This window comes from Emydura macquarii, unplaced genomic scaffold (genome assembly GCF_026122565.2).
Source record: "Emydura macquarii macquarii isolate MOO-44397 ecotype Brisbane River unplaced genomic scaffold, CSIRO-AGI_Emac_v2 contig_3258, whole genome shotgun sequence".
Classification (NCBI taxonomy): Eukaryota; Metazoa; Chordata; order Testudines; family Chelidae; genus Emydura; species Emydura macquarii.
Window position 1 is genome coordinate 470 of NW_027133395.1, and position 72089 is coordinate 72558.

General features: G+C 46.3%; 2 protein-coding genes and 1 pseudogene across 2 annotated transcripts; 1 reads left to right on the plus strand and 2 right to left on the minus strand.

Annotated features, from left to right (window-relative positions):
- Positions 1 to 6779: 6779 nt before the first annotated feature.
- On the minus strand, positions 6780 to 7760 carry LOC137142858 (olfactory receptor 10A7-like). Its single transcript, XM_067532328.1, is given in 4 exon segments — positions 6780 to 7075; positions 7078 to 7095; positions 7098 to 7430; positions 7475 to 7760. Coding segments are annotated over 4 exon segments (933 nt in total).
- Positions 7761 to 14917: 7157 nt separating this feature from the next.
- LOC137142855 (olfactory receptor 6N1-like) lies at positions 14918 to 15895 on the minus strand (annotated as a pseudogene).
- Positions 15896 to 27170: 11275 nt separating this feature from the next.
- LOC137142857 (putative olfactory receptor 10D4) lies at positions 27171 to 28097 on the plus strand. Its single transcript, XM_067532327.1, has one exon. The coding sequence runs from the start codon at positions 27171 to 27173 to the stop codon at positions 28095 to 28097; it is 927 nt and encodes a 308-aa protein (XP_067388428.1).
- Positions 28098 to 72089: the final 43992 nt, after the last annotated feature.

Here is a 72089-nt window from a genome sequence, read left to right on the forward strand (position 1 = left end):
TCATTTACAGTTTCTCTCCATGCTCCATGTTCTTGTTTTTTGGCCTCTGAAGTCTGGAGCTCCTCCTGAAAAATTTCCTCCGTGCTCTTCCTCGGTTGCTTCCTTATAGGGGAGAGGTGCTCCATCAGTTCCCATGAAGAGCACATCTGCAAAACCACAAAAACAATGAATAGAAGCATGATTGTTGGTGTACTCACAGCATCAAATCATTATAGTAAAATACACCTCTTTCTCACTGTCCCCTGTCAAGCACACAGCTTGGTGAAGGCCCCAAACATGGTGAGTTCATCCCAGGGAGTGGGAAGGGAATTGCGCTTCAGATGGGAAAAAGGGTCTTTGTGGTTTTCTAAGGGGATCACTGCAGGTGAGTAGGGACAAAATTGTAAATTCTGACACCATTTTCCACAGGTTGGAGTCATAGAAATCGATATCTCACCCCTGAGCCTAAGCAAAGATGCAAGGATGCATCTCCTGCATGTGAGTGGCCTCAGACTGGGTCCATATGCTGCTTGCCTGTCTGCTGCTTTGGACCCTGCACAAGTCATTGCTGAATGGCATGGGAAAGTTTCCTTCAATGGAGGAAGGAACAAAACAGCTCTGCCAAGGAACCTTCGGCAGAGGATTGGAGAGTACCTCCAGGAAAGTTTCCTAGAGATCTCTCTGGAGGATTCCCATGAAATCTCAGTGTACATTAACACACTTTTCCACCAGACTGCCTAGCTGCACAGGGGAATGTGAAGCACATGCCAACACAGCTAGTCTTGTACATGTCTATCCCTTCACCCACTTGTAGAATATAACAAAGCAAAGGACAGCTCTACCTCATATAACCAAACAGCATCAACTCAAAGAGATCACTTACCAGAGGTCCCCTGTCCTGCATCATGCGCGCCAGAGACGGAGTGTTGGGACTGTCTCGAACCCTCTGGTGTCAAGAAGAGATCCTAGCTCCCCATGGCACTGGATGACCCTGTTGCCTGTCCCATCTGGTCCTTCAACTCGACCTCCTCATCTCCAAATTTGTCCTCAGAGTTGAGTCCTCTCTCTCCAGCCCCACTGAAGTATCCATGGGGATCTTGGTGGTGGAGGTTGGTCACCGCCGAGGATGGCAGACAACACTTTGTAGAAGCGGCCAGTCTTCAGCGCAATACCAGAGTGACAGTTTGACTAACTAGCTTTCTGGTACACCTGCCTCATCTCCTTGATCTTCGCATGGCATGGATGTGTGTACTGTTCATAGCCCTTCTCCAAAAGGCTTTTATAAATCTGACTGTAGGTATCAAAGTTTGTACGGCTGGAGCAGAGCTGGCACTGCACAGCCTCCTCGCCTCACAGACATGGCAGTTCCAACAGCTTTGATGTGCACCAAGCGGGAGAGCATTTGCTACCTCGAGCCTCCATGGCCAGCTGCTATGTGAGCTCTCCATGCCAAGCAAACAGGAAGTGGAATTTAAAAATGTCCCGGGACTTTAAAGGGGAAGGGGTGCATGCCTGTGTACCTGGGTTCTGGGCAGTGGAGTTCGAACTACTGACCAGAGCGGTCAGGATGGGCCTTGTGAGACTCCTCCTGGAGACCATTTATGGTGACATAACCAAGTGCAGGGTCTACACTGACACTTTGTCGGTATGACTTTTCCGCAAAAAGCTCTACGCCTCTCCTCGAGGTGGTTTTCTGTTGTCGGCAAAGCAGGAGAGTTGTGTCTATGGGAGAAGCGTTGCAGTGTATACACTTCCACCTCCTCCAGTTTGTTGATGAAAGTTGACTTTTGTTGACCAAACTCTAGCGTAGACCAGCCCTCGGGTAGCTAAGAAAGATATCCAGAGAAGTGAAGAGGTGAGGAGCCGTCTAAGCTAGCCAATAGGAAATGGAAACTAGACGGATGTTGGCCACTAAAGCCCACACTCACAAGTGGCTTAGGAACACAAATCTCATTGAAAGGCAATGGATCTGTGTCACTCTTCAAAGTGGGGCTAGGCTCCTGTCATTTAGGGCCAGATTTTTAAAGGTACTTTGGTGCCTAATGGGATTTTCAAAAATATCTAGGCACCCAGCACCCCACAAATGGATTTAGGCACGTAGGTGCTTCTGAAAATCCCACTGATTTCTAAATACTTTACAAAACTGACTCTTAGGCACTTTTGAAAATTTTATCCCTGGTCTTAACCTGCCTTGTACTGCTCAGCATGGTGGCTAATGTGACCCAGGGACCTCTGCCAACTAGCAGACGGCACAGGGGTGCGTAGAGTTTTACAGGGATCTCTTGGGTTGGGTTCACCAGAGGGAGGCACATGAGGCCTCTACCGAGAGCCAGTAGACAAATGCTCACCATAATCACTGTGAAATGTGTGCACAGATAATATCTGAGACGCGATGTGTCTGTACCGGGGATTATGTTCTCAAAACCTTGGAGTTAAGACAGGGCACAAGAAGGTGACTCACCTTGGAAATGTTCCTTTCAGATAAGATACGTCTCTCCCTGTCTGGCCATCTGAGTAATGTACACCTCACAGAGGAGGCCTATTTGTGTATTGAGCTGTGTCAAAATAACACTGGAAAATCCACAAGACAGAAAATCTGCAGGAAGAAACAAAACAGCAGGAGGGAGACAAGCCAATGGTGTGGTGTGTTTGTCTCATGAAAGGAGGGCCCTAGCCAGCCTCGTTGTGATGCGCTGCAAGGATTTTGGATGAGCAATATTCTACAGACATGAGTGTCTTGTAAAGTCAGTCTGTGCTCCAGGAGGTGTGTTATGATTTTATTTAATATGTAACCATTTGTTTCCAAGAGCTCTGCTTGCTATCACTTTTATTTTGTTAAATAAACTTATATTTTTTTCACTCTACACACCTTTAAGAGCTGTACGGCAAGGGGAGCGGTGCTCAGAGGTGGAACTGGGAAGGTGGGTGCACTGTTTCTTTAGAAGCAGCAACTCTGTAGACACCATGAGTGTCCAGTGGGTCAGGGCTGGACACACCAGGGGGATGCTCAGCGGGCTCGAGGGCTGGCATGTGCCTCTTGCAACCTCTAGAGAGAGAGTGGGGCCTGTGGAGGCCTAGAAGAAAGTGCTTGTGCCTCTCAGGCCAGTGGAGTTGCAGAGCTGAACCTTGGCTGGTCCCGACCAGGCTGCCCCATGCTGAGGGCAGGTGGTAGCGAGGCACCTCACAACCCTGGGTGCTCGCGGGAGTGTCACTGCCAAACCGAACAATAAATAGATCCGTTTCTCACCCAAATGAGGATTTTTTCCTGTTTTTTCTCACTGAAAAAAATGCCATTGGGGATGAATGAAACCCTTTCAGTGTGAATTCTGAACAACATTTAAGACATTTCCAATCTTTTGTTCAGGTTTTGAGGAGTTTTGGCCAAAACTATTCACCAAATTTGACCCACATCTGTGAATAGTTTGACAGACGTACTATTCACTGAAAAAAGGTCTCCGAATTCCACCCCTGGGCCATAAATGACTCTGTCTGCCTTGGTAATTAAATGAGACAAGGTGGGTGAGGTCATATCTTTTATTAGACCAACTTCTGTTGGTGAAAGCTGGTCTCCCTCGCTAACAGAAGTTGGTCCAATCACTCACTTTGTCTCTCCCCATCCTAGGACCGGCATGGCTATGATGACACTGCACATAACAATGAGTAATTCATCTACGTGGACCCTGCGGGAGAAGGACTGCATGGGAAAGTTGCTCTCCACTCTCCTAGATGGACCTGGATATTGCCTAAATGAGTGTAGTATTGGGGGGGGGGGATATTTGTGGGGACTGCACCTGGGAGCCACAGGAGACAGATGTGGACCTGGGGATGAGAGGGGTAAGGCAGGTTCCCTTTAGATGAATGCCTTCTGCCCCAGGCGCTGGTGTCAGGGAAGCAAGGAAAAGGTTTATGGGTTGAATAACGACCCATGAGAGGGCTCCAGATACAGAGGGGATGTCACCGAAGTGTCTGCATTGTGTAACGGCTGCAGGTGGCAACACAGCGTCAGTAGTGGGAAAGGTGCGGCTACAAAGCCGACCAGCCGGTTAGACAGTAGAAAGCCCCGTCACACTGACAGACCTGCCTCTGCACTGCAGGAGCCGATGGGTGTCCATCAGGCTTCTTCACTAGAGAGAGACCTGCTGGGAGCATTCCTCAGCCCCAGAGTCCTCTCTTCTCCCGTGGTTCCCAGGGTCAGTCCAACAGTCCCCACAAACAACCCACCCACCAGTACTGAACTCATTTAAATTATAGCCAGCGCCGTCAAGCAGAGTGGGAGCAAACACTCTGCACAGTCCCTCTCTCACAACGTCTGTGTAGACAGCTAATTCCCTGGGCAGACAGAGTCACTCATGGCCCAGGGGTAGAGCTGAACTTTTTTCAGGGCAGCAAAACTATTCATGAATTTGCATCATATTTGCCTACGGTCCTGCCCGTGACCATAAGCAGAGCTGATTCAGTCTGGGCACCCAGGCACCTAATTCACCTCTCCCCCCACCGGGAGGCTCTCACCAGGTGTTTCCCTGAGTGTCGGCTGTGGGACTCGATTTGGTAGGCCTGCTCAGAGCATGATGATGCCCCCACAAAATGGCTGGGGGAGGGGGTTTAGTTATGGCCTTGAGCCCAATGATTAGGGCACTCACCCAGAGACACAGGTTCAACATCCCACCAGCAAAAGCCAGAGCAGGCCTTTGAACTGGGGTTTCCCACATCTCGGGGGAGGGGACGCCCTAACCACTGTCTTCTAGGAAATTGAGATGTGGGCCCTCCACCGCATCTCCTGTTGATGTTGGTCCATTGTATAGAATAATTAAATGTGGCTGGGCCAGCAAGGGTGAGTCTGCAGGCCAGCAGCTAAGACACTCATCTCATTGGGGGAACCTAAAGTCAACTCCCTACTCCACATTCAGAACAGAGGGGAATTGAACCTGGGTCTCTAACACCCTGAGTGTGTTCCCCTGGGCACTCGCAGAAGAAAACCGAGAGCAGAGACAGCCGTCTGGTTGTGTGAGCGGGACGGGGTTTAGGCCATGGGCATCTAACTGGCATTTCCTATGGGCTCACATAGACAACTTCACACTCAGCAGCCTGGCTTCTTTGGGTCCCTTCGTGGTCACGTAATCGTCCCCATATGTTGCTTAGGCAGCCTGGATGCTGAATGCAACACTGGATGCTCACTGGTTGGCGAGGCACAGCAAGTTAGGCCTTGTAGCACCTAAGTCCCTCTGTTGGTCTGGCCCTAAGGTGATAATTGACATTCTAACTTGGTTTTAGTGTGTGACCTGCACAGAAATCTCATCTTCCCCCATTCAGTGAGGCAAATTCAGCTCAGTTTTATTCTGACTGCAGCGATTCTGGTGCTGATTCCTCTTTCAATTTCAAATGCCCATTATACAGTAAAGCCAACCCTCCCCCACCCCACCCTCTGCTGTCCCTAGTGCCCATTATACAGTACAACCGCCCCTTCCCCACCTCTCACGCGTCACCGGAGGTAGCCATTGTATAGGACAGAATCCCCTTAGTCATCAGTTGCCTTATTTTTCATTCAGAGGCATTTATATTGCATAAATGCCTGTTTCTCAGTCCTCACCTTCTGTCTGTGGGTCAGTATTTTATGGCCTGTAGAAGGTGTAGTAGGTTAAGCAATGGAATGGGGCGGGGAGCTGCATCCTTTCTGCGGTGGATGGATGGTGTAATGATAGGATTCTGGACCATGATGTAGAGACATCGAAGTTGAATTCCCAGTTCAACCATGGACTTTCTGTGCTTATTTGGGCATGTTCATTTAATCTGCTTTGTGCATCCTCATAATGAGGTGTCCTGTCATTTTATTTTTGTGATTCATTTCTTATTAATTTTCATCAAGGAACAAAGAGTAAAAATTGTTACAGCACATACATGGTATCCAGTACCACAAATTTCACAGGATAGCCAATCAAATGATGCAATCACACAACTTTACAACTTGTCAAAGCTGCAAGACTAGACAATACAAAATCAGAGGATATTACACCTTAGGGTAGGGGTAACAATACTACAGAAAAGACACAAGCTGTGAGAAAAGAAAAGATGGTGAATGTGGGTGAGAAGTGCAAGGATGAAAGCAGAGGTCAGGTGGAATGAAAGTCTAGCATTATTTTGGCATTCTGTATACAAATTTATCAAGAAATGGGGTCCCCAATTTCTTCAAATTCATATAATTGATCTCGATGTTGATAAGCTATTTTTCTTGAGGTGTCCCTTTATTAATTACTCTGGGGCACTCAGTTAGTATATTGATGGGGACCATGTAATGTAGCTAGATAGAATGACGTAAATTGACCATTTCGTACCCTTGAACATACAACAGGCTATGAAAATTCTGAGTATTGTGAAAAATCTTGGTGTCCCAAGTGGGCGGATTCCAGTCATTGAATCACCCACATAAATATATACTTTCAAATGTTTTGTCATTCATCTGGAATTGTCAAGGGACCTAAGGAAGTTTGGCAACATAATCCCATTGAAATGTGGACACCTAATCCACTTAGGATCCTTGGAAAATCTGATCTTAAATTTTTCTTTTATCGTTTAGTCTCACTTGGATTTAGTGCATGGAATTTCCTAACTTGAAACAGGCATAATACAGTTCAGTTTTATCTTGAATATAAAGATCCTAGCATTGATTGAGCTTACCATTTCAGATATTTGCAGATCCTCCAACACTACTGCGATGCATTCTCAAACATCTGTCCAGAACAAGGGACCCCACAGGGTCTGTCTTTATCAAACAATGAATCAGCTCTGCAGCTCAACATTTTCTCTTAATACAATAAGAAAAAAAGCCCCTGTGATTTCTGAATTCTTGTAAAATCGAGACATTTACTGACAATTTTTCTTATAGTCTTCTTCATCTCTCTATTTCTCAGGCTGTACATGAAGGGATTGACCATAGGAGTCAGAACTGTGTAGAAGACAGAGAGTAATTTGTTTAGGTGTCTTAGTATGCTGGGTTTTGGTAGCATGTAGAGAATCATTATAGCCCCATAAAAAATTGTCACCACGATGAGGTGAGAGGAGCAGGTGGAAAAGGCTCTTTGCCTTCTGGCGGTAGAGGGATTCTCAGGATGGTGATGATGAACACATGTAGGAAATCATGGTTAATACAAATGGGGCCAAGGTGAATATAGCAGCCACAGTGGCAACACCAAGCTCTATCTGCTCGGGGTCACTGCAGTAGTGATTTATTATTTCTGTGGACTCACAGTAGAAATGGTCGATTTCATTGGGGCTGCAGAAAGTTAATTGTAGCATAGGAAATATTAGTATCATCATAGCCAGAAATCCAGTCAGCCAAGACCCAGCCGCTAGCTGCAGGCAGGACCTGCCATTCATGAGGGCTGAGTAGTGCAGCCGTTTGTAGATTGCCAAGTACTCCCTGTAGGACATCACTGCTAACAGAGAGCACTCTGCACCTGCAAAGGAAACAACACAATAAAACTGTCATACAACCACTGACAGAAATGGCTGTCTCCTGTCAGGAGACTGGCCAGCATCCTCGGCAGGATGGTGGAGGTGTAGCAAGTCTCCAAACAGGACAGGTTCCCCAGGAAGAAGTACGTGGGCGTGTGAAGGTGCCAATTAGCCACAGCTAGCACAACGATGAGGATGTTCCCGATCATGGTCACAATGTAGAGCACTAGAAACAGCAGGAAGAGAAGGATCTGAAGCTCATGGAGATTTCCGAATCCCAGGAGGATGAATTCTGTGATAACGGTTTGATTTCCCCCTTCTGTGTTTGCCATGGTGTGTATCTAGGAAGAATAAAAACCAAAGCTGAGAAAAATACCTCTTGAAGATGATTGGAGAAAACAGACTTAAGCTGTAATGCAGCAAAGAATTTCATAAAGCTGGGAAGAAGGAAGCCCAGGGTTCAATAATGGAGTTGAAGAAATGGAGCTGGCTTGCATAGTGACTCTCTAGATATATTATAGTCATGGTTTATGCAGCAGATTTAACAAAACGTCGGCCTATCTCTAATCAGAGAAAGAAAAGTATTGATGGTTCTGAGAGACCACAGTAATGGATCGCCATTTTGACAGACAGAATTTGGTTCATAAAGTCTCATATCTCTTCTCATGACAAAGTCTGTCCAAAGACGGGCTACCATTACAGAGGAAAACCTGATGTTTTTGTATAAAACATAACAATCTGTCACTCAATCAACAAATCCGGTCTTGGAGGTCAGACTAGAGCATCAAATGGTCCTTTGTTGCCTTCCAATGTATAAATCTACGAACATACGTCTACGAGTCTTTCACCCTATTGCACACTTCCAAAATGTCCAAAATGCCCAACAGATGTAGCCAGATTTGCCAACCATAGCAAATATTAATAAGTTTTGAAAATGCTTTTCATTCAATGATTAGAGGACTGAGGCACATGACTTATGAAGAAAGGCTAAGGGAACTGGGCTTGTTTAGTCTGCAGAAGAGATTTGATAGTGGCCTTCTACTACCTGAAGGGGATTCCAGGAAGGATGGAGCTAGATTTGTCTCAGTGGTGGCAGATGACAGAACTAGGAGCAATGGTCTCAAGTTGCAGTGGGGGAGGTCTAGGTTGGATATTAGGAAAATCTTTTTCACTACGAGGATGGTGAAGCACTGGAATGGGGTTGGTCCTGCTTTGAGCAGGGGGCTGCACTAGATGACCTCCTGAGGTCCCTTCTGACCCTCATCTTCTATGATTCTATATAAGTTGTGGAAGCTACAAATGTTTTTAAAATTGTGCTGGGAATTCACTCCCTGTCACACGAATTCTTCGACTGTTGAGGCTGAGACTTTAATAGCACTTTAAGGGAGTCAGGCGCCCAGCTCCTCTGGATGAGTAGGGCTCCTACATCCATTCAGGCACTTTGTAAATCCCAAACAATATTGGTAGGACAGTTAATAACTTTTATTTTACTGCCCACTGTGTCACCAGACTTATTTACCTCCAACAGCTACAGCTGGATTTGTCCCCTGCTGTGAATCTTCTCTGTGAGTTTGTGACCAATGTGAAGCTCCAGTGATTCAGGATGTCTTCTTCACAAACAAGTGTAGTTGCTTGCTCCATGGAAACGTAACTAGCAGAGGGAAACAAGGTTAAAACACTAAACTCCTCTGTGCATACTGTTTTACCAAACCATAGCGGTTCTGTGACAGTTAAAGCAATTTCCACTTAACCCAGGCATCCCAGTTGTACAATTAGACAGATTCATAGATTCCAAGGCCAAAAGGGCCCCTGGTATCACCTAGTCTGAACCACTGTGTAACACAGGAAACAAAGCTTTCCTGAATTAATTCCTCTTTGAACCAGAGTAGATCCTTCAGAAAAAATATCCAATTTTGATTTAAAAATGGCTAATGTTAGCGAATCCACCAGAACCGTTTGTAAATTGTTCCAACAATTAATTACCCTCACTGATTAAAAAACTGTGCCGTATTTCCAGTACAAATTTGTCTAGCTTCAACTTCCAGCCACTGGATCATGTTGGACCTTTCTCCATTAGGTTGAAGAGCCCTAGATACTTAGAGACTGTGATCAATTCCCCCCTTAACCCAATAGATTGAGCTTCTCAAGTCTATTGCTGATGTTTTCTAATCCTCTAATCATCTTTGAGACTCTTTGCTGAAAGAGATTTCTCAGTCTCCTCTGTCAACTGTGAACAACAGGACTGGAGACTGGATTCCAGCAGTGGTTGCACCAGCCCCAATTGCAGAGGTAAAATAACCTCTCTGCTCCTACTCCACATTACACTGTTTATATATCCAAGCACCACATTAACCACTGTAGCCACAGGCTGTCTCTTTACTCACTCCAAAGTCCATTCATTCAGAGTTCCTGCCCAAAGGTTCCTGGGGTGTTTGAGAAGAGATCTAGACCCTGACTTCCTTGGTTTACGTGTTTCCTCAGAGGATGTCAGAGGGATTTTCCACACACCGGATTCCTGGTATTTTTCCCACTGATCACCAGGGCACCGAGTTCTGCTCTAGGCATTGTTTGTTCCTGTAAGGTATAACCCTTGTACCTTTCAACAATCACCAAGTTGTTAGAAATAACCAGAAAGGCTGTCCCGGGGGCAGACTGGGGAGACGGAACCTGTTATTGCCTGCTCATTCCACCTCGACACCACGAGTGAGCAGCAAGGGGGTTACTTTACAATTCTTTTATCCATAACAGTATGTAAATGTATACATTTCCAGCAACTCCCCATAAACCATTATTTGGTTACACTGACACCTATAAAATGAATATTAACAACTACATAATGAATATAATTATACTCGCCCCTGTTTGTTGTTTACAGGATTACCATACAGAGGTCAGGCATCTCACCTTAAAACCTATACATTTTACACTAACATTCTTTGAAGTAAAGGTATGCTGGGGGGAAAGGAAGATAATGTTTTCTTCCCACCAAGGCCTTGCACAGAAATAGCAATAGGTATTTTATTAACCTCATTCCCAGCACAGATGGCCAGGAAGGGAGGAAAAGATGAAAAAGATAACAGACTCTAACTAAAATTCTTACCAATTAGAAGAAACATGGTTTACCCGTGCCATGATCCCATTCCCTGTAACTTAGGCCTGACCATTTGTCCAGCTTTTAACTCTTTCCTCTCCTACACTAGTGACAAAGATACAGATACATGACCATCACAGAAAAGAATACAGATATTTCCTACATTTTTCACAAAAGGGGAAGGTTAATTTGCTAACCCACCACTGCTAAAACAGTTTGATACCCCTGTTTGGAAGGTGATATATAAATGCAAAGTAGTAGCAGTTTGGGATTGAGAGCTCACCTCTATCTGCAGGACAGTTCAAGCTTGAGCTGATGAACTCCTATTGCTCAGTTTTGGGAGACAGGACTCAGGTTCCAGAGAGGTTCTTACCTTTCATCATTCTGCAGAAACTGGATCTTCTCATTAAGAGATGTTCCAGAGGGGTAGCCATGTTAGTCTGTATACAGCAAAAACAACGAGAGTTCTGTGGCACTTTAAAAACTAACAAATTTAATATTTGCAAGCATAAGCTTTCGAAAGACTTCTGAAGAAGAGAGCTGAAGTCTCTCAAAAGCTTATGCCTGCAAATACTAAATTTGTTAGTCTTTAAAGTGCCACAGAACTCTCGTTGTTTTTTCAGTAAAGAGACCTCTATCTACTTGAAGGGACGAGCAGCTGCCGTATCTTAGTTTGGAATATGGTCCTCCCCCTTGATTTACAAAATGTAAATGCTTCCCCATCTTTACATCCTCTGGTGTCTTCACACTTTTTAATAGGTTCCACTTCAGCCTTTCTACCACTTGGTTAATTTTGTGTCTCCACAGCTTTGGCGCTAAGAATGCCAGTTGGACTTGCATAGCTCCTTGTATAATTGCATCTTTTTTTCTTTAAGTCTAATGATTCTGCAGGGAAAACATTTAGCTCATGCTTAAATACCAGCTTACATTTTTGAGAGATCCCTGTCCAAAGTGCTGCCATGTACTTGCACTTCCCCTCAATTAATAGTCCCTATATGCTGCCATCTAATGGGCATTGAAGAAAATACCTGCCCCATCTCATACTTACAATTGGCTGCCACCTAGTGGGCATCTTGTAATATTACTGCCTGTGATGTTCCCTCCCTGCAATCCAACTGGTGTGTAGCTGTGTCACCCCAATTCTTCAGTCTTAGGCCCCGACTTACCCCACTTTGCTGTGTGAACCACCCACTCCTGGGTCGGCCCACACCCAGCCTCCTGCATGTAATCGGTCCCTCACCTAATGAAGGAGCGCTTCTGGCCAGCCACTCATGGGATAGACCCCCAGCAAACACCCCCGATCCCAGAAGCAACCGCAGGAACTACTGTCTTGCAGGTTCAGTGCTGCACCCTGTAAGATCATTTACACTTGTCCATCAATTTATCAAAGAACTCGATATGCACCAGCTCTGTCATTCTAAGTGAGGTCTCTGCACACACTCAATCCACATGCACTGCTTTAGATAAAACAAACAAAGACGTTTATTGACTGCAGCAGGATTCTAAGTGAATCTAAGTCAGATTATTAATAAGTCAAGGAGTTAATCAGAATTAACTAAAAAAAAAAACGAGAGTTCTGTAGCACTTTAAAGACTAACAAATTTAATTTCAGCAGGCATGAGCTTTCGTGGGCTCCAGCCCACTTCACTGCCTGCTGAAATTAAATTTGTTAGTCTTTAAAGTGCTACAGAACTCTCATTGATTTTGCTGTATACAGACTAACACAGCTACCCCTCTGGAACTAGTTAACTAAAAGATAACTCGCATCTTAACCTAAGAATAATATGTCAGGCTGTATTCAGCTTACCACACAGGCAGATATTGATGCCTCTTGCAACCAGGGCCCCCTCCTTGTGGATAGATTCTCAGTCTTTGGTGTTGCTCAGAAGATGGATTCCAAAGGAGACAGAACCAAGAAACAAATATGCCTCACCTTTTAACAAGTTTCCCCCAAACCCCCTGGGGTCAAGTCATCGGCCCTGTCCGGCAAGGGGCATGATTTCTTCAACTTGGCCAAAGTGCTCACAGGTGCTTAGGCCAGTATGCAGGCCTCTGCGGGATGTGGAAACACAGCTTTGTGTTTGTCTGCATCTGTTCAAGCCACATGAGACACACCTTTGGGGATATGACACAGCAGAGTTTCATATCTGTGCACATGTGTGACACTGCAGGGAACACGCTACCACAACAATGATGTTCAGGATGCCATGAGCATTCCAGGAACACCTCACCTGGCCCACTTTGCATCAGACAATACACAAATCACACCATAAGGGTGTACATGGGGTACAGTGTGTCACCCTGCCCTTTTCCATTATTTCATTGGCTACAGGAATCTGTCAGTCACTGACCAGTACACCTGACCTCCTCCCATTTACTCCACATGCTGGTGGCCCTACTGTCGATTTCTGTTATCCTCTTTGTACCCTTGACTCGCCTCAAGTGGATTCTTCTTTTCACTCCAGCTGCCTCCTTCCAATTCTTGACTCTCTTGTGCCATCAGGTGGCCACTATTGAGTGTAACTTCCCATTTCTCAGTCCTTAATGTCGGCTACGATCCACAGTTATCCATAGCATAGGGACCTTCTCTCTTCCTTACCACTTGTACACTGTTATACAGCTTCACCCCCTTCCACTGCCCTCTCTTGCTCCTTTGGCAGCATAACTCCTCCTTTTTGGCCCTTCCATTTCAGCGGCTCTCCATCGGCCTTCATGCAGCAGGGCCACACTTGTCCCATTCCTCTGCCCTCCAGTGACGCAAGACAGCACAATCCCATCTTTCCTCATTTCTCACCCACTGCTGGGTGTGCGCTGGGCCAAATTAGAGCCACTGGGAACAACCGCACACACCAGCCCAATGGTGACAGCAGACACTGCAGCAGCAGCGGCTCTGGAAGGTGAACAGGGGTCTCCTGTCAGTCCAGTGTAGGTCTGTGGCTGTGGGCGCTCTTTCCAATTGAAATGCACAGACTGGACCTAGAGTGACAGAAGCCCAGTGGCTCTCCAAGCTGAGATTCCAAGGGATTTGGGTGCCTGACTCCACTGGGCTCCGTGGGAAATCCCGTCCACAGAGTTGGAGCCCTTCAGTTCTCACTGGCGCCCAGCTCTCCCACCTCTCGCCAAGCCCTGACGTGCTCCAGTCACTGAGCCAGCGCTGCCGTATTTGACCCCACGGGAGTTCTGCCCCTTGGTAGGAGGTAGCTGCTTCCTCCGGCCATGGGTTGCCTCACTCCCTGAGGAGGGGCCCTGCGTGGAGCAGAGCTCTCTAAGGCACCTGGGGCTGATGGTGCAGTGCCGCTCTGTGCAGTTGGCAGCAGCAGAGCAGCTTCCGCCCTGCAGTGCCACACGCTGAGTCCTTTCGTGGTGATCATTGATGGGCCCCCCAAGAACAGCATTGGTGGGTTCTACATGTGTGCATCTCCTTGCACCTCTGAGTCTGCCCATGCCCCCTGCACCTGAAGGCCCAGTGGGCCTGGTGCTGCTGCTTCGCTGGAGCCAGTCCCAGCTGGGCTTATCCCAGATCAGAGCTATAAAGCTGTTCTGGCGAAGGTCATTGCTGGGGCCCGGCTGTTTACATCTGACCTGTGGGAATGCAGTGGAACTAGCTGGTTTGCAGGGGGGATATGGTGGGGATGGCAAGAGGTACAATTTCAGGGGTGACAGATGTCCCAGGTTTACGTCCCCGCACAGGCTGCACTAGGACTTCCTATTTTTATTGTCAAAACCTTTGTTATCAAAAATGAGACTAAAAAATTGCTGAAAACTTTGTCTCCCCTCTGACCAGTGCCTACTTAAAAATTCCATGATGGGAAAATGGTTATGGCTGCCTCCCTCACTGCTCCTTCCCCTCTAGATAGACAACACTGACCCCAGCTCCGGCTGGATTCTCCTTTGTGTCCTTGGGGGCAGAAGAAATGATCTGGAACAACAAACCTTACAAATCTGTCCCCATTGTGTTTTATTTGTAGCAGGTTGTCGGAATTTGATTATCAGATTTTATTGTCTAACACAGAGAAACAATGAACAACAGTGGACGTGCACAGGGATTTGCGTTGATATTTAGTGGCGTTTGTGCCTTACACACAACATCTCAACTCTGCACATTTTCAGATGCAATACACACGCCTCACCCAGGGTGAATGTTTGGAGACCTCAGAGAAAAATACCATCATCCTCTATGTATCACTGCTGAGAATGACAGGCTGTTAGCGCTGTCCACAACCTCACTTTCCTGTATGCTTTGTTACAAGGACTATGAACCCTCTGCCTCGGTAACTCCATGCAGAGCATCACGACTGATTTTTCACATCACTGCTGAGATATTCAACGGGCGTTTGCAACTTAATTTCAATGGAGGCATTTTGCCTAAATCACCCAGGCAGCTTTGAAAACCTCAGCCTAAGTTATGATAAGAAGTCTCTGCAATTTTTTGGGAACGCCACATATTGGCTGACTGCTTTGCTCAAGGCTTCCCTGACCTCTCTGTTTCCCAGGCTGTAGATGAGGGGGTTCACCAGGGGGGTTAGGACCGTGTAGCAAACAGAGAGCACTTTCTTTAGGCCTCTCAGTGTGTCGAGAGGCAGTAGCATGTAGTCACTCATTAGGGTCCCATAGAAAACTGTCACCACAGTGAGATGAGAGGAGCAGGTGGAAAAGGCCTTCTGCCTCCCAGTGGCGGAAGGGATTCTCAGGATGGTGGCGATGATACACGCGTAGGACGTCAGGGTTAGCAGGAATGGAGGCAGGGTGAATACACAGGCTAGGATGAAATCAAACACTACTATCAGGCGTGTGTCTCCACAGGAGAGTTTTATCAGTGTGATGGGGTCACAAAAGAAATGGTCAATTTCATTCGGACCACAGAATATGAACTGGGACATGTACAATATAAAGATGGTAATAGCCAAACAGCTGTTTAACCATGTCCCAGCAGCCAACTGGAGACAAAACCGGGTGTTCATAAGAGCTGAATAGCGCAGGGGTTTACATATCGCTAAATACCTATCGTAAGACATCACCACTAGGAGATAGCATTCCGTAGCTGCCAGAACGGCAAAGAAGTACAGTTGTGTCATGCAGCCATTAACTTGAGATGGTTCTGTCCCCAGTCAGGAGACTGGCCAGCACCTTGGGCAGGATGGTGGAGGTGTAGCAGATCTCCAGGCAGGACAAGTTCCCCAGGAAGAAGTACATAGGGGTGTGCAGGTGCCGGTCAGCCACAACTAGCACCGTGATGAGGGTGTTCCCGGCCACAGTTGCGATGTAGCTCACTAGAAATATCAGGAAGAGAGAAATGTGCAGGTCAGGGAGATCCCCAAATCCCAGGAGGATGAATTCCATTATAGCTGTTTGGTTTCCCCAGTCCGTGTTAGCCATGGGTTGAATCTAGGAACAATAAAACAAATGGTGCTATCGAATCGGGAGGGGGTAGAGGTGAAAGATAATCAAGTGTTTCAAATTAATTCCATACATGTTCATAAATTCCTCTCCCTCTCCTGGTCACCGGCTGAAATTTTAAGGCTAAATGTAAACTTCAGAGCATAGTGCCAGGATTTTCAATCTGAGAACAGAGCATTCATATCCCTGCAGACCACGTCTGTCATATCAGAGCAATAAATACTACGTCTTTGGTAGCCCAAGTACTGACATGAGAGATCAGACCACTTCTTTCTCTCCTATCATAGCCCTTCTAGTGACATACTGGAGCTCAATAACAATGCTTAAAGGCAGCGTTCCACACATGGCAGTGACCAGAATCATGGTGTGTCTCGGGAAGAATCTAAATTAATAAATATGGTAGCTAAAATCCTGGACTGAGATTTCGATTGAGTCTAGTATACTGAGGCGCTGATCTTCTCTCAGAAGACAATGGAAAGTAATCTGATAACAGATGTTGGCATGTTCAGCGTTTTAGTGTCCTATAGGAAGAGGAATAATTACTGTTGCCCTCTCACAAAGTGATCAGTTTATGTCATAAAGTATGAAATGGAGTCAAACCTGCCCTAGTTCATGTGATAACAGTGATGAAGATGACATGTTGAGGGACTGGCAAAGCCTTTTCTGTTTCGGATGAGAATTCCTGAAACTAGCTATGTAGCAGTAACAAAATACAGCTCTTCCAAGGGTGGATTTTAGAAAGGGGCAAAACCAGGCTTGATCTGCAACTCTAACCATGGAGGGACCCTCTGAGCACCATCACAATTGTGAAAAACAAGGAAACAGACAGGGACTAGAGAAAAAAGATGTTGCCCATGAACTCTGAGCCTCTGAGCTCCCTAAAGATCAGGACACATCAACGCAAAGTGGCAACACACCTTGCCAGAACAGCAGAGGCAAACCGTGCTGACTTATCTCCACTGCTACAATGATTGAGACATCCCCCAATACACCACATGCCTAGCAAAACTTGTGGGGTACCTCATCCAATGCCCAGTGACAACCGTGTGGGTGAAACCAGACAATCCCAATGCCCTCGAATGAATGCACGAAGGGAAAGGATAAAAGAGAGAAACACCCTATCACAAGTGGGTGCACACTTTTCACACAGCAATTGCTTTGTGTCAGACCCGTCCATCCTGATCCTCAAAAGAAACCTGAGCAACGCTTTTGAAAGGCAAACCTGGGAGTTTAAATTCATAACTTTGGTAGACACTAAAACCAGGGTCTTAATAAAGACACTGCATTCATGGCTTATTACAACAATCTGTAACCCACTAAATGCCCCCTTTTTATCCTCTGACTGCAGGTGTGTTAAAGGGCCACTTCATCTTGAATGGTCCCTTACAACACGTGCTAATTATTAATGCTAAACTCTCTGTTCATAGCTATGAGGCTCTGAGTACCTATCGCCAGTGCTTACTTTGAGCCACGGCTGAGCCCCAGCACCTATAGACTTGGCAGTTCATAGCCCCAGCCGCTCTGGGCTTGCCACATCAGCTCTGAATGTAAAAAACATTGCTTGAGCCTCGGCATCTCTTTTATTATTACAAGTGAAGTCTGTCCATCGCCGAGTTGCAGAAGAGCTCTGTGTAGCTCAGACACTTGTCTCTCTCACCAATGGAAGTTGGTCCAATCAAAGATATCACCTCCCCACCTTGTCTCGCTAATATTCACAAATCACGTTCATGCCCCTTTTTCAAAGGTGCTCTAGGAAGCTTACCCAGACGGCTCAATCTTGAAGTGATCAGCTCTTATTTCTCAGGGTTTGGTGACTAGGATTCAGGTTCCTCAGCTGTGGTTCTTGTTTCTCATCAGTCTTCAGCATCTGGATCTTCTCAGCAAGAAACCTGCATCTACCTGAATGGAAGGGCAGCTGCCACATTCTGTGTTCGAACATGCTCTTCCCTCTCCAACCACAAAGGGAAGAGGTCTCCTCGTATTTGTATCCTTCTCCATGGCAGGCTTCATCTCCCTTTATTCCACCTCTGAAGGGCTGAGCCTAGGGAGTTAGCGCTGTGTTTTCTGTGCAGACCTTACAAACTGCCCTGATGCAACCAACCTCCCACACCCAGAGGAATCGCCTTTCTGCTACCTGCTGTATGAGATCACTGCTCTGCAAAGTTAGAAAACATGTTCTAGGGTTTTTTGAAGGTGTAAATTTTCAGACACTTTTCTCCTCTTTTTCCTCAGGCTGTGTATGGGGGGGGGTGTGACCATGGGGGTCTAGACTGTGTAGAAGACAGAGAACATCTTGTTCAGCTCCTGCAGTGCATTGATGTTTGGTAAGATATGGACAATCGTTATTGTCCCTCAAAATACTGTAACCACAATGAAGCAAGAGGAGCTGGTGAAAATGCCATTTGCCTCCCAATGGTGGAAGGGGTTCTCAGGGTGGCAGATATAATAAAACCATAGGAGATGAAGGTTAGCAGAAACAGGGGGAGTATGGATATAGAGCAGAGTATGAAACCCACAAGTTCCAACACCTGGCTGCCACTGCAAAACATTTTCACCTGTGGCGTGAAATCACAAAAGAAATGGTCATTTTCATGGAGAAGCTCTTTGAACCCTTACTGCTACAATTATGCTAATAAACACACATCCACTTATCCAAAATCCAGCTGCTAGCTGGAGGCAAAATCTGCCATTCATAAATGATCCATAGTGTAGTGGTTTACACACTACTAAGTACTGATCAGGAGACATCACAGGAAGGAGATAACATTCTGTGGATGCTAGGGAACCAAAGAAAGAAAAATACATGATGCAGCCACTGACAGAAATAGTTCTGCCCCCGGCCAGGAAACTGGCCAGCAGCCTGGGTAGGATGGTGGAGATGTAGCAGGCAGGGCTGGCCCTCGATTAAATGGCACCCTAAGTGAGGAGCATCTTCGGCACCTCCCCTCTCTTCAGTTGTTAAACTTTTGAATACCTTATTTTTACTGAATTTGTAGCTCATTTCACAGCTTTGATGCACGATTTGCATGAAGGATTGATCCCTGTCTTATAAGACAATACATTTGCACACTAAAATCTGTATTTATTCGTACCATGTATGTTAGCAATTAAAAAAAATGTTTCTTCTAAGTTTAGAGGAACTTTTTAATGTTAAGAATAACTGAAATGTACAAACATTAAGAAACTGAACTGTGCACCCAACATTCAGTGGACCAGTATTAAATAGTGTTACAGTAGGTGACAGCCTTCAGATGTCAACCCTAGTTCAAAAGGTCACTTTTCTTGCCTTTGCCCTTGTGAACTGAAGCCCAGAGTCAGAGAGATCCAAAGACTGGCCAATGGCATTTTCAAGTATCTCTTGTTGGCCATCATCAGTCGAAGATTTGTTCTAATGAGCCTGAGATTCAAAAAGTGGTGAGATTCTCACCACTCGCGACTGTGACTGGCAGTGTGAGCAGAATCCTCAAAGCTACCAAACATTAAGAAAAGTGTCCTTCAGCTCTGCATCATCAATGAGTTGGAGAACTTGGAGTGGAGAATGCTTCCTGCGTGGCAAAATGTGACAGATGTTGTCCAGCTTGACACAGAGCTCTTCACCACTGATTTCCGAACATTCCCCATGTGTAAGCATCCAGAGAAGGTCTGTACAATGGCTCCAGAACAGCAACCCAAACCCAGTCCCCCCAAGCCTGGCACTCCAAGTGCTCGCCTGGGTCACCTGCCCCTAAATCCGGCCCTGGAAGCAGGTCTCCAAGCAGGACAAGTTCACCAGGAAGAAGTAGATGGGGGTGCGCCTCAACTAGCACTGTAATGAGGATGTAATGAGGATGTAATGAGGATGAGCCAGAGTCATGATGTAGGTCACTAGAAACAGGAAGATCAGAAGGGTCTGCAGCTCCCTGAATCACAGGAGGATGAATTCGGTGATGGATGTTGATTTCTCCAGCCTGTGTTTGTCATGTTCTGCAATGCAATAATAAAAAAGTGAAATTTTGGGACATATGTAATCCATATAATTTGATAATATCTAAAACGAAGATCCCATGAGCCTAAAAATGTAATCTCCCCAGACAGGGAAGCCTTTTTGTATGGAAGTTCAATAGTCTATCTATATAGGAAGTCAGACTAGAAGATCATAATGGTCCCTTCTGGCATTTGAATCCATGAATTTTAACTTCTGATATAGATTATTGATATTCTGATCTCATCACAATTTGGAGAGGATAAATGTACATTTACTATAGGAGTGTCAATTAAGTTCCATAACCTAAATCTACACTTTAGTGAATGGCCCTATAACTAGATCATGGAATTTCAATAACAGTTAAGTGCCTAACCTCCTTAAGCCCCTTTCAAATCACAGCCTGCTATTTCATTATCTCATCATCCAAGGAAAATATCCATTGATGCAGAAACCCACCACCTGTAAAGAGAACTCTGGATGTTGTTTCATTTATTGACGCGTCCCACTTCTTGGCGCAGAAGAACAATCGTTCTCATGGCTATTCTCTTTACCCTCTCCAATTTACCAACAGACCCTTCTGTTCTTGCTGTTTATAGTGATCTACATCATGAGTCTGCTTAGGAACTTCCTCATTGTGGTGCTAGTTGAGAATGATCAGCACCTGCACACCCCCGTGTATTTCTTCCTAGGGAACCTGGCCTGCTTGGAGACCTGCTACCAGGGACGGATTTAGGTGCAGGCGACCCAGACGACTACGTGGAGTGCCAGGCTTGAAAGGCACCGGGCTTGGGTTGATGTTCTTGAACCATTGCATGGACCTTCACCGGACAGTGACACATGCGGAATGCTCGGATGTCAATGACAAGGACCTGCGTGTCGAATTGGACATCTGTCACATTTTGCCACACGGGAAGCATTCTCCACTCCAAGTTCTCCCATTCATTCCTGATGCAGAGCTGAAAGACACTTTTCCTAACATGTGGGTAGCTTTGAGGATTCTGCTCACGCTGCTGGTCAGAGTCACGTTTGGTAAACACAGCTTTTCGCATTTCAGGCTCATTAAAACATATCTTCGACTGATGATGGCCAGCGAGAGACTGACATCGATTGCCATTTTATTGCTTGAAAAATTCATTGGCCAGTCTTTGGCTCTCTCTGACTCTGTGCTTCAGTTTGCAAGGGGAAAGGCAAGAAAAGTGACTTTTTGAACTAACGGACTAGGGTTACCATCCTCAGGCTGTCACCTGCTGTATTACTATTTAATGCTGGTCCACCCAATGTTGGTGCACAGTTCAGTTTCTGGATATTAGTACATTTCAGTTATTCTTAAAGTTAAAAAAGTTCTTATAAGCTTAGAGGAAAGTTTGTTTTTTTTAATGTGGATGTGGACAAATTGGAGAGAGTCCAGCAGAGGGAATGAAAATGCTTAGGGTGCTGGGGCACATGACTTATGAAGTTAGACTGAGGGCTAGCTTAATCTGTAGAACAGAAGCATGAGGAGGGATTTGATAGCAGCCTTCAACTCCCTGCGTGTGCATTGAAACTGTGTGGTAAGTTGTACCTGAGGTAATTACACAGTGCACCACTTCTGAGGGGAGAAGCAAAGCAGGGCTGCTCAGGCAGAGAATCCTTTGAGGGAAAAACACAGTGGAGGGAACTGTTCAGCCTGGAAAGACCCCAGTCAGCAAAGAGAGAGATGTGGGTATCCACCCAAGAAAGGCAAAGGCCAGGGAGCTGGGAGCTGAGAGCGTTGGCCCTTGCTGGACCATAAGGGGAAAATGCAGGTGCGGTTGCCCTGAACTGTAACAAAAATCTGGGCCTAAACACCAGGATCCATTTGAAAATCCCACTATGTGCCTGTCTGAACCTTTGAAAATCTGGCCGTTGGGAGCCTATGTCTCACTGAATGTCAGTGAGAACTGGGCTCCTTAATGGCTTTTGGAAATAAGACTGACTCTCCTAAGTCATTTGGGAGATTTTGTAAATTTTACCCTCTGCTCAGACAGAGAGATAAAGATAAAGAAAAAGGAAGAAAAAAGCTAATAGGAGATTTAATGGAGGTGAGAACTTTACACTCATCACCTGCACTGTGTTTTGGGCTTTTGCTACGTATGTATTGTGTCTTCTGCATCTGTTGCACATGAGTTTTGAGTAACATGCAATGTCTATGACACCTAAACCTGGGACTCAAATGCATATTTTTTTCTTGTTTCCCACCCACAGCTGTTTTATTGCAACTTGTCTTTAAGTTGCCTGTGCTTGTTCTTGGTGTGCAAATTAAAAATAAAGCTGGAAACCAGTGTGTGGAGAGGACTGGACCCATTTCTGAGACTGGCAAATAAAAAGTGAAATTTAAGGAAACAACAAGAATATGAAAGGAAAAAGAGTTGGACTTTGAGGTTGGAGTTGCCAAAGGGCCCAAGAAAGTTAAAAGTCTGCAGTAATTAGAAAATTAGTTCACTTCAGGCCCCTTTGAAATTTCAAACCTAAAGTGGAAGTGTGTTATTAGAAGCTGGACAGGTGACAATCTCTCTGGGGCTCAGTTCTCCACCTGATGCACTGTGGTACAAATCACTCTTTTCTCCCACCCATTTCTCTTGTAAGCTCTCCGGGGCAGGCTCTGTCTCTCACTGGTGTGAGTGCAGTGCCCATTACCCTCTAATGGCCTTCTACAAGAGAAAATTAATATTTTTTGTGAATTGTCATCAGCTCTTAGGAAGTGGGTTTTTGCCCATAAATGAAAAAAAATTAAGATAAATGAAGGAAAGGCACCCGAGGCAGATAATGTGAGCCATGCTGCCTGCCCTTTTCCCTGCAGGACAGTCCACACTACCACAACATCCCGGAGTTAAAAACAGCTCTGACTGAGGGAGGAGCGCCCCTCCTGAATTGTTTGCACCATTCCCCGCACTGCAGCTCCCCTTTGCACGGCCGGGGCTCAGCCTGAATTTTCTCTGTTATTTCTTTGTCGTTGTCCAGGAAATCAATTTCCAAAGAGTCACAAACCCAGAAGAGGGCGACTGAGAAAAGAGAACTTGGAATGGAAGAGAGGTGCACAGCTGTGGACATTGACTCTAAAAGCGACTGTAACTTCGGATGGACAATGGGAAAGCTGCATTGACCTGCAGGCGCTGGGCACTGGATGGCTGCAGAGGGCGGAGGAGGGAGAGCAGGTGGCTATAGGGTTTAGTAACTGAGAACTGTATCAGCTCAACACACCTACATTTAAAGATCCAATGGGGATTATTTGCAAAGCATTATTTGTGGCTAAGACAAAGGTATGGGACACAGGAGATCTGGGTTCATGTACATGTTCTGTGGAAGATTCCCTATTTGACCTTGAGTAACTCACTGAATTGCTTTGTGCCTCAGTTTCCCCATCTGTTAAACAGGGATCATTAAATCCTTTGTCTCTCTCATAGGTTTAATGTGTATCCATTTCAGACAGTGACAGTCTCTTACTATGTGTCCGCACAACACCCAGCAGAAAGGGGCCCACATCTGAGTTCCCGTCTGTAGGTCCTACCAAAATACCAATGATAAGAATCAGAGGCGACCCAGGGTGGGCGCATGAAGGGTCAGGTGACCGTGCAGTGCCAGTGTTTGCTGGGCAGGCCCCCGCCCTGTCCAGCAGCTCCTGGAGCAGGCTGCAAGCTGCGACCCCGGGGAGACGGAGAAGCGAACACTTTGCTGTGGGAGCTGCAGGGAGGGGCAGCTGAAAGCAGAGCGTGTGCGTGCCTTTGAACCGTGCCCTCTGCCCACCAACAGCAGGTCCCAGCCGCCTCTGATCAGAACAGTGAGAATACAAGTAAAAAGAGTAAAATGCAGCTCGGCCCTGCTGTTTGTGGCAATGACACATGGAACTCAGCTGGTGCCAGCCAAGAGTAACCTGGGAACTGCTATCCAGCACAGTGATAAGGGCCCCCCTGGGCATTCATTAGAACACCTGCATTTTAATTAACCCCAAAGGTCATTCCACCTCATGGTATGTTATGACTGAGCGGGGATAATCTGTCTACAGAGACTAATTATAACTTCTGCCTTCTGCCACTTCAGTCCGGCTCCCAAATAAGATGCCCACCACAAAATAGCAAGAAATGACAGCAATGAAAAGAATTGCAAAGGGCCTTACTGACACTGCTCTGCTATGGCAGCAGCAAACGGATCCATGAGCTCAGTGCTGACAAACCCCTAACATAGCCCTGCTTCCCTGGCTCTGTCACACCCTCTGTGTGTGGGTCTATGGACTGGTTTAGGTTACAGGCTATGCCAGCGATGTAGCTAACCACTGCTAAGCCTTTAGCATTGAGGCACAGTAGAGGTGCAAGTCGAGCCTTACCTGGCTAGTGAAGAAGCAGCTTTTATAAGTTAAATGAACCTTAATTCTCTAAAGATCCTTTCCCCCCAAGAACACTGGTTGTGCAAAGGGCTGGGTAAGAAAAGATGCCCGAGACCCAGAAAGACACAGAGTGATGTTCATCCCAGTGGAAGGAAAAGGGATGGTGTTGGGGGTAATGCTCAGACTGGAATCAAGAACATCTGGGTCAGATTCCCGGCTCTTCCACACACTCCTTTTGTGACCTCAGACAATTCAATCAGTCTGAGATTTTCAAGAAAGCCAATAGGAGTTAGGAGCCCAATGCCCACTGCACTAGAATGAGTTTTGGGAGCCTGGGTCCTTTGAAAATCTCACCCTCAAATTCTCTGTGCCTCAGTTCCCCCTTGTAAAATGGGCTGGTAATACTTCCTCTGTTTGTGAACTCTGAAAGGCAGGAACTGTCTCACACTGTGTCTGAGCAGCACCCAGGACATTGGGGCCATGACCTTCCTGTACTTGCTAGGGACCACAATACTGCCAGTCTGTACTGGATTGCAAAAGGTGATCCCAAGTGTTGGACAGGACATACGCTGTCCATCTGCACAGCGCTGACTTTCACCCGCACAGATAATCACACAACTGCATGACTACATCCATGTGCACAAATGGACAGAAGGGGGCACAGGAGCAGCGGCTAATACAAACCAAGGAGAAAGTTCTGTTGGTGACAGAGACCACTAGCTGAACACCTGGCCCAGTTCACTTCTATTTCACACTCCTGGGTGGAATTCACTGGCTTGTGTTACATGGCGGGAGAGACTAGATGATAATTAACATCCCATGTCCCCTCATCATTTATGGGTTAGATTCTCAGCTGGTGTAAATCTACATAGCTCCTTTGAGTCCAATGGAGTTAGTCCTGATTTACACCATCAGGGTGAGTGACAGAGGGGAATCAGCCCCTTTGAACCCAATGGAGTTACTCAGGATTCAGATCATGGCGAGTGAGAGGAGAATCTGCAACCTGGTGGAGCTGAGGATCCAGCCCTTTCAGGTTAATAGTGCTACCTTTATTTATGCCAGCTGAGCTGCTGGTCCTGGGGGTCTCTGAGTGTCGTCTAAAATGATGCAAAATCTCAGTTAATTGGTGACTCTGCTGAGGTCTCAGACCAGGAGCCTGAAGGGGATTCAGAGACCGGGTCCCAAAGGGACGTTGGGTGATTTAAAGACCATCGACAGCCTAAAGGCTGTGGGAAGCTGTGAGAAAGCTCTGGGGCTCTGCAGCAGCGTGTGGCAATAGGCTGTGGACATCCCTGGCTACCTTCGGACACGATTAGGTCTGCAGGCTGGATAACAAAAGCACAAACCGGGCACTTCTGCTGTGTGATGTGCTGTTTTGGGTAAGAAATCTGGACACTTCTAGACAGGGGTCATGGCCAGGGGGAAGAGGAAAATTCCATTCAACTGGATCGTCCTCTTCCAATGCAGCCAGTGTAAGACATCTGGTCTGGTAAAGGTTTTCTCTTTGTCCCTCAGTCTCTTCCTTTCTTGAAATCTGTCAGTCTCTGCCTCACTCGAGGACAATGTCACCCAAATATTTTCTTTAGAGAAAAATCCATCCATCCATCTGTCCCTCCACTCTGCAGTGCTTGACTGCCTGTCTCTGTTGTGGCTGTGTATCATTTATCCCCCTCTCTCCGTTAATCTCTGTTTGGCTACATACACACTACAGCTTAGGTCGGTATAAGTTACTTTGTTCAGGGGGCTGAATAAGTCAGTGTAAGTTACACCAACCTAAGCGCTGGTGTGGAGAACTCTGTGTGGACGGGAGAGCTTCTCCCACTGACATAGCTACTGCTGCTCGTGGGGGCTGGAGTATTTAACATGACGGTACAGCTCTGTCCCATCGGCTTAGCCTGTCTGTACTAGCAGTGCTACAGTGGCGCTGCTGTAAGCTGTGTAGTGTAGGCAGCATGTGATAACCCCAACACGGCCCCTTCTCCCTTCCCACAGCACCTCTCATGCATGGGGAAAGCTCCCTTAGAAAATGCAAATAGACACTTCATTATTGTCCTTCAAATCTGACCTTAAAAATCCCATCATATTTACAGAACGCAGCCTGCTGATTATGGCTGAGAAGATGACAAGCTGTCGCTATTCCTCTTTTTTCCGTTTCCCCGTCTTTCTTACCCGTATTAAAACCACCAAACAATTCATATCATTAACAAATTCATGGAACAATTCTTCATCACTTTCATTTGTTCGTATGTTGCATCTGCACCCTCTCCTTTAACAGAAACACAGAGCAGCACCTACACTGATAATAATGAATCCCTGCCAAAACAAAGTACACCACTGCACACACAATAATCCCTCTGCAGAGAGGGTGAGAGAAGGAACAAACCACATATGATAAATATTAGTCATATCACCTAATCCACAAGTGGAAGGCTCTAAGATATCCCATCTTTATCACCGTGGTAAGCGTCCATATAGAATAGAGTTGAGGAAATTAGAAAAGGAGATGAGAGAAGAGAAGAAACTGGAATAGAGTAGGACATCCCCTTTGTCTGTTCATCTTTGGATGGTAAGATCTTCAAGGCAGACATTTTCTCTTTCTGCGTTCTGCACTGCACAGTGAGGACCTGACCCCAACCTGCTCGTCTCATTAGCCATCCTCCGTGACTCCCACCTGCACACCCCCATGTACTTCTTACTAGTATGATCTATAAGAACTGAATAGATAGAAGATGGTTGAATGGAAAAGAAAGGACAATTAAATTGAGTAGCATCAAATAGACTCAATGAAATATTAGAGTCCTGATTCTCCACACACTTTCACCTTACTTATGATGGTTAGAAAGGTTTACCCTTGTGGTGTGCTAAGGAATAAACAAATAATAATTTATTGATCTTGCTAATCTGGCTGCATTCTCTCTGTGCTTCCAGGAATGACCCTGTCTCACATGGAAATGACGAATCACACTGTGGTGTCAGAATTCATTCTCTTAGGGATCCCCAACACCAAAGGCCAGGAGACCATCCTTTTCTTTGGCTTCTTAGCTTTCTACCTCTGCACCCTGCTGGGCAACCTGCTCATTTTATCAGCCATCCTCGGTGACTCCCTCCTGCACACCCCCATGTATTTCTTCCTCTGCAATCTCTCCATGGTGGACCTTGGATTGGCCTCCATCAGCACCCCTAAATTGCTGGTTGATCTGTGGGCCAAGAGTAGAACCATCTCGCTGGGAGGGTGCATGTCTCAGGTCTTCTTCTACCAGTTCCTAGGCTGCACTGAGGAACTGCTCTGCACCGTCATGGCCTTTGACAGGTACGTGGCCATCTGCCACCCGCTGCGCTACCTGATCATCATGAACTGGAGGGTGTGCGCCATTCTGGCTGCCGGCACCTGGATCAGCAGCTCCTTCCACGCCACCATTCTCACCAGCCTGACCTTCACCCTGCCCTACTGCGGGCCCAATGTGATAGACTTTTACTTCTGTGACATCTTCCCCGTGGTGAAGCTGGCTTGCACAGGCACATACATCATCGAGACCGTGACCTTTACCAACACTGGGGTAGTGGCCATGACCTGCTTCTTCCTCATCCTCGTATCCTACGTCTGCATCGTCTACTCCATCCTGAAGATGAACTCAGCCGAAGGGCGACGCAAAGCAGCCTCCACTTGCACCTCACATCTGACGGTGGTGACACTGTTCTTTGGTCCCTGCGCCCTGGTCTACATGCAGCCACGTCAGAGCAAAGTGCTGGTGACCGCTGTGCAGCTCTTCGGTTATGTAGCTACGCCCGTGCTGAACCCGGTCATCTACACACTGAGGAACAAGGAGGTGAAAGGGGCTCTGCGGAAACTGAGAGGGAGTCAGACCACTGCACACTGATGTGCTGCATCTGCAGAAGTAGCATGTGGGCGAGCATTGAAATATGTCTACGAATTCATCCGCGTGGCTCTTATGTGGCTTATGTGAGAGTCTCTCTCTCTCTCCTTCTGTGTAGAGCCCTACCTGTATATCTGGAGTTCTACAAATCATAGAAGTGCTCTTAAAAGCATCTAGCTGTCCTGGACATGCTTTCAGGCTGATATTTTCAAAACTGCCTAAAGGATAGGCACACTCAGTCTGCATTACAATTAACAGGAATTGGAGAACCAAATCTTCTAGCTGACTTTGAAAATCTCAGCCTTATTGCACAAATCTACAGAAGCCAGGGCAGCATCTTCTGCAAACTCAAAAAAAGGATGAAAATAATTCCCTTCAGCAGCTGGCACGGACCCGATGTCAGCAGCACCTGACCTATTGAGGAGTCTTAGTGCATCCCACTAGGCACCTCGTCCTATTTGTAAATCTAGACCTTAGGTCACATTTTAAAAGATATTTAGGCACCAGTGGGATCTTTCAAAAACACCTAGCTCCCAGGGAGAACTGGGCTTCTTAATGGCTTTAGAAAACAGGCTTACTTTCCTAAGTCACTTCGGTGGTTTTGTAAATTTTACCCTCTGCTCAGAGAGAGAGATAGAAAGAGAAATGAAAAAGGAAGAAAACATGCTAATAGGAGATTTAATGGATGTGAGAACTCTACACTCCTCACAGGCACTGTATTTTGGACTTCTTGTAAATATGTATTGTGTCTTCTGCATCCGTTGCATTTTAACTTTGAGCAACATTCAATGTGTATAAAACCTAAAGCTAGGACTAAAATGAGGGGTGTTTTGTTTTAGTTTTTCATCCTTAGCTGTTTTATTGGAACTTGTCTCTAAGTTGCTTCTTCTTGGTGTGAAAATTAAAAATAAAGCTGGAAACCAGTGTGTGGAGAGGACTGACCCATTTATGAGACTGGAAAATAAAAAGTGAAATTTAAGAAAACTATAAAAACATGAAAGGAAAAAAAAGTTAGACTTCGAGGCTAGGGTTCCCAAAGAGCCTAAGGAAGTTAAAAGTCCATGGGAATTAGACACCTAGCTCCCTTTAGGCCTCTTTGAAATTCCCAGCCTAAAGTGGAGGTGTGATATGTTCATTCGTTTTTGCAGAGGCTGAGTTTAACCGTTTATATACCACTTAAGTCCTAAAATATTTATTATATTTGCGCACACAGGCTGAAAAACTGATCACCACAAGACATTATTGAGATCAACAGCTTAGTAGATTTCAGAAAAGGATCAGACATTTATATGAATCATGAACATTGTGAGTTGTATAAACCCCCTCATCATCGTCGTCAAGGACTAGTTGTACATTTTCCTTTGAAGCTTTTCTTTGATGGAAATTTGGTTTTCAAGGGACCTGCACAGGGGTAAACATTACCCTCTAGATGGGAAAGGGAGCTTCTGCAACTGAAAACCTGCTTACAACAACACACAATCAACTGGGCACCAAGGAAAGTAATTCTACTGGGCCAGAAATGTATAGAAATCTCACTGCATACAGCGATGGCCACTTTGACATCACTTGGCGATCTGAACCACTGACTCAAGCGAGCTACGGTTGGTTCACTCCAGTTGGGGAATCTGGTCCATGGACTCCAGTGCAGGTAGAGCAGATTCACAGCAGTCAGGGATCTGTCCTATTTAACGCCGTGTGGATCTCTAACAATGCCTAGAGCTCTGGCTCCATGGTGGCAAGTACTGTTCAGGGTCAGTCCTTGCCCTAAGGAACTGATGTTCTAAATCGCCAAGGGAGGCATCATTATCCCCATTTTACAGATGGGAAACTAAGGCACACACACATCAAATGACACAGGGAGTCTACAGCGGAGCTGGGAACTGAGACGGGCTGCCTGGAGTCCCACTCCAGCGCCCTCACCACAGATCCAGCCTCCCTTGTGAAATATGGAGTATGGGCCTGTCCAGGATCCCTGTCAAGGTTCATGGCCCCATTCCGTGCGGTTTCTAATCATGATCCAGTCTCCAGGACAAGCCCAGCACGGCAGCTCTGAAACCTTCGTGCAGCAGCTTGGCCACGTGGCAGCCCGAGCCATGGCATCGCGGCCTCCGGTTGCTTGTTCCTGGGGCAGTAGCGCATCTTTCTGCCGCCGCCACCACCACCCTGTGTCGCAGGAGGCTCCGGGCTGGAGTCGGGCATGGAGGGTCCAAGCGGGGCCGCCCAGAGCGCAGGGTGAGGGGCGCTGCCCGCCACCCCATAGACTCCCCCTCTATCCAAAGGGGCCCCCCAGCCTGCTCTGGGCCCCCCTGCCAGGAACCCCCATGGGATCCCCCAGCCCCCACAAATCGCCCAGCCAGGGACCCCCTGCCCTCCATGGGACCTTCCTCCACCCCATAGACCCCCAGCCACCAGGGGACCCCGATCTAAGGACCCCCTTGACACATGCACACAGGAGTCCCCTTCCCTCCACAGACCCACGGGAGCCTGTCCACCCCCTAGATCAATGAGGCATGTTTTCCATCTTGCTTACAACCACCACGCTGGGGTGTAGCCCCCCACCTTTGCAGGGGTGCAGGAGAGGGCTCAGCAGGAGGGGGTGATGGCAGAGAAGTTTCAGATGGTTGGGTGGCAGCCTGCTGTGCAGAGCAGGTTCAGGGGAGGCGGCTGGGGGATATCTCTGGATACAAGGGGGGTGCAGCACCTCAGGGGGTTGCGAATCCGCCCCCGGGTGCACGCACACATTGCCCCTGACCCAATCAAGAATTTGTAGGCCACTGGGGTGGGTGGCGAAAGGCCACTGTCCCTTTAGGAACTGGCTCTCTGCAGCCGGCCTGGCCCAGGGCATTGGGGAAACAGGCAGCAGGGACTGGGGAGTAACAGAGCCTCAGCCGCGAGGTGTCCTGGGGAGGGGGGGCACATGGTGTCCGAGCTACCTGAAAGACCCCAGATGCTCCACCTTTACTCATGCCCAGGAGCACTGTTGAAAATCAGTGGTGCTGCTGCTGAACTGAATCCAGGTATTGCTGCTGTGTAAAGCAGAACATGGCTCTCACCAGGGCTTATGCACCATTCATTGGTACACATGCACCATCCTCCCTTTGCAGAAAATCCATGGATTTCGTTATAAAAAATCAGCCAAGAGTCGGGAAATTGTCTACCCCCAAAACCGCCCTGCTGCTGCGTCTGGCATCAGCAATCTTAGCAGATGTAGCTCTTGATTTTGTGTTGCAGTGCACTTCCTTCTGTCCTTTGCAGCCTGGGCACCAGGGCTGGCATAGCCCCCCCAGCATGGGAGTGCCAGGGGGGCTGCTGCTGGGGATCTGGCTGACTGGCTGGGAAGTGCGGTAGATTAGGCAGATCAGACACCGATAGGACCCAGCGAGATGATAAAGAGGCAAATCTCTGCCCGGTCCATGAGAGACAGGCAATTACAAAAGGCATCAGATGCCAGGCAAACACGTCCATGTTACCTGCTTCCCAGCTGCAGCGACCCTGGGGCAGGCTCCTGAGCAAGTCAGGGCTGTTCTGCTCTGCCCCAGACAGACCCACAGAGCTGGACCGGTCCCCATGATTGATGAAGTCAGCTCCAAGAGCCGCCATCATCACAGATGACCACTTCAGTGATCCCCACCCACGCACTTCCTGCCTCCCTCCCAAGTTCTGTCCCGCTGGTCGCCCTGCCACCACCCACCACCCACACTCCTTTTACAGCGAGAAAACAATGTCTTACGTAGCGATGCTATAACTGGAACTACAGACAAAAAAGCTGCTCGTCGGTGTCTTCATCTCCTCCAGCCTGCTCTGTGTCTGTGGTCTTTCTTGTCTCACTGTGATACATTCCCTTGTTGAACCGCTGAAGCATATCTTGGGTTGGGACAAAACCTTTACAACAAATACCCAGTCGCCTTAACCCACGACGGATACGTAGTACACTGCTCAGAGTCTGTTGACCCATCCTGTTCCGACATTTTGACTTAACGATGTTCAATTGAGAGAACTCATCGTCCTCCTCAGCATTACTCAGAGGCATATCAAGTAGGCAAAGTGCATAGAGGGCTAGCTCTTTACAGCTTCGTGCACCCCTACAGACTTCAAAGTTGTATGCCTCTGCCCAGAACTGGTCTGTCTTTCTGTCATCCGTGTTCTTCCATTTTTGACAGCTGATGGATTGATTCTGGGCATCCAAGACCCCCAGGTCACCTTTGAAAAGTTCCAGCAGAGCGAGGGAGTGTAGCTGAGGTTTTCCCTGTCCCTGAGAAAGAATAACTGAGTGACTGAACGCTGACATTGAGTTCCACAAGCTAATGCTGGCTGGAAGTCTCAACTGCCCTTGTTCTGCAGCTTCAACAAAGATTTGTCGGCATCTCTCCTTCATTTTATGTTCAACAGCTTTGTCCAGCTTCGCATCTTTTACAGCCATGCTGGAGGTTGGGCTGGAATTAACAGCCGGTGGGTGGAAGTAGCTGGCTGGGTCATTCAAATTTACTTCCATGAGTTTAGCATCAGATGCAGGAATCCTGTGTGGGATCAACACTCTTGAGACAAGGGAACGGAAGGAAGACCAGAGGGAGTCTAGCATTTTGAGGCATTACCTCCAGATTGCAGTTGGAACAGTTTGTTGATTCTTGAATATTCAGCCAGAATTGGTGTTAGGAACTGTAAACGGAGTTTATTCACAGGATTGCAATACCGCTGATACAGGGTGTTTGCCTCGTAGCATCGTTCTTTATCTTTGCTCAGGGCAAAATGCAATTGTAACTCATCCCACTGATCCAGAACACAAACACAGCAATCGTGAATTGCGAGCCATCTCATACTCGAGAGCGGCATGAGTTTCAGTGGCGTCTTATTATGACTGATCACTTGGTATACTTGAATATAGTCACGCTGCCTCTGGGAGCTGTGAGAGAAGCAGGTGTAGGAATGTCTCACTACACAGCCTATATTGGGTGGCAGTGTGGCTACAGTGTTACTGGCACACAGCTGGGCTGAGTGACAGACACATGTTATCAGAGTGAGCTGCTGATTCCTTTCCAGTAGATGTGTATGCACAGACTTGTTCTTCCCAACCGCGATGCTACAGCCATCAGTTCCAATCCCAATACACCGACTAAAATCCAGAGCAGTACTCTCAAGAACCGGAATCAGTGCTGTGCCAATTGCTTCTGATGTTTCACCTTGCAAACTCATTGGTCCCAAAAATGCAGATCCTATTTCGTTGAGGGAGGTGCTGAAGTACCGCTCTCCTGTGCGAAGCTGCTTTACTGTGGTGACGTCTGTGCTCTCATCTATAACTAGTGAACACAGGGACTCACCAACATCTTTTATGGGGTCTGAAAACATGCAGGGAGAAACAACGTTCATTATTAATGCTCTGCATTTATAGCTCTGTCCAAAGCCGTTCTGCAAAGTTCCCGAGCTGCTCCACAGAACTAAACACTGAGTGCCAGGCAATGTAGCAGGCCAGACTGAACTCCGCTTCGTGCATCGTGGGTGCAGGTTTTGAGACAGTAACTCAATGATCTGTCATCATGCACATTTCTCTTATGTTTCTCAGTCCTTGCATGGTGCAAAAGGTGCATGATGGGCCCGAATCATGGCTTTGCAGAAAACTTTGCTCTCATCGGTGACCACAGGCTTTATCCAATCTTGCAACTCCTTCTCTTCCTCCCCAGACTTCCTGTATTTCATTCCATAATTTGCCCAGTTGGATATCTTCTTCATCATGATTTGCTTTCACTGGCGGACTCTGGCTGATCCTCAAAATGGCAGACAGGTGAGGCAAAATTGGAAGGGAACATGATAAGAAATGTGTTAGGTGGATGGGCCAGGCTCAGAAGCTTCCTGATTTATTCCTCCGCACCCGGCTCCCACACCGACAGCAAGAAGTGCACCATGCAGCAGCATCTGCGTGCGCCCTCCCCTCCACCCACCGAGGCTGCAGGGAGCTCAGCGGGGGAGTACTGTGGAACTGGCATCTATCTTCCCCCCCACACATACACACCTTTTCATAGAGACCAACATAGAAAAGGAATAAAAACCCCAAGGTCTGAGACCTAATAAGTTTGTGGACACATGCAGGTTGGGATGGGCCTGTGTGAGGGTGTGTGCACCCGCAGGTGTACGACTGGGTAGGCATGAGTGCGTGTGTGAGCAGGGGCTCACTGAGCTACAGGCTACAGCAGGTAAAATTGAGGTGGTGAATTGAACAGGAAAACCCTCAGCATGCAGAACACTTTAGTGGGCCTGCTGGAAGAAGTGGCTGCATCTCAGCCCATGTGCAGAGGGACAGGCCAAGCCGGACCGGGCGGCGGTCTGCAGTGAGGGGAGTGAGTGACTGAGCAGGGCCCCTGCCCTGAAGCCCGTTCGAATGCAGGGGAGGGGAGATACGCCCCTGGCAGCCCTGTCCATCACAATTTGTTATCCCCCCACCAGCCCAGAAGAGGAGGAAAGGTAGAAGTACAACGCTATGCAGGCTATCCATCCATCACTATTTGTTTTGCTGCCCAGTGCAGCCAGGGGATGGGGAAAGATACAAGTCAGAAAAAGCTAAGAGGTAGTAAGTCATGCTGGGAATGCTACCTGCAGTGTAGACTAAAGGATGAGGAATTGGCTGTGAGGGGAGGTTTGACACGCTGTGCCCCATGCTACCACCTTATGATGTGATTTGTGTATCATTCATGCTCACCCTAACAGTGTAACTGTGTGATGCACAGTGTGTCATGTGCGGTGTTTTTTGATGCTCATGACACACTGAGCATGGCCTGGTGCAAGTGCTGGAGCATCCAACTAGGGGGCCGTGCTTCTCTTGACATGCTGCTCACAAACAGGGAAGATTTGGTAGGGGAAGTAGAAGTGGGTGGTAACCTAGGCAGCAGTGACCATGAGATGGTCGAGTTCAGGATCCTGACAAAAGGAAGAAAGGAGAAGAGCAGGATACGGACCATGGACTTCAAAAAAGCAGACTATGACTCCCTCAGGGAGCTGATGGACAGGATCCCTTGGGAGGCTAATATGAGGGGGAAAGAATCCAAGAGAGCTGGCTATATTTTAAAGAAACCTTATTGAGGGCATAGGAACAAACCATCCGGATATGCAGAAAGAATAGCAAATATGGTAGGCGTCCAGCTTGGCTTAACAAAGAAGTCTTTGGTGAACTTAAACACAAAAAAGAAGCTTTCAAGACGTGGAAGCTTGGTCAGATGACTAGGGAGGATTATAAAAATACTGCTCGAATATGCAGGAATGAAATCAGGAAGGCCAAAGCACAATTAGTTTTACAGCTAGCAAGGGACGTGAAGGTGAACAAGAAGGGTTTCTACAGGTATGTTACCAACAAGAGGAAGATTAGGGAAAGTGTGGGCCCCTTACAGAATGGGGGAGACAACCTAGTGACAGAGGATGTGGAGAAAGCGGAGGTACTCAATGCCTTTTTTGCCTCTGTCTTCACAGACAAGGTCAGTTCCCAGACTACTGCACTGGGTGGCACAGAATGGGAAGGAGGTGAACATCCCGCAGTGCTAAAGGAACAGGTCCAAGACTATTTAGAAAGATTGGACATACACAAGTCCATGGGGCCGGATGCAATGCACCTGAGGGTGCTGAGGGAGTTGGCTGAGGTGATTTCAGAGCCATTGGCTATTATTTTTGAAAGCTTGTGGCAACAGGGGGAGGTCCCTGAGGACTGGAATAAAGCAAATATAGTGCCCATCTTCAAGAAAGGGAGGAAAGAGGAACCGGGGAACTACAGACCTGTCAGCCTCACCTCAATCACTGGAAAAATCACGGAGCAGGTCCTCAAGGAATCCATTTTAAGGCACTTGAAAGAGAGGAAGGTGATCAGGAACAGTCAACACGGATTCACCAGGGGAAAGTCATGCCTGACCAACCTGATTGCTTTCTATGATGAGGTGACTGGCTCTGTGGATGTGGGGACAGCAGTGGACGTGGTATACCTTGACTTTAGCAAAGCTTTTGATACGGTCTCTCACAGTATTCTTATCAGAAAGTTAAGGAAGTATGAGTTGGATGAATGGACTATAAAATGGATAGAGAACTAGCTAGAGCATAGGGCTCAATGAGCAGTGATCAATGGCTCCATGTCTAGCTGGCAGCCGGTCACAAGCGGAGTGCCCCAGGGGTTGGTCCTGGGGCCAGTTTTGTTCAACATCTTCATTAATGATCTGGAGGATGGTGTAGATTGCACCCTCAGCAAGTTTGCAGATGACACTAAGCTGGGGTGAGTGGTAGATACCCTGGAAGGTAGGGATAGGATACAGAAGGACCTAAACAAACTGGAGGATTGGGCCAAAAGAAATCTGATGAGGTTCAACAAGGACAAGTGCAGAATCCTGCACTTAGGATGAAACCCATGCACACCTACAAACTGGGGACAGACAAGTTAGGCAGCAGTTCTGCAGAAAAAGACCTGGGGGTAACAGTGGATAAGAAGCTGAATATGAGTCAGCAGTGTGCCGTGATTGCCAAGACGGCAAATAGCATATTGGGCTGCATTAGTAGGAGCATTGCCAGCAGATCACGGGAAGTGATCATTCCCCTCTATTCGGCATTGGTGAGGCCGCATTTAGAATCATAGAATCATAGAATATTAGAGTTAGAAGAGACCTCAGGAGGTCATCTAGTCCAACCCCCTGCTCAAAGCAGGACTAACCTCAGCTATATCATCCCAACCAGGGCTTTGTCAAGCCTCATCTTAAAAACCTCTAAGGATGGAGATTCCACCACCTCCCTAGGTAACCCATTCCAGTGCTTCACCACCCTCCTAGTAAAAATCTTTTTCCTAATGTCCAACCTAGACCTCCCGCCCTGCAACTTGAGACCGTTGCTCCTTGTTCTGTCATCTACCACCACCGAGAACAGCCTAGCCCCATCCTCCCTGGAACCCCCTTTCAGGTAGTTAAAGGCCGCTATCAAATCCCCCCTCACTCTTCTCTTTTGCAGACTAAACAAACCTAGTTCTCTCAGCTTCTCCTCATAAGTCCTGTGCTCCAGCCCCCTAATCATTTTTGTTGCCCTCCGCTGGACTCTCTCCAACTTGTCCACATCCTTTTTGTAGTGGGGGGCCCAAAACTGGACACAATATTCTAAATGCGGCCTCACCAATGCCGAATAGAGGGGAATAATCACTTCCCGTGACCTGCTGGCAATGCCCCTCCTAATGCAGCCCAATATGCTATTAGCCTTCTTGACAACCTGGGCAGCTGGCTACCTTTTATAAGGCTGGGGCAGTTTCCCCGCCCCTGCACTTCCCCCTCAAAGCCCCGCCCCCGCAATTAACCCCACCTGGATACAATCAATCACTCAAACAGACAAACCCCCAACTGCCAAAATGGTCCCTGTAACTTCACCAGTCACAAGCACCCACCCACAGTCAGCTGTAACTTGCACCAGTCACACACCTGGTCTCTCAGATACTCCCCCCTCTAGCACAGCACACCCAACACCGCTCCCCTCACTTAGCACTCACCTGGGACAGATCCCAGGCAAACTCCCTCCTTCTCCTTCTGTTAGCCGCCCCTCTGTTCGCTGTTGTCAAGAAGGCTAATAGCATATTGGGCTGCATTAGGAGGGGCATTGCCAGCAGGTCACGGGAAGTGATTATTCCCCTCTATTCGGCATTGGTGAGGCCGCATTTAGAATATTGTGTCCAGTTTTGGGCCCCCGCTACAAAAAGTATGTAGACAAGTTGGAGAGAGTCCAGCGGAGGGCAACAAAAATGATTAGGGGGATGGAGCACAGGACTTATGAGGAGAGGCTGAGGGAACTGGGCTTGTTCAGTTTGCAAAAAAGAAGAATGAGGGGGGATTTGATTGCAGCCTTTAACTACCTGAAAGGGAGTTCCAGGGAGATGGGGCTAGGCTGTTCTCGGTGGTGGCAGATGAAAGAACAAGGAGCAACGGTCTCAAGTTGCAGTTGGGAAGGTCTAGGTTGGACATTAGGAAAAAGTTTTTCACTAGGAGGGTGGTGAAGCACTGGAATGGGTTACCTAGGGAGGTGGTGGAATCTCCATCTTTAGAGGTTTTTAAGCTGAGGCTTGACAAAGCCCTGGCTGGGATGATATAGCTGAAGTTAGTCCTGCTTTGAGCAGGGGGTTGGACTAGATGACCTCTGAGGTCCCTTCCAACTCTAATATTCTGTGATTCTATGATTCTATGATTCTAAAACAATATTCCCTAAATATTACTAACATAATACAAGCACACCCACAAGCATAAGCCAAAAATAAATTAAATTGTGGCCAAGTAAATGCCTGTGTTCTTATTATAAAACCTAATCCACCACCCCAAAAACAATACAAATACGCAAAAAAGCTAAAAAAAAAAAAAATAATGTTACCCACAATTACTGCTTTCTTGCAGCAAAAAATATTAATAAAAACGAATAGCATAAACAACCCCACATATAAGCAGTCTGTAAAGCAAACAAAAAACCTAATGACTTACAGTAAATTACAAAGCTTTAGATACATATACATCTAAAACAGCGCCTGTAAAAGCCAAATTACCAAAAATAATGACTGCAATAAATATAAAAACTAAATAGTTTTCAATATTAAATATATCAAATGCATTCTTTGCTATTCCTCTGCATCCTGACTGCTAATATAAATTTACTTTTACCTACAAAAGCCATCAACTGACTTTCACATGTGTTCCACAAAGGCTACACTGCTCCCCCATAATATGCCATGCCCATGTTATTAAATTATAAAATAGGCGCACAGCACCAATAAATGCTTTCTCATTTAAACTGTAACCCAAAAAGTCCAGCTGCTTTTGCTCAATAAAATAATCTTCCTAATTAAGCCAGCAGGCTTCCAAATTAATTTTAAAAAGCCCATTTGTGTCAACAAAAGGTCCAATACCTAAGTTCAATATTAAAACAAAATCAATTATTCCTAATCAACAAAAAATAAAATTTGTGAACTGCTAACACCAACTAATGTCTCTACATTACGTTGTTTCTTAAGTCTTACAAAATGGCTCCGCAACCATATAAAAAATTTTGCCTTAAAAGTACAGCCACTGTATCAGCTACTAAAAAAAAATACCCTAAAAATAAAGCCCAAAACAAAATCAAACCCTGTTAAAATTACAACAAACAATAATCTTCACCCCTGCACTAACATCCTAAATAACACTAAATCATTTGTGTTACAATTAACTCATTCCCCCACCCCCCAATAAAAACTATTTAAAACCAAAAAAACCCAAAAAACATCTAATCAAAAGTCAGTGGCATTTGTCTCTCAAATACTAAAAAAAAAAAAAAAAAAAAATCACCTTTTCCCCTTATAAAAAAAATATTAACATTAATATAAGCCTTGGGGGACTAGCAATACCTTTCAAGTTCTGCCCCAATTATTTTGTAAACAACCCAGACCCCTTTTAAATGCAGAATATCTAAAAAAAAAATAAAAAAATAAAAAAATATATATCCAACCTGAATTAACGAAATAAACCATAACTTTAATAAATAAAAATATAAAAATCCAACCACCTACAACTTTCAACCAAACCCCATAATTGTCCACTCCCTCTAATAAAACTAACCCTTCCTAATACAAAACCAATACAATTTACTAACAAAAAAAAAAATTAGAAAATACCACAATACAATTCCTTTATTATACCATATAATTTTACAAACCACTAAAAAACAACAAATATAAAAATTAAATATATATAATAAATAATTAATACTAATTAAAACCTATGAATCTCACTTTTGTTTTATGTTTTATTTATAAATAAATATCACATAAATCCACAACACACAAAACCACAAAATCAAAATATACAATATAAAATTATATAATTTTATTTTTATTTTCCTATATATATTTGCTATACTATATTAATATAAACAAAAAAAATGCAATCTCAAACAAATATTATAAAATAATAACCATGCCCACTACCGTGTAGCTAAAACAACCTTTAAAACTTAAACTAATAACTTTTTGTAATTTTGAAAGACAACTCACAATTAATATCACCAAAATATATACCCCCCAAAAAAACTAGCCTAAATAATTTTGTTTATTTATACAAAGTAAATTAAACCAAACCCCCCCCAAAATACACTATTATAATATCAAAATGAGTCTAAAATAATTTTCAACATAACCAATTTTAACTATTACTACATAAAAATATTCCATCTAATAAAAGAAAAACAACTATTACTAAACTAAAAATGTACTATCCACAATAAATTTTAATAAATCCCTCTGCAAATGCAATATACATAAACACCTATCTAAATATAATTATACATTGTACTCCCAAGCCAAAAAAAATTACATTATTAAAAACTTAATATTAAAAATATTTAAAAACCAAATACTAAAACCACCAAAACTACACCTTATAAAAAGACATATAAACATACAAATTATTAACATATCCTGCTTACATCCCCATTGTGCATCGTTTATAACACCCCAATACAAAATACTACACTAAATAACACTAAATAAACACCACACAACACTAACACTCATGCACGTCCCAAGCAAAACATTAAAAAAATATTTTAAAAAAAATATAACAACAAAAATACTAAATACATTTTTTTAACAAACAAATTAAATGTCCTAAGCAAAAATCATAAAACCCTATCAAATCCCGTAATACATACACATTCAACCTTAAAATATAAAAAAAATTACCTAATGAATTAATACCCTAAAAAATAAATAAAAAACCACACAAAACATCACAAACCTCACAAAATTATAATAAATGCTGCCTCTAAAACTTTAAATTACATACAAACACAGCTTTAAATTCAAAAAATAAATCAAAATATCATCCAACAAAAACTTAATAAAATCCTGCCTAATAAAATAAAAAAATTAATTTAAAATACCACCCAAAAAAAACTCTTAAATCATTAATGAAAATATTAAATTTCACAATAAATACCCAAACTCAATTACAGCATATATAACATCATCTACTGCTCACATATAAACATACACAAAATAATCCCCCTAAACCTTAATATAAAAACTAAAATACTATAACCTATTAAACACCTAAGATAAAAATTAAAAAAATCTCAATTAATTAATTTACAGAACTACACAAATAAAACCATATTAAAATCAAAATTAAAATATATTTATAAAAAACCACTAACACAATTTACATACCCTCTTAAAAATAAATTAAATATATAAAATTATCAATATACTTTATTACCTAATAACAACTGAATTTGTTAGTCTTTAAAGTCCTACAGAACTCTCGTTGTTTTTGCTGTATACAGACTAACACGGCTACCCCTCTGGAATTAATTCTATTATATACATTAAACAAAATTATATTCATAAAAATATTAATCCTACCTAAAACAAATATTACTACAATATTACTAGAGTAAAATTATATAATATAATTTATAAAATATTTAAAACTATATTTTAATCATTAATAATAAATATTAATATTATAACATATATTTAACCTATAATATTAAAAACCACTAATTTAATACAACATATATGAACACATTCAAACATAATAACCCTACTTATACAAATTCAAAAACAATTAAAAACTATAAATTTAGTAATCAAACCTAATAAAACTAAAATAATCAAAATCCTAAATACTACAAAAACTACTACAAAACACAATTAATAAAAAACTATTAAAAGAAACATTCATGAATTGTTTTCTATGATATGAAAAAGTGATGCTAAATGGGATACTCTCATCCACTTCTGTCTGAAAACATGAATGGAAAGCGATAACACCTTCACTTTGTGCATTTGACAGCACTTTATGTATAATCACTTTCCCAGCCTGCTCCTGTAAAGATTTACACCCATTGACTTGAGCGGTACTATGCATGGGCAGTATTAGGCATTCAAATGCTCAGTTTGGCTGCAGATTTTCAAAGGTAATTAAGTGGTGCAATGCAGAGTTCAGCAACACCTAATACCTTTACAAATCTTGGCTTTTCCATTTCCGTTTGCATGATGCTTCCACAGCAAGAGAGGAAAGAGAAACAAAAACACCCCAAAATCCAAGAAAATATGATTGCAGTAATTCTACTTACAGAACTTCTCTTGGGTGTAAATAGAGATTTGTAGTTAGAATCACGGAGGACCATTTTGTTCTTGGTTTGGGAGACGGGCTTTCAATTATTTCAGTGTGTGGCAATTTTTCATGCTATTTAATCTGAAGCTGTTAATCAAATGGTTTTAGTTAAAGTATTAAAGTGATAGAAAACGATAATGTATCTTACTTTTAAGATTCCATCATCAAGGAAAAACAGAATAGGAGCTGTTAGCTGGCCTGCCTCTTCAATATCTTGGTGCTTTTAAAGGGATCCAGTAAATCTTTTGATTAAATAAAGGACATTTCTGGCAGACAGAACTGTCAAGTGTGCATGTAAGTTAAACTATGTGTAGATCCTCTAAAAATCAATAACATAAAAATAATTCATATTTCGGTGGAGATATACACAGAATTGATCATGGCAACTGGTATTCACAGCTAATAAAACAGTACAAGATTTTGTAATAAAAACTAATATCTATACATTGGTTTTCCTGGGAAATAGTTGTTTAGTGGCGCTAGTAAAAAAAAAATCCCAGTAAATTTTGTTTTCGACATTATTTGTAATTTTGTGTTGGCTTTAACGTTTGGAAATTGCAAATCAGTTCCTGAAAAAAATTCACTGGCTTTATGGGCTCGTTGAAAACATGGAAATTTTGGATGAAAACCTGCACAAAAGGTTTTTGGAATTATCCCGTGGGAAATTAGTTTTTTTCATGAAAATGTTCATTGAAAGCTCAAATTTAAAGAAAAGGTCACCTCGTTGTGCTGTTCAGCTCTGGGAAGGTGAGCACAGCGCCCTGCACCAGACAGCAGGCAGCACATGTAGCTCTGGTGTAAATGAGCCTCACTTTGGACTGAATTTCACCATGTTCGCACTTTTGGAACCTACCTGGCTAAGCTGTGACGACAACACTTTCCTGCCCATAGCACCCCCCCCCCCCGTAGCGCACACACTGTATGTGCGCGTGGGCAGGGCTGAGGGGCTGCAGCAGAACCAGGCTCTGGGCAGCCTGACGGGTGCAGCTCGCAGAGCCCAGCTGAGCAGCTCCTAGAACTCGGTGCAAGCGCTGGGTCACGGGGCAGCCCCGTCTCCGGCTTTTCCCACGGCAGCACAACGCGTCTCTGCTGCCACTTTGCCGTGAGTCGCAGGAGGCTCCGGTCCGAGTCCGGGCAGGAAGAAGCTGAGTGGGGCCGCCCAGACCGTGGGGTGACAGGCGCTGCCCAGCATTCTATAGACTCCCCTCTATCAATGGGTCCCCCACACCCCACAGTACCCCCTGACAGGAACACCCATGGGATCACCCCGCCCACCCTAGATCCCCCCAGCCAGGGACCCCCTTCCCTCCATTGGACCCTCCCTCCACCCCATAGACCCCTTCTATCCAATGGGGCCCCCCAACTCTCCCATGGGACTGCCACAGTACCCTCCTGCCAGAAACCCTCAAGGAATCACCCACCCCCCAAAATCCCCCAGACAGGGGCCCCCTGCCCTCCATGGGACCCCTAGCCCCTGACAGTACCCCCTGACAGGAATCCTAATGGGATCATCGAGCCCCCCTCCCAGATGCCTGAGTCAGGGACCACTGCCCTCCATGGGACATCTCCTCACTCCTCATCAGCCTCCCAGCCCCCCATTGGACACCAAGAGTGCCCCCCCCCAAGATCCCCCAGCCAGGGAACCCCTTCCCTCCATTGGACCCTCCCTCCACCCCATAGACCCTCTTCTATTCAATGGGCTCCCCTAGCCCCTGACAGTACCCCCTGACAGGAACCCCCATGGGATCACTCAGCCCCCCCAAGATCCCCCTGCTGTCCATGGGATCCCCCCATCCCTATAGACTCCCATCTAGCCATAGGGACCCTCAGCCCCCATGGTACCCCCCTGCAAGGAACCCCCATGGGATCATCCTAGTCCCCCAATATTTCCCTGCTCTCCATGGGCTCCCCGATACCCCATAGACTCCTGTCTAGCCAATGGGCCACCCAGGCCCCCACAGTAGCCCCCTGCAAGGAACTCCCATGGGATTACCCTGGCCCCCAAGATCCGCCTGCCCTCCATAGGACTCCCCTCCATCCCATAGACCCCCCTGTATCCAGTGGGTCCCCCCAACCCCCATGGGACCCTCACAGTACCCCCTGCCAGGAACCCCCATGAAGTCACCCAGCCCCCCCCCCCCCAAGATCCCCCAGGCAGGGACCCTCCTCCACCCTATAGCCCACTCCTCTATCATATGGGCTTCCCCATTCCCCCCAAGATGCCCGAGCCATGGACTGACTTTCCTCCGCTGGACACCTCTTCACCCCATAGACTCCTCTCTATCCAATGAGCCCCCCATCGGACCCTGAGAGTACCCCCCTGCCAGGAGCCCGCATGGGATCATCCAGCCTCCCCATTATCCCCCAGCCAGGGATCCCCTGACCTTCATTGGACCCCCCTCCACCCCATAGACCCCCCCTGTGTCCAATGGGCCATCCCAGCCCCCCATGGTACGTCCCTTCCAGGAACCCCCATTCTGATCACTCATCCCTCCCCAAGGTCCCGCAGCCAGGGACCCCCTACCCTCCATGGGATCCCCCTCCACCACATTGACCCCCCTCTATCCAATGGGTCCCTCAGGCCCCCACAGTTCCCCCCTGCCAGGAACCCCTATGGGATCACCGAGCCCTCCAAGATTCCCCAGCCATGGACCCCTGCCCTCCATGGGATCCCCCTCCACACCATAGCCCCCCCTCTATCCACTGGGCCCTCAATCCCTCCATGGTACTGCCCTGACAGGAACCCCCGATGGATCATCCAGCCCCCCAATATCCCCCAGCAAAGGAGCCTCCTCCACCCCATAGCCCCCTCCTCTATTCAATGGATCCCCCCAAGACCTCTCAGTCAGCGATCCCCTGCCCTCCATGGGATCTCCCCCTCCAACCCATAGACCCCCAGCTGCCAGGGGATCCCTGACTAAGGACCCCCCCACACACACACAGGACTCCCTTTCCCTCCATAGACCCCACCAGACCCTGTCCACCCCATAGATCAGTGGATCTTCACTCAAACATATTAAAAATAAAAATGTGTTTCTTCCATAGCCAATTGGCTTCAGTTTTTTCCACTTGAACCAAGTCACCGCTCTTAAGTTGCCCTATGATGTGCTGCGCATAGCTTTGGGGTCCAGCCTGTTGTGTAAAGGGAGCAGCTGGAGACTCAGCAGAGGCAGAGCTTTGCCCCCAGCTGGCAGGGTTATTCGAGCATTGCTCCAAGGGTTGGGTGACAGTGACTGTTTGCAATGACGTTACGTTGCACGGACATTCGGGCTTTTCGTTCTCTGCTCCCTCTCTCCACTCCAGGGTGAGTGGAGATATTCACTCCACGTGCAGGTGTTTAATGTAGGTCAGTTTAGCCGAAATCCCGCATCTTGCCAATCTCAGGACTCCCCTGCAGCTCAGCACCGCGCGGGGCGGGAGAGCCGAGGCCGACAGCTGAGTGATGGCAGCCATGGGCGGGAGGGATGGCGGGAGAAGCGCTGAGCTCTGCCTCCAGGTGACCTGCAGCGGCCTTGCCTCCTGCTGGTGTCCATCCCCCTCCCACGTGAAGTGGGGCGAGCAGCAGGCGGGGGGAGGCAGCGACGCCACTGAAAGGCAACGCCACTGCTCCCCCAAAGTCACCGGGAGGCAAAGAGGCGCCTCTCCCGCCCCTGTGGCCACGGCTCCCAGCGGTAGCTCAGCTGCTGGCCTCGGCTCCCAGTGCCCTGTGCGGTGCGACCTGCCCACTGGGCATTGACCGGGAGCGTGGAGAGCAGAGGGGGCGGCTCTTCCCCCTGTCCTTGGGCTGCGGGGCTGCGCTGCCCACGTGGGGAACCCCTCCTGGCCCCAATGTTCCAGGGGAGTCAGTCCATTAGTTGGGGAGCCGCACGTAGGGTTGATGGGAGCCGCCATTGGCTCCCAGACCTGGCAGTGAAGAACACTGCCATGGATCCCCAGCTCCCACGGGACCATAGATTCCCCCTCTACCCACTAGATTCCCATGGGACCCCCCAGCGAGAGACCCTCAGCCCCCATGGGAACTTCTTTCACCCCATAGACACCCAATGAAACTGCAGACCTGTTGCCTCCCATGAGAAGTTGAAGTTGCTCCCAGCCCCTGAGACCCCTCCAACCAGAAAACTCCTTGCCCTCCATGGGAACCCCCCCCCTTCCAGCTTCATAGACTGCCCTCCTCCTGCCCCACCTAGCCAGGACACCTCCTCCCACAAACAACCCATCTGCTGCCCCCCCAGGAACTCCCCTCCATCCCCCACAGGGAACGCCCTATCCCACCAGTGATTCCCCCTGCCACCCTCCAAATCCTACACACACTCAGACCCTCTTCTCACCCCACAAAGCCCCCCAAATTCACATGCCTCACACAGACCACCACCCCCTCTCTACAGACACCCCTCCCACCCCATAGACCCCCACCCCCTCCGAATTCTGTCCCCTGTTGGAGGGGATGGTGCATCTCTGTCTCTGAGTCCCTTTTCTGCTCCCCCCGCAGCTGCCCCGTGCCCAGCGAGCCCATCCTCACGGAGCCCTTCCTTTCCCCAATGGAACAGGAAGGATGGAGATTGGAGACAGACAGGGAGGGAGGGAGGACAGACACAGGTGGGGGGCAGCAGGCAGATCGGCTGGCTAGCTGTGTGGACTGGGTGAGGACAGGGGACAGTCCATACGGACGGAGGAAAACTGAGAGACACCTCACAGCTGGGGTGGGGTGCAGGGGGCTGTTTATATGGGGACCCCCCCAGCCACATCTGGGAAATTTAGTAGTTTTCCTGTCTACATTTATTTACATTTTCTCGTGTAACTTCTACAAATTGAAAATACCGTGTTTCTGGAACAAAAGACAAAAAACAAATCAATTAAGTATTAATGATATTCTTGTTGCATATTCAAAAGGTCTTTGAAAGCATTTCTTCTCCTTTTTCCCTTTTGACCATCTCAACCTGCAAAACTCTTAACTGACACTTCAACTCACACACCTCTAAAAAGATAAAACAACATTGAAACTCACTTGCTTTGGGAAAGCAATAGAGCACTTGAACCCAATAAGCCTCAATGTGGAACTGCATGCAAATTGTGTTTGGATTATCTCTTGCACTTTTTTCCATTTGAATTGATCTTGCATTCATTTTGCCAGGAGGCTTTGGGAGGCTACAGATGTTGCCCTGTGTTTAATAAATCCATGAGACAGATCTGAACAAATCACTTCAGATGGATTCTCTGCTCCGTTTGACGTCTAGATGTTATTCTTAGCTTGAGTCATCTCAAACCGCACTCTCAACTTCTAGGGATCCAATCTTTTGTGATCAAGACAGCCGCACCAAAGATCTCACTGCAGAGGGCCTGAGTCACCCAGTAGGAGGTAAGAGACGCACACTTGCACAACCGGGGACAGAGCAGCCTAACAGCATGAGCACCACGACTTCGCCGTATACCAAAGCAGCACCACACGGTCCCACTGAGATTTGAAGTCATATTGCACGATTCAGAGACCTGAGTGCTAATTGTTAGAGGATTGGACAAGCTGCCCTTCCCGTCTCTGCAGCCCTGAGGCATTCAGCTGGCAGGCTTGCACATGGAACTCACTGCTTCCTACTCTCTTGGGACTCTCTCCCCACCCCTGCTCTCCTTCTCCCCTCTGCTTTCCCCTTCCGTTTTCAGCATGTATATCCTCAGCATTTGCCTGGAGACAGAGATCGCGTTTTCTGTTTCACCCCATGGAAGTGGCCCCTATCCCTCTTCCTAAAGACTCAAGAGGTGAAAGGGGACTTTTCCAGGACCGACGAGCTGGGCAGAAGCTCTGCAGAAAAGGACCTGGGGGTAACAGTGGATAAAAAGCTGGATATGAGTCAGCAGTGTGCCCTGGTTGTCAAGAAGGCTAATGGCATATTGGGCTGCATTAGGAGGGGCATTGCCAGCAGGTCACGGGAAGTGATTATTCCCCTCTATTCGGCATTGGTGAGGCCGCATTTAGAATATTGTGTCCAGTTTTGGGCCCCCCACTACAAAAAGGATGTGGACAAGTTAGAGAGAGTGCAGCGGAGGGCAACCAAAATGATTAGGGGGCTGGAGCACAGGACTTATGAGGAGAGGCTGAGGGAACTGGGCTTGTTTAGTCTGCAAAAGAGAAGAATGAGGGGGGATTTGATAGCGGCCTTTAACTACCTGAAAGGGGGTTCCAGGGAGGATGGGGCTAGGCTGTTCTCGGTGGTGGCAGATGACAGAACAAGGAGCAACGGTCTCAAGTTGCAGGGCGGGAGGTCTAGGTTGGACATTAGGAAAAAGTTTTTTACTAGGAGGGTGGTGAAGCACTGGAATGGGTTACCTAGGGAGGTGGTGGAATCTCCATCCTTAGAGGTTTTTAAGCTGCGGCTTGACAAAGCCCTGGTTGGGATGATATAGCTGAGGTTAGTCCTGCTTTGAGCAGGGGGTTGGACTAGGTGACCTCCTGAGGTCCCTTCCAACTCTAATATTATATGATTCTATGATCAGGGAATTTGTGCATGGCTCTGGACACTGCCATGATTCCCAGGGCTGCTGCCACACCAGGCAAATTAAAAGGCGAACGTCCGGACAGGAGCTTGAAACCTGGACCCTCAGATTAAGAGAGTGATGCGCCGCTGACTTAACTACCCAGGCAGGCTCAAACCTGTACTCGCCGATGGGACACAAGAGGAAGCAGGCAGTCAAAAATGAGCAGAACCGTCCCAGGAAACCTCTCTTTTCCGTCCCATCCATTACCCATCAGCAGGATCTCTCCTTCTTGTCTCTCGTGTGCCTTGTACCCAGAGGTTCTCCACCTACACAGCCGGCCTGCCCATCCGCCCGCCCGCCCTCCCTCCTGCCTGCCTGCAGTACAACAATCCTCTGATGCTTAAGACTCCCTGCCTCTGATGTTCCCCTGCTGCAATCTCGACTGCTTTATTGCTTCATCACCCCAATCCCGCACTTCTAGATCTCATCTGTCTCTGCTCCGCTGGGAGAACCGCCACTTCTGGGTTGTGCACGTACAACCTCCAAAATGTGAGCTGCTCCCCACTGAGTGAGAGAGTGTTCTACACAGCCACTTTTTGCATTAGTAACAGAATGACCCCATCTTCTACCCCCAGTCCCACATGCACAACTAGGAACCTCCATCTTACAATATTCAGTTATGCCCACTGAACAATGGAAGCTCAGATAGGTTTGTCAATTAAATAAAGAAATGATATGCACCAACCTTGTTAGTCCAAATGGAGTCTCCAACACACTTCAAACCAAATTAACTACTTTTGGTACAACAAACAAACCAATTTAATAATTGCAGAAGGATTTTTAATGATTTAGATGTCAAAGCACAACAAGTCAGATTTGGTACTTATCTCAAGTGCCTGTACACAAATGCAAGAAGCCTGGGAAACAAGCAGGAGGAACTGCAAGTCCTGGCACAGTCAAGAAACTACGACATGATTGGAATAACTGAGACTTGGTGGAGTAACTCACACGACTGGAGCACTGTCATGGATGGGTATAAACTGTTCAGGAAGGACAGGCAGGGGCGAAGGGGTGGTGGAGTTGCACTGTATGTAAGAGAGCACTATGATTGCTCTGAGCTCCAGTATGAAACTGGAGATAAGTCAGTTGAGTGTCCCTGGGTTAAGCTTAGAAGCAAGAACAATAAAGGTGACGTCGTGGTGGGTGTCTGTTACAGACCACCAGACCAGGAGGATGAGGTAGATGAGGCTTTCTTTACTCAACTAGGGAAAGTTTCCAGTTCACAGGACCTGGTTCTCATGGCGGACTTCAATCACCCTGACATCTGCTGGAAGAGCAATACAGCAGAGCACAAACAATCCAGGAAGTTTTTGGAGAGTGTCGCAGACAATTTCCTGGTGCAAGTGCTGGAGCAACCAACTACGGGCCACGCTTCTCTTGACCTGCTGCTCACAAACAGGGAAGATTTGGTAGGGGAAGTAGAAGTGGGTGGCAACGTAGGCAGCAGTGACCATGAGATGATCGAGTTCAGGATCCTGACAAAAGGAAGAAAGGAGAACAGCAGGATACGGACTATGGACTTCAGAAAAGCGGACTTTGACTCCCTCAGGGAACTGATGGGCAGGATTCCCTGGGAGGCTAATATGAGGGGGAAAGGAATCCAAGAGAGGTGGCTGTATTTTAAAGAGACCTTATTGAGGGCACAGGAGCAAACCATCCCGATGTGCAAAAAGAATAGCAAATATGGTAGGCGTCCAGCTTGGCTTAACAAAGAAGTCTTTGGTGAACTTAAACACAAAAAAGAAGCTTTCAAGACGTGGAAGCTTGGTCAGATGACTAGGGAGGATTATAAAAACACTGCTCGAATATGCAGGAATGAAATCAGGAAGGCCAAAGCACAATTGGAGTTGAAGCTAGCAAAGGATGTGAAAGGGAACAAGAAGGGTTTCTACAGGTATGTTGCCAACAAGAGGAAGATTCGGGAAAGTGTGGGCCCCTTAGAGAATGAGGGAGGCAACCTAGTGACAGAGGATGTGGAGAAAGCGGAGGTACTCAATGCCTTTTTTGCCTCTGTCTTCACAGACAAGATCAGCTCCCAGACTACCGTACTGGGTGGCACAGAATGGGAAGGAGGCGAATATCCCGCAGTGCTGAAGGAACAGGTCCAAGACTATTTAGAAGGATTGGACATACACAAGTCCATGGGGCCGGATGCAATGCACCCAAGGGTGCTGAGGGAATTGACTGAGGTAATTTCAGAGCCATTGGCTATTATCTTTGAAAGCTCGTGGCAACAGGGGGAGGTCCCTGAGGACTGGAAAAAAGAAAATATAGTGCCCATCTTCAAAAAAGGGAGGAAAGAGGATCCAGGGAACTACAGACCGGTCAGCCTCACTTCAATCCCTGGAAAAATCATGGAGCAGGTCCTTAAGGAATCCATTTTAAGGCACTTGGAAGAGAGGAAGGTGATCAGGGACAGTCAACACGGATTCACCAAGGAGAAGTCATGCCTGACCAACCTGATTGCTTTCTATGATGAGGTGACTGGCTCTGTGGATGTAGGGAAGGCGGTGGATGTGATATACCTTGACTTTGGCAAAGCTTTTGATACTGTCTCTCACAGTATTCTTATCAGCAAGTTAAAGAAGTATGAGTTGGATGAATGGACTATAAAATGGATAGAGAACTGGCTAAAGCATAGGGCTCAACGAGTAGTGATCAGTGGCTCCATGTCTAGTTGGCAGCCGGTCACAAGCGGAGTGCCCCAGGGGTTGGTCCTGGGGCCAGTTTTGTTCAACATCTTCATTAATGATCTGGAGGATGGGGTGGATTGCACCCTCAGCAAGTTTGCGGATGACACTAAGCTGCGGGGAGTGGTAGATACCCTGGAAGGTAGGGATAGGATACAGAAGGACTTAAACAAACTGGAGGATTGGGCCAAAAGAAATCTAATGAGGTTCAACAAAGAAAAGTGCAGAGTCCTCCACTTGGGAATGAAAAATCCCATGCACAACTATAGACTGGGGACCGATGAGCTAGGCAGCAGTTCTGCAGAAAAGGACCTGGGGGTAACCGTGGATAAAAAGCTGGATATGAGTCAGCAGTGTGTCCTGGTTGTCAAGAAAGCTAATAGCATATTGGGCTGCATTAGGAGGGGCATTGCCAGCAGGACGCGGGAAGTGATTATTCCCCTCTATTCGGCATTGGTGAGGCCGCATTTAGAGTATTGTGTCCAGTTTTGGGCCCCCCACTACAAAAAGGATGTAGACAAGTTGGAGAGAGTGCAGCGGAGGGCAACAAAATGATTAGGGGGCTGGAACACAGGACTTATGAGGAGAGGCTAAGGGAACTGGGCTTGTTTAGTCTGCAAAAGAGAAGAATGAGGGGTGATTTGATAGCAGCCTTTAACTACCTGAAAGGGGGTTCCAGGGAGGATGGGGCTAGGCTGTTCTCGGTGGTGGCAGATGACAGAACAAGGAGCAACAGTCTCAAGTTGCAGGGGGGAGGTCTAGGTTGGACATTAGGAAAAAGTTTTTCACTAGGAGGGTGATGAAGCACTGGAATGGGTTACCTAGGGAGGTGGTGGGTGGAATCTCCATCTTTAGAGGTTTTTAAGCTGAGGCTTGACTCAGCCCTGGCTGGGATGATATAGCTGAGGTTAGTCCTGCTTGAGCAGGGGTTGGACTAGATGACCTCCTGAGGTCCCTTCCAACTCTTATATTCTATGATTCTATGGTCAAGAGCAACACAAGCGAAATACAGTCGACGCTAAGTTGAGCACTTTCGGCAACCTTCTAAATTGAGGTGATTCCCACCACAGGATAACTGGGTTTGCTTCAGCCAGGCTCTTCCCCTTGGTCAGAACTTCAGTTGCTTGGTCGTGTGTATAGATGGAGGTGGACGAGAGAGAGCATGTCAAATGGCTTCGCTTTTTATAATGTTCCGTCTCCCCCTTGGGGCTTTGTCCCGCTCCCCCTCAGGATCAGGTGACAAAAAATGGATGGACTCATCCACTGAATGGACTCTTTCATGTCCGGAGTCAGTGAGCATTACTTCCTCAGTGTTCCAACCCTGTGAAGGCAAGGGAGGTGACTCGCTTGAGAGTCCAATTGAGCCTCCCTTGATGCCCTGGCCCGTCCTTTCTTCCTGGAAGGCTGAGCTGGGTTTGTGCTATTCAAGCCTTGAGGGGGTTTGAAATGCCCCTCTGCTTCTGGAGAGCTTTGCCTGGCTATGTTTCAGGACATGAGGCCTTGTCTTTGGGAATATTACATAGTGAGACCTCAGAACCATACACATGAAATTGCAACAAACATATTACTACGACTACCTCATGAGCATGCCATACACATCTTCTCTGATCTGTTTTGCATTAAACAATACTCAAGTGTACTGGAAGGGTGAATATGGGTGTGCAGGGCATCACACTCTCAAACTGCTACGGCCCTGCACCTGGCCTTGTAAAACTGAGCCTCACAGCTCCGTGGCAACTGTACTTCTTGTGCCCAAAAGGTCTCTGCTCCCACATGGAAGGACCCGAGAAACACACTCACCGCCTTTTTAAAGAAGCGCTTGGAGAGCTGCTCGGTTTCTGACCGCGTGGCCTAAGGGCTAAGGCGTCTGACTTCCAATCAGACGATGGAGTGTTTTAGTCCCTTCACGGTTGTCCTGGCTCATCTTTTCCTTTGGTTGAAAGCCTTCTTCCTTCAGTGCTGGTAGCTCTTCTCGGAGGCTCAGACCAATGCTCTGACTCCATCGAGAGCCCCTTCAAGTCATGCAGGCCATGCGGACGGACTATCGGCTTGAACACTGGGTGCTCCTTGATCTAGACTTTGCTCACCCCACCTTGCAAAAGAAAGTGGGCTAGCACCAGGGATGCTTTCACTCTTCAAATGTATGCATGTCCCCGTGCTTGGGTGGGCTTTTTACCCAGTGCCTTTGGAACCATGGCTATTTCTCCTCTTTCCACCAGCTGGGTTTAATCCTGTTGGGAGAAATCTTCTCGCCGACTCCCAGAAGCAGCATGTTGAGTGGGAATGGTAAGAGGGCGCGCCACGGGGCTGGCCCTGCTTTCCTACCTACCGCCTTCTGATTTTGGCGGCAGAGCCTCAGCAGCTTTCCCACACGCTGGTCTGCGGATGGCCTGCAGGGAGTGTTTGGCAAGCCAGGAGGTGGGGAGCAGACCAGCCCGTGGTCCTTGTAGTGGTCCTTAGGCCACAGGTAGCCATGGCCTTCCCTGCCTTTTGCCCCACCCTCGTTTGCGGTGCAGCTTTTAAGCCTTCCCTTGGAGCTGTCAGATCCAGCCACTCCTGCTCTAGGTGCTCAGGGGTGGTAAGGTGTGCTGGGCTGCAGCCTGGGTCTCTTGCTCTCTCCAGCCTTCCCCTGATTATTAAGTCTCGCCCTGGCACTCCTTCCGTTAAACAACGTGCGGGGAAGAGGAAACAAAAGCATGGTGGCAAGTGCAAGAGCCAAAGATTGCAGGCATCAGATGAAGGAGGCGATCCAATCGAGCTGTATGTGCACACACATGTGGTTCCTCTTCATATGGTAGGGCAGTTTGTGACAGAGGTGGTGTCCTAACAGGTTTCACTGCAATATCTTTCCCTTACAACACCAATGCCAAGTGGGCAAAGCGAGCATTAGGTACTGCCCATCCTTTACCCTATTGGACAACAAAAACTGAAGGGGTGTGTGGATGAGTGTAATATGATGGAGCTGAGGCCAATTAGAAAAGAAAAATGTTGAATGGTTGAGTTCACGGCCAACAAGTATCTCTGGTATCTCTGTGTTTGGAGTGTTCAATACAGGAGCCTTCACAATGGACTGTTTCAACTGGGATACTACTTCCGTGTGTTGCTCAGTCCATTCCCACTGAACATTCTTCCTCAACAGTTGGTACAAAGGACCTGAAATGGAAGCAAAATTGTGAATGAATCCCTGTGGTAACCAATTAAACCCAAAAAGGATCTTAAAGCTTTTGTGTGCTGTGGTAGGGGCAACATTTGTATTGCCTCCACTTTCTGTTGTGCTCTGATTCGACCCCATTTTGTCAAAGTGAGACCTAAGAAAGCGACTCAAGTAGTCCTTAACTGTGCCTTGATTACAGGATTACACTTCAAGCCTGCTTCCTTTAGAATCTGAAGTAGCTCCTCAAGTCTTTCCAGGTGCTCCTTCTTAGTACAAGCTGCTAAACAATTTCATCTACATAATGGAACAAAAAAGTTAGTTTAGAAAATCACGACAGTACCCACCTCATTTGCGCATGAAACAATGCCGGGGAATTTCTGTATCCCTGGGCAAATGATTCCAGGTATACTGGACCCCCTGGAAACTACATGCAAATCGGTACAGGGAAATAAGGGCTAATGGTAACCTCTAAAAGCTGTTACTGATATCGAGGACAGTAAACCATGCTGCTTCTGGATCAAAGGACTTGAGAAGGTCTGGCATCTTGGCCACTGCAGGGGCACAAGTAGGTGTCACTTCATTAAGACATCTGTAATCAATCGTGAGATGCCAGTAACCATCTGGTTTCCTAACAGGCCAAACAGGGTAATTGGCAATGGAAGCACATCTACGTAGTACTCCCTGTGTTAGTAAAGACTTAATAGTCTTTTCTATATATGGTTTGGCTTGATCTGGGTATGGATAATATTTCAGGGCTGGTACATCTCCTCCTTCTCCAACAATAGTGACTGCCATACAGCCACAATCATGTTTCAGTGTAGCAAAAGCATCTGCGTGCTTGTGAAGCAAAGCTTGTAACTCAGGTTGGTCTCTGTGGTTAGCCATTATTTTGTTCAGGTTATAGCCTTCTGGTTCTGATTCCTACACTGGAGACACCATGCCACATTCAGGCACGATCACCGGTGGGTAGTCATTTGCCTGCTCTGTAAGATACAACAACTGATTAACCAAGTCAATATTCTGCAGACAAGTAGTCCACGGCCATCCACAGCCTTCCACAAGTAGTCCACAGCGGTCTAATAGAGCTTCCAATTCACTGATTCGGTCAAAAGCCGACCACGATCTGTTCTATACTCATCCAGCAATCTTACACTGGCAGCTCCCCGTTTTTGCCAGGAACAAATTTTCTCATCTGCTTCCTGCACCTGATACTGACTTCTGGCTCTAACATTTTCTCCAACTCCTGACCTTTTTTAACAATTACTAACTGGTCTTCTGAAACTTCACTTAGCCGATTTGTTAGCTTCCAGTTAGTCTTCTCTTTCTCCTCCAAAGTTTGCTGGGGTTGTCTAAGTAACTCTATTTTCTTAGTCAGTTTCTGCCCAAGTGCACTACAAGCCATCAACAAACACTGTACAGCAATTCCTTCCACCTCTTTAGCCTTCCTTTTCTTTTGCTCTACTTCCAGATAAAAAAACCTGATTCACAAAAATCCCATGGATTCCTATGTTGAGAGATAATTTCATTGTCTCGTTGTTATCCTAAGCCTCCTCTGTGTTCCTTAATGTATTTTCTGGCAAAGTTTTCCAAAGCCGTACTGCAGGCAATGCCCACAGACTCTACTGCTCTTACTTCACTCATCTTCACACTAAATAAGCTAATTCAAACTCCAAAATAAAGAACTTAAACTCTAAATTCAAACTCTAAAACTTAAACTTTATAAAACTCTGTTGGTTAGCCTAATGTCTAATTCTATAGTCATAGCCACTACATTCTAAACTTTAAAATCTCTAATTCTAAATCTGAAGGCGTCCCTTCAATAACAAGAAAAAAGAAATAACACTCCTGACCGCTCTCAACTATTACTTCAGTTACTTCAGACAAGTCCCAAGAAAAAAACAACAGAAGGGTGGAGGTGAATTCCCTTCTCTTCCTTCAATGGTAATGTGCTCTTAGCTGATCAAGAGGTCTTTACCCAGGTGGGACCTATCAAACAGCAGGGGTAAGTTGGTGATAGATGGATCTGGGCGCAGCCCACGAGAATTGTAGGGACTGAAAATACTGCGGCCTTTCTGGCAGCTTCAACAAAACAAAAATCAGCTCCCCTGCCAACTCAAAGTGTGAGTCACCAGGCCCCAGTGCTACTGCAATTACTTATACTTCTGCTATCTCAATATCAATACTCCTTCTACATTCCAAAGCCCCTTAAATGCGTGTATTACATTAAACATGACAACTTTCTCTTGCAAGATTAATTGGTACTCATAAACAGATGCTATAGTGCAGTGAAGAACTGGAAACACTTCTGGGACCATTGCCAAGACATAGTCAAAGGAAATCAAGTTTCCAGTGTTTTAAGGCAGCCTAACAGACTCATACACAGACAGCCTTTTTGGTCTCTCTTTTGCTTTGTAGCTCAATTTAGCTCAGGTGAGTCTCCCAGGTGCCTAGAAACACCACACATTCCTAAAAGAATTCCTGTCACACACTCCTCCAGCCTCCTGCATGGCTCGCCAGTCTGTTGCCTGATATTGAGGTATTTAGTCATTTGAATGGGGTTATAGGTTCGCCAGTTGATTTGATCATAAGATAATGAGGTTCTTGTGCTGGAATCTGGCTCCAGAAGAGTTTTATAGGGATGCCTGGGGTGCACGACAGGAATGCTCACACTGAAAACTGAATCTGTATAATTTTATGAGCTTTTATTAAGAAAACATAAACAGATAAACAAATGACTGATTAAAAGAAAATAAATAATCACATGGATAGGATTACAGTCTTATTATAAAGACACATGTGAAAGATATATTTACATGGTATGCTTTGCAATAATATACTAACACCCTCCCTGATGACCTGTTTGAGAGAGATGTCCAGTTCCTCAACTCTTGAGTAGAGGGGTGAAGATCTAGGCAATGCCTGAGAGCTGTGATCTATTAGGCTAAGACTAACACTACAAATAATACTAAGTATAAACTAAGAACAAAAGTTCTTAACACTGTAGTCTGATTTTGGGTGTATTAGTTATTTAATAGGGTTATAGGCTCGCCAATTGATCTGATCAGAAGATAATGAGGTTCTTGTCCCTGAACCAGGCTCCAGAAGAGTTTTATAGGGACCTCGGGGTGCACAACAGGAAGATTCTTAGTGATAACCAAATTTGTATAATTTTATAAGCTTTTATTAAAATAACATAAAATGATAGACAAATGACTGATATAGAGAAAATGAACAATCAAATGGATAATGGCTAATACAATCTTAATTTTAGAGACTCATATGGTATATATATTTCTACGATATGCTTTGGATTAATATACTCACACCCTTCCCTGATGACCTGGTTGAGAGAGATGTTTGGTTCCTCAACTCTTGAGTAGAGGGGTGGAGTAGGTAATTCTTGAGAGCTAAGAACTATAAGACTAAGACTAACACTACAAATAATTCTAAGTATAAATGAAGAAGAAAAATCTTAACACTAACTAAGAAACTTCAAGCAGGAGTAGCTGACGATTGATCGCCCCAAATAGCACGATCTGCCCCTTCTTATACCCCAAGAATATGGGTCCTCCTTCTAAGTTCAAACTTGGATTTACCACCCCCAAACTATTGGGGTACACATATTCTATAGGCTGGCAGGTTCATGCATATTAATGACATATCCACATCCTTTCCAGATGGTTCCAGATAGTCTGTTCATCTCATCTTTGTTATTTTTGGCCCCTTGTGGGTTCTGTGGTGTACTTGTAAAGTTCTCTTGGGGCGTAACCTGTGACAGCCCCCTCCCCTGTTTTGATGCCTCCTGACTTATCTAGGGTAAAGGTTATGACTATATATGTCTTATCCTTTTTATACATCAACACTTATCTAGGCCAAAGGTCCTGAATATATGTATGCTAACTGCGTAGCTGTCATACAGGATGTGGCCTGTAAGGTACCTTGCATTACAGCAAAATATATAAATTTATAACTCTATTATAATCAAACAATCATACTTAAATCTATAAGAAAAAAAAATTATATAATGCAAGCAAGCAGGCTAGTCCTATGGCTACAACAGACTAAATAAAAGAAGTTTCAAAAAGGAAGAGCTGACGATTGCATCCAAGTAACATGGTTTCCCTTCTTATGCCCTGAACAGCATGAGTCCTCCTCCAAAGTCCAAATTTGGCTTCTTCACCCTCAAATTATTAGGGTACACTTATCCTATAGGCTGGCAGTTCGTTCATATAAAGGACATATCCATATCCTTCTCCAGATGGTTCCAGACGGTTCACTTATCTCACCTTTGTTATTTCTGGCCCTTTTTGTGGGTGTAAAATCCCTGTCACCATCTCCCCTTTTCTCTCCAGTCACGGGCCCTTTTGCTCATATCTGCCATGGAGTTTGGCCCATTTTCTCCCTCCTTCTCCAGTGTCCATTTTAAATCTCATCCAATTTGGGATATTCATCCCCCTTCCACCCTGCAAGCCCCCCCCCCCCCTTTGACCTGCAGCAAATTCTTCCTGTTCAGATGGGAAATTGCTGCCCTGAGTCGTTCCTCAGGACCACCTCAACTAGGAAAGGGGTTAGTGCGTACAGTTTGCAGAGCCCTGATTTGCTGCTGTCTCTGGGGTGGGACGGTGTGGAGTGGCCATTCTCTGCCAGGAACGAGGCGTAGAAGGAAAAAGAGGAGGAAGTGTCCCCAGTGGAGACTGCCCAGCCTCAGATTACCCGCTCCCAGCTGCTGCCCCCACAACTGCCCAAGGCAGCTCCCAACATCTGCCGGTCACCTGCCCCCCACTGCTGCCCCTTTGCCAGTGCCAGGGAGTCTCCTTGCTCCATCCCCCTCACTTGCCCTCTTAAAGCAGTTCTGCAAAAAGCTCCTGACTGCCCATGTGAATGGCGTATCTGTGCGGAGAATATGACTGTCTGTTTGTTCAGCTTCCAGATATAATCCCTAAAAAGTGTCCCACTGCTCTCACATTTTTCCACTTTCCTCTCTAACTTGTGAAAATTGATCCAAAATTCTCCAGGTATCTGCCCTTCCCTCTTTAATGACTAAACGTGGATATCAGCTGTCAGATTTTGACTTTCTCCCTGTAACTGTCAAATGTCTATTGAAAGGCATTTCAGGTTTGGAGGTATTTCCATGTTTAGTTGTAGCAACTCCTTTTTTGGAGAGAATTTGTTGTCTTGAGTCATTCTCCATCCTGGTGGTTGCAGGGGATGAGATGATAAACCTTCTCTCATTTGTTGGCTGATGAAAGTGACTTCCCTGTATGTAATACACATCAAAGCCAGAGACCTCCCCATGTTTGGGGAACGGTATCTCCCAGCTGCTCAAAGGACAGTTGGCTGTGGGACCCTTTTCTTTTCCTCAGGAGGGCGAAGGAGGAGAGGTTCACTCTGTGACTAGCTCCGTGCTGCCCCAGGTAGTACCCAGAGGGTCTGAGAATCTATTATTTTATGATCATTTTTGCCCATATTGTTTTCCACCTTCAGTTTCCTAAGTCATTCCTTCTTGTTAGTCAGAATCAAGTCTAAAATGGCTGTCATCCAGTTATTTCTTACAGCTTCTAAAAGAAAAAGGGATCCCCAGTACATTCCATGAATGTATTGGGCACTGTGTGTTTGGTTGAATTCTTTTTCCAATAGATGTCTGTGCAGGTAAAGTCCCCTGCCCATTACTAATTGTGTTTTGAATAGTTCTGTTATTTGCATGACTGTCTGGAACCTCAGTGTTCAGGGAAAGAACCTGGGGGGGGGGGGGATTGTCAAGTGAAATTATTTCCTGTTCTGACATGTTCCCAATTGCCTTTTTTGCCCTAACAAGCTGCAGCGTAACATCCACTTTTTTGCTGCAGCTCATTCCAGCCTTCCAGGAAACAGTGAAGAGAAATGGCTGCAGTGGACCCAGCTGAGGTAGGGATTATCAGGGAGTTGCAGGTGGTTCCTGTTGGAGGGAGAAGGGCATTAAATACATAGGGGATGGGTTCTTCTGGGGCAGGGGAGGTTGGTTTGGAGATGGGGGAGGTCAGGAACTAAAAAGGGTGAAGAAAGGGACGAGGACAGAGTGTGACAAACCTGCTGGGATTTGTTTACTGTGGGACCTAGATCCTAGCAACAGTCTCATGCGGTTTGTGGGTAGGTATTCCCTCATTTGTCAAACGGGGAAGAACCTCCCAGGTTTAGGAAAACTTACTGGACTCCAATACTGGAGCTTGAACTTATTAGCTAGATGGTGCTGTGAGGTATAAAGGGCACCCACCAGTGAGGCCCAGGGAAGACACCTCATCTCCTCCCATCTGGCTGCTAGCTACAGGGAGGGTGTTGGAATTCCCTGGGCCCCGCTGGTGGCTCCACCTCCTATATCAGCCTCTGGCAGGTAGGTGAGTGATGAATGTGAAGACCCCTCCTCCCTCTATCTGCTGGGAGGGTGAGGTGCTCTCTCTTTCTCCCTCACCCTGGTATCTCCTGGCTGCTGTGATGTGGTTGGGATAGGACTCTGCTGATTGTCTGCGTCCCAGAGCCTCCATGTGATGGGCCCTCCTCCCATGTGAGTAGTGGGGCTGTCACTGGGCAGCAGGTGCTGAGTGTTGGACTCTTGCTCTTTCAGGGGCCGGTGACCTTCGAGGAAGTGGCTGTGTATTCCACCAGAGAAGAATGGGCTCTGATGGGCCCCGCTCAGAGAGCCTTCCACAGAGACATCATGCAGGAGAACTTTGAGAATGTGGCCTCTCTGGGTGAGGATTCCTGTCCCTCGGGTATTAGAAGGGGAAATGAAGAGTTAAGGTTAACGTCACCCCGCAATGCAACCTCAATTCTGCCCTGCTTCTGCAGCACCCTGACAGACCAATGACATCTACTAGTGCTCTGCCCTCCCCACTGCAGAACACTCTGGGAACAGAGCACAGGAGCAGTATAGCACAAGGTCTAACATCTTCTCTTTGCCAAGGCAAAGCTTGGGGTTAGGTCCAGGTGTAGGCAACAGAAGCTACCGACACCTGGCCTGCACTCAAACACTGATCCTCCTCCACACAAGCCATCTCAGACTTTCATAATGTTACCATCCCTTTACCTTGCACTGAGGATTCCTTCTGAGCTATTGCCTTCACTTACCCCTCACTGAGCTCTGGCCACCGCTAGCACATATGCCACCAGGCTGCTGACAATCCCTGGAGCAAGAACACACCCTTGTGCACCTTTGCTGACAAAACCTACGACTTGCCATTGAAATGAGGAACAGCTGTTCCTTCAAGTTTCACATGCACCTCACTTCCTATCACAGTCACAGCTCTGCCAAGCTGCTCCAACTGTTCCCTCCACCCTTCACTTATAGCGACAGCTGATACAGTGCACATAGGTGTAGTGCATGCAGATAAATGCTGGTATTCATATCTGTAGAACACAGCACAAACAGTGGCATGGTCTTCATCTTTCCTCCCATTGATTATTGATTAATAAATTTGAAGGCCAGGGGAGACTGTTAGGTCATCTAGTCTGATCTCCTGTATAAATAGGCCATACAGTTTCATCCAGTTACAGCTGTAGTGAGCTGAAGATCTTATGTTTGATTAAAACATCTTCCACAAAACCATCCAGTCTTGACCTGAAGACTTCAAGGGATGTTAAATTTGCCATTTCCCTGGATAGTTGGCTAAGCTTTCCACCGCCCTTACTGAACTATTGCCAGTGACATTTGCCAGCTCCAGGGTTAGGCAGTAATGGCAGAGATAAGGTTGCATTGCAGTGATGGTGTGTTGTTTAGTTCTTCATTTCCTGGTTTTCAGAGATTTTAACTTTCACCACCATCCACCTGCTGGAAGGGCACGAGGCAGCACTGGGCAACCTTAACTCTGCTTTAACGTAGTTTACTGCATTTAATTTCCTTGATTTCTTTTTAATGGACTTTTTTTTTTTTTTTTTTTGACCACTATAACTGTGTCTACACTAGAGCTTTTGCAATCAAGTTATGTCAGGAAGGGATGTGATTTTTTTCACACCACTAACCAACAGAGCAATGCTGGCAAAACTCTTAATTAGTGTCCAGTCCAATATCTCCATGAAAATTTGAGAGCACTTTAAAATAGTGTTCTTAGCACAGACATTTTGGTATCAGGGCAAAACTTCTGAGAGAAACTCCTGCAGAATGTAAGCAAAATCTACAACACACATTGTGTGAAAGTTGTCAATGATAGGGCTCAAACTCAAATGTATGATGAAACTTAAGTTCAGTGGCCATAGCATGTCCTATTGAGCCAACCAATTACTGCAACAGCAGATTACTGGAATCCATCTAGCTGTTAAAATACTTTCATCTTGCTGCACATGTGAATTTCAATTTCTTTGACTCATCATTTGATGGTGTAGGGAGGAGGGTTTTAGATTTATAAGGAACTGGGGAACCTCTTGGGAAAGTAGGACCCTGTACAGGAAGGATGGGCTCCACTTTTATCACTATGGAAGCAGACTTCTGGCATATAAAATTAAAATTTTCATAGAGGAAATTTAAACTAAGGGCTGGGGGAAAGGCAACAGGTTTGGAGGAACACATGGTTCGGACAAAGCCATCCCTTAGAGGAGGATCTCTTACTAGGGATTCTCTATATCCTAGTAAAGAGGGAAGGATAGAAGTTCATAAAGTACAGGTCATAGCTGAAGAGAAACAGTCAAATGTAAGATTCTTATTTAATTACATCACATGAATGCAGACAACTAAATATTGACAAATTTTATAAATTCCTGTATACAAATGCAAGAAGGTTAAGTACTAAGATGGGTGAACTTGAGTGCCTGGTTTTAAATTAGGATATTGAAATAACAGGCATCACAGAAGCCTGGTGGAATGATGATAATTAATGGGACGTGGTAATAGCTAGATACAAACTAGATAGGAATGACAGAGCAGGTTGTGTGGGTGGGCAAGGGGTACGGTATGTGAAAGAAAGCATAGAGTCAAATATAGTAAAAATTTTTACATGACTCAAACTGTACCATAGAATCTCTACTGTTCAAAATTCCATGCTTGAATAATAACAGTATAGCAGTAGGAATATGCTACTGACCACCTGACCTGGATTGTGATGGTGATTGTGAAATGATCAGAGAGATTAGAGAGACTATAAAACTAGAAAACTCAATAATTGGGGATTTCAACTATCCCCATATTTACTGGGTATATGTCACCTCAGGCCAGGATGCAGAAATAAAGTTTTTAGATACCATTAATGACTACTTATTGCAGCAGCTAGTCCTGGAACCCCCAATAGGAGAGGCAATTCTTGATGTAGTTCTAAGCGGGACAGGGGATATGGTCCAAGAGGTGAATACAGATGAGCCACTTGGTAATAGAGCCATAATGTAATTCAATTTAACATCCTTGTGAGGGGAAAAATACCAATGAAGCCCACCCACAGAAGCATTCAACTTCAGAAAGGGAAACTACACAAAAATGAGAAAGCTAGTTAGATGGAAATTCAAAGGAACACTCACAAAAGTGAAATGCCTGCAAGCTCCATGGAAACTTTTTAAAAATACCATAATACAGGCTCTAAAAAAATGAGCCCCCCAAATGGGGGGGAGGGAGAAGAGAAACTGTAAGAAGACTAAAAAAATGCCACCATGGCTAAACGAGAGTAAATAAAGCAGAATGGGGGAGGCAACCTAGTGACAGAGGATGTGGATAAAGCTGAGGTACTCAATGCCTTTTTGGCCTCTGTCTTCACAGGCAAGGTCAGCTCCCAGACTACTGCGCTGGGCAGCACAGAAGGGGGAGGAGGAGAACATCCCACAGTGCTGAAGGAACAGGTCTAGGACTATTTAGAAAGACTGGGCATACACAAGTCCATGGGGCCAGATGCAATGCATCCGAGGGTGCTGAGGGAGTTAGCTGATGTGATTTCAGAGCCATTGGCTATTATCTTTGAAAGCTTGTGGCAATAGTTGGAGGTCCCTCATGATTGGAAAAAGGCAAATATAGTGCCCAACTTCAAGAAAGGGAAGAAAGAGGATCCAGGGAACTACAGACCGGTCAGCCTCACCTCAATCCCTGGAAAAATCATGGAGCAGGTCCTCAAGGAATCCATTTTAAGACACTTGGAGGAGAGGAAGGTGATCAGGAACAGTCAACATGCATTCACCAAGGGCAAGTCATGCCTGACCAACCTGATTGCCTTCTATGAAGAGGTGACTAGCTCTGTGGATTTGAGGAAAGCGATAGACGTGATATACCTTTACTTTAACAAAGCTTTTGATACAGGTTCCCACAGTATTCTTATCAGCAAATTAAAGAAGTATAGGGTGCATGAGTGGTCTATGAAATGGATAGAGAACTGGCTAGATCATCGGGCTCAACAGGTAATGATCAATGGCTCTATGTCTAGCTGGCAGCCAGTGACAAGTGGAGTGCCCCAGGGTTTGGTCCTGGGGCCGGTTGTGTTCAACATCTTTATTAATGATCTGGAGGATGAGGTAGATTGCACCCTCATGAAGTTTGCAGATGACACTAAGTTAGGGGGAGTGGTAGATACCCTGTAAGGGAGAGATAGGATACAGAGGGACCTAGACAAATTTGAGGATTGGGCCAAAAGAAATATGACGAGGTTCAGCAAGGACAAGTGCAGAGTCCTCCACTTAGGACAGAAGAATCCCATGTACAGCTATAGACTGGGGACCGATGAGCTAGGCAGGTGTTCTGCAGAAAATGACCTGGGGGTTACAGTGGATAAGAAGCTGGACATGAGTCAACAGTGTGCCCTGCTTGCCAAGAAGGCTAATGCATATTGGGCTGCATTAGTGGGATCATTGCTAGCAGAGTGAGGGAAGTGATTATTTCCCTCTATTCGGCATTGGTGAGGCCGTTTTTGGAGTATTGTGTCCAGTTTTGGGCTCCCCATTACAAAAAGGATGTGGACAAGTTGGAGAGTCCAGCGGAGGGCAACAAAAATGATTAGGGGGCTGGAGCAGAAGACTTATGAGTAGAGGCTGAGGGAAATAGGTTTGTTTAGTCTGCAAAAGAGAAGAATGAGGGGGGATTTGATAGCAGCCTTTAACTACCTGAAAGCGGGTTCCAGGGAGGATGGCGCTAGGCTGTTCTCAATGGTAGTAGATGACAGAACAAGGAGGAATGGTCTCAAGTTGCAGTGGAGGAGGGCTAGGTTGGACATTAGGAAAAAGTTTTTCACTAGGAATGAACTGGTGAAGCACTGGAATGGGTTACTAGGGAGGTGGTGGAACCTCCATCTTTAGAGGTTTTTAAGCTGCGGCTTGACAAAGCCCTGGCTGGGATGATTTAGCTGAGGTTAGTCCTGCTTTGAGCAGGGGGTTGGACTAGGTGACCTCCTGAGCTCCCTTCCAACTCTAGTCTTCTATGATTCTATGATTCTAACTGGATATAATCAGAGTGCTTTTAGTTGTTTAGATCAGTATTGTCTGAGATGATCCAGAGACAGAATTCCACAGTAAGTGACAAGGAACTAGGCAAAAGGCCCATGTATTTGTTTCCCAAGGGAGCTGTGACACAAGCTCTTGTGACAGACTATACCCCTGTGTTCACACCCTATTGCAGTAATTTTGATACAATGCATGTCTTATGAGGTACCATTTAAAAAATCATAATTTACTGATCAATAACATCATGGCAAATTGTATGTAGCAGCGTTATATGTGAAGTAAAAAGCACAAGCTCAAATCATGATTAAAAATAGGTTTTCCAGATAAGAGTGACAACTGGACAAACCAGTTTCTTAGAGACAAAGGATAATTGAGACCTCAGCCAGGTATAAACAAGGCTGATGGACCATTATCTGCTATGTGGCCATTCTTTGGCAGGAAAAGAGGCAAGGACAAAAAATATCTATATCTTGGGCCTGGTCTACACTAGAGATTTGTCAATCAAAGTCAGCTTTTTGCACCAAAATAGTGGAGGTGTACACACAGCAATCTCCCCACCACCACCACCACCACCGACCCAACTCCCCAGATTTTTCGGCAAAATTAAACCACCTTGATGAGAGGCATCGAGCTTTTTGTGCCAAAGATTTAGTGACAAAGCATCAGTGGAATCACCATACTTGGTTATGTTGCAGTAAATGGCCTCCAGGAAGTGTCCCACAATGCCCATCCTGACCACTCTGGCCATCAGTTTGAATTCTGATGCCGTGCGGCCATTCGCCCCTCTCCCTTTAATGTCCCAGGAATATTTGAAATTCCATTTCCTGTTTGGTCAGCATGGAGAACTCACATCGCATTTTCCCAGCTCCGCGCACCAAACACTCTCCCATCTGGAGAACAGCGGAGCGCCTGGATCCGATCAACATTTGAGGAGAGGCGACTGTGCAGTCTCAGCTCTGCTCCAGCTGAAGGAACTATGATACCTACACTCAGATTTCTCGTTTAATGGTCGGAAGGGCTATGAACAGGAAACGCTGCAGTCCCATTTGAAAAATCAAGGAGCTGCAGCAGGAGTACCAAAAGGCTGGGGAGTCAAACCATCATTCTAGTGCAGAGCCAAAGACCTGCTGCTTCTGTAAGGAACTGGAAGCCATCCTCAGTGGTGACCTCACTTCCACAACCGAGAGGCCTGGGCCCAGGGGCAGTGGAGACGAGTTATGGACGAGAAGGTTGAGTTGGAGGATGATGCAGAGGGGACTACATCATTTGGTGATATGGGGAGTCAGGATCTCTTTTTGACCCTGGACAATTCAAGACAGTCCTAGCCCTACAGCTCTGGCGTGCAGAATGAAGCAGAGGGAGTTCGGGTAACAGTTTTTTGGAACTGATGCTGCTCGGTTACATGAGTTACAGCTGTCCTTTGCTTTGTTGCATTATACAGCTTATTGAAGGGATAGAAATGCACAAGAATAGCAGTGTTTGCATGTGCTTCCTATTCCCGTTCAGTTAGACAGCGTGACTGCAAAGTGTGTTAATGCACGCTTAGATTCCATGGGAATCCTCCAGAGAGCTCTCTAGGAAACTTCCCAGGAAGTACTCGCCAATCCTTTGCTGGATTTTCCTCAGCACAGCTGCTTTGATTCTTCCCCAATTGTAGGAAACTTTCCTGTGCCAATCGGCAATTACTTGTGCAAAGACCAAAGCAGCATATAGGCGAGCAGCATTTAGGGACCCAGTTTGAAGCTGCTTGCATGGAGGAGATGCACCCTAGCATCCCTGCTTACTCTCAGGAGTGAAATAGCTTCTATGGCACCCACCTGTGGAAAATGGTGGCACAATTTGAAATTTTGTCCCTATCTACCTGAATCGATATCCTCAACAACCACCCACCCAGAGCCTTTTCCTCAGCTAGATTCTCCTAGATTCACCGGATTCTAGATTCAGCTAGATTCACCAGAACGATAGCTGGTCTTAGCCCTAGTAGTGATAGGTCACACAGCCTCTCACTGCTTTTTCCCCTGCAGCCCAGCTTTTTCTGTGTGTTGTGAATATTTGTTATTTAATAAAGACATGCTCTGTGAAGAATAAGCAATCTTTATTTGTCTCTTGCACATGGTGGTTGCACCTCCCATTGATGCACAGTGCAAGCTAGACAGTGGTCATAGCATAGCACTGTGCTGATTACAAAGACATCTTATTGGTGCTCATTGTCAAAACAGTTCCCCAAGGCCTGCCTGATTTGAATGCCCCCCCTTGTGTCCATATAATAGCCCTCATATTTCGTTGTTCATAGTCAGCCACAAGGCAATCTGCCTCTGCACGCCACCCAGGGAGGAAACTTTTCACCCTTCGCTTCACAAATATTATGGAGAACACAGAAGATGGCTATAACCATGGTAATGTTTTCCTGATTAGGTCTAACCTGCCATAGAGGCAGCACCAGTGATCTTTTAATCTGCCAAACGGCCCATTCAACGGTCATTCGGCACCTGCTCTGCCTGTTATAGAAGCACTCCTTGCTGCCACCCAGGTTGCCAGTATAAGGTGTCGTGGAAAAGAATCACACTGTTACATTTTAGAGTTGGATCGGGTGCAGCTTTAATTGTGACACACACAATCACATAATCATAGCTATGGGGAATACTATAGCCATAGGGAAAACCCAGGTGGCTATAGGGAAGTCAAGCAGCATGTCTGGATGCTGGGCAAATGTACTTCACCTGGCTACCAGATACAAAAGACTTATATAGGGGTTGCTTAGGTTCATTTACATGTTGATCGTATAGTGGAATTTGATTAACAGTTTATACTTAACAGGAAAGACAATCACAATGCACAGTGGGGCACACCAGATGCCCTCACAGGAATGCCCAATGAGTCTCTTGATTATACAATCAGGTTATCAGGGACCCTGGCTAACACCCGAAGATGGGTGGTTACACAATATCTGTTCAAATGCTAATTTCTATGGAGTAAGTTTCTATGGGGCCAGTAAGACAAAGGGGGGCAGGTACTGGTACTTATCAAAACAGGTGAAGTCTGTTCAGACTTCAATAAGGCTTAAGGCTCATAACAGAGACTTGCCTCTCGGGTGTGGTTCAGAGACCTCTTGTGGGGTTTTAACATCTTTATCCTAATTTCAGTTGAGGCATTCTGTTAATGGCTTAGCCTGGGCCTTCTATTTCAGTTTCAGGCTACAACTTCAGGCCAGGCCTTCTATGTCAGTTTCAGACCAGGCATTCTAATAATCAATTTTATGATTAATTCTTTGATTCCACAGAGGCTTCATGAGTCATGGCAGTAAGGGGTAGGCTGGGTCTCCCAGGGCTACTATGGGCATTTCAACATCTCCTATTGGAATCTTTTGGTCTGGAAAGGAAGTCCCTGCTTGCAGCTTTCTTTGCAGGCCAGTGTTCCTGAAGAGGCGTGTGTCATTCACTTTCCCTGACCAACCTGCATTGATGTCATTGAAACGCCCATGGTGATTCACAAGCGCCTGCAGTACCATAGAGAAGTACCCCTTTCTATTGATGTACCAAGTCACAAGATGGTCGGGGGCCAAAATTGATGTGCCATCTATTGCCCCACCACAGTTAGGAAATCCCCTTGCTGCAAAGACATCCACTATTTCACACACATTTCCAAGATTCACAGTCCTTCATAGCAAAATGCGATTAATGGCCCTGCACACTTGTGATAACACAGCTCCACTGGTGGACTTCCTGACTCCAAACTGATTAGCGACTGGCCAATAGCAGTTGGGAGTTGCCAGCTTCCAAACAGCAATTGCTATGTGCTTCTCCACTGAGAAGGCAACTCTCATTTGGGTGTCCTTTTGCCCAGTTGTACAGTGGGACAGCTGACCATGGTCGATACTAGAGCCCCAAGTTTGGACATGCTTTGGCGACGCAACAAGCGCTATGTGGACAGGCAGAAGTGCTGTAATTACAGCGTTTTTGGATCGCCGCTGTAACTTGCATCAACCATACCTTGTAGGGTAGACAAGGCCTTAACAAAGAAACAGCATGGAGTTCTGTTCCACACAGACTGCCTGTAGCCTTGCTCCCAGGTGGAAATGCTTCTCCAAAGTGGGGACAGGACTATAAGAAGAAGCAAACAACCTCCAAATACCCCCTCTCTCTCTCCCTGCCCATTGCATTCTCTGCACTGGAGAAGACAAAATGACACAGCTGTTGAACTTTGCGGAGGGGTCCGGACCTAAAGAGTTTGGTCAGTAAGATCGCTGAAACGTGGGGAGCAAAATTTGCTTTGAAACTAAGGTAATTTCTTAAGTGTGTCAGTAAGCATTTTATCGTTATTTCTCTTATAACTGGTTATGACTCATACTTCATTACCTGTACTTTTATAAAAATCTCTCTCTGAGACTGGGCACGTGTTGGAGATCATCCTATGATATAACCAAGGCTGGGGACAGCCAGCGTGTAATGTAAGTGTGGCTGGCAGGCTGCAGTTACACACAGACACTAAGGGTGTGTCTTTCTTACTGGAAAGCTCTTCATGAGTGGCCCAGGTGGGACCTACTTCATCAAAGCATTTTAAGGCACTCAGAGTTTCAGGGCAAGGCTGACACAGCTACTTCCTTAGACTGGATTGTAGTCTGGTATATCACAGCTCTACAGGGGGTTCCTCATCTCCTAGCTAATTTTGTGATTTGGGAAATTCTGTCCCTAAATTTTCAGCTGTGGAGGAAATAGAAATGTGTTTTTGTTGAACTCACCCCTTAGCAGGAACTGCAAATGTGTAAACTATAATCAGTGTTGAAGGTGAAATAGCTGCAGGAAAATAAATAAATATTTTTGCTTACAAAAATCACCTCAGGTAGCTAACAGAGATTGTGATCCAGTCTTGTCTCTAGGTCCTAACTTACACGTGTGCCAGCAGTTTAAAGACCTCCCAGGACAGTTTGGAGATGCCCTCATCGCTTTCCTTGACCATGGCTCTGGCTAGCTCTTCCACAAGGAGCAGCTCCGGCTCTGGCCCCTGCCCCTCCACAATCCCAGACAGCTCCTCCAACTTCCAGGTGATCTTCCTCCTCTTGGCTTTAGACATTTCTGCCATGAAAGGGAAATGTTTGGCTTGGAAATTGGGAAGAACCATAATTGTTCCTCCCAAGAGATGGAGAGCTCTTTACCGGAGCACAGGATCTCTTGCAGTGGGTGATGGGAAGTTCATGTAGGCCAGAAAAGAGGAGTCGGGGCAGGGAGAAGCTGTACATCACTAACAGGAGCAGCTTTTTTTTCTCAAATTGGCCTGAGCAAAAATCATCTCTGCAGCCCTCGTTTCCTCTCCTTTCTCCCCATTTCCCCGAAGTGCTACGAAGGAACTGGGTCACTGAACTATCTAACCAGCCCTTGGGCAGGGTCTCTCTGGGCCGATATGCAGACTGACACTCTCCTGCACAGCAGCCTTTTGTGCCCATAGGCCATCACGTCACCTGCATGTGTCTGACCCTGCATTTTCCCTGGGCTCCCGACGGGATGGTTTCCAGGCTGAGGCTGGCTGGCTGAGCCCTATGTTTACCATCTCACTCAGGGCATTGTGAGCCCAGGTAAACCCGAGAGGCAGAGGCTCCAGGCACCTTCCAGCTGCTCCTCACCTTGACACTCCTGGATTTGTGACTTTTTTCTCTTTTTGCAGCAATTCCAGATGCTCTTGTGGTGCCTCCTAGGAGAAGGTGCGGGAGAGGGATGTAAACCACTACAAATGGCCTTCAGGCTGCCACATTTAAGGGCCCACCATGCCCTGCAAAGTCCCTGGGACTCACAGACTTCTTTTCTAGGTGTGGTTCAACTGCAGCAAGGAAGTTCGGAAAGGGAAAGCTGAAAGGAGGATCAGGTTTTCCAGAGAAAACACAGGACCCCATGGTGAAATGCCAGGGGTGCAGCCCTGTTCCGGACATCCCCTGGCCCTACCCGCAACTTAACCAGTCAACATCAGATATTTCCTCTGTCACCATACCTAAGTGGGTCACAGATGAGAGCCAAAATCAGGACAGACTGCATAAAACCGGGCAGATACGCCCCACACTGGTGGTTATTCTATCATTAGGTTTTACCAAGCGAGTAACAAAAGTGAGCTCCTGTATCACTACACTAGT

Excerpts from the sequence above, each read along its gene's own strand:
- LOC137142857 (XM_067532327.1), top strand. The coding sequence starts at position 27,171 with ATGACGAATCACACTGTGGTGTCAGAATTCATTCTCTTAGGGATCCCC.